Raw genomic sequence first — 72,089 nt, forward strand, 5'->3', positions numbered from 1 at the left:
TACCTGCTTTGGCCACTTTTAGTCAACAGAGTACTAGAAGTCCTAGACAAAGCAATTAAGCAAGAAAAAGAAATAAAAGGCATCCAAACTGGAAAGGAAGAAGTAAAATTATCTCTGTTTGAAAATGATATGATCTTATAAGTAGAAAACTCTAAAGATTCCACACACAAAAAAATGTTAGAACTAATAAATTCATCCAGGTAGAAAGAAACAAAGTCAATACACAAAAATCAGTTTCATTTCTATACACTAACAATGAACAAACTGAAAAGGAAATTGAGAAAAAAATTCACTTACAATGAATTTTTTTTTAAAAAAAGAATACTTAGGAATTAACCAAGGAGGTAAATCATTTTCACACTGAAAATCACAAAACACTGCTTAAAGAAATCAGGAAAGACATAAATAAATGGAAAGACATCCCATGCTCATTAATTAGAGAGCTTAATATTTTTAAAATGTTGATACAATCCAAATCAGCCTACAGATTTAATGCTATCTCTATCAAAATCCCAATGACATTTTTTGAAGAAATAAAAAATAATCCTAAAATTCCTATGGAATCTTAAGTAAACTCAAAAAGCCAAAATGATCCTGAAAAAGAACAAATCTAGAGGACTCACATGTCCTTTGTAGCAAAACATGCTACAAAGCTACAATAATCAAAGCAGTGTAGTCCTGACATAAAGATAGACATAGAGACCAATTGAATAAAATAGAACATTCAGAAATAATATTAGGACAGATTATTTTTGACAAGAGTTCCGAGACCATTCAACAGAGGAGACAGTCTTTTCAGGAAATGGTGCTGGGAAAATTAAACATTCACTATTAAAGTTGGACCTTTACTGAATATTATATACAAAAAATATCTCAAAATGAATTTGTGACATAAATGTAAGATCTAAAACTATAAAACTCCGAGAAGAAAACAAAGGCAAAAACTTTATGACATTGTATATTTCAATGATTTCTTGGATATGACATCAAAGGCATAGGCAACAAAAGAAAAAATAGACAAACTGGATTTTATTATATTTTTTCAATTGTGCATCAAAAGATACTATGAACAGAGTAAAAATAAAACCCACAAGAGGAAAGAAAATATTCACAAATCATAGTTTTGATCAGGTTTTTATATCTAGAATATATGGAGGACTCCTAACACTCAAAAGTAACAAAGCAAACAGCTTGGTTCAAAAAATGGGCAAAGGACTTGAATAGACAGTTCTCCAAAAAAAGACATATGAATGACTAATAAGCTCATGAAAAGATTATCACAATCACTAATCCTTAGGGAAATGCAAATCAAACCACGAGATACCACCTCATGCCCATTAGGATGGCTAATATTAAAATGAAACAAAACAAATACAGAAATAACAAGTGTTGGTGAGGATGTGAAGAAATTTGGAAACCTTGTGCATTGTTGTTGTAAACTAAAATGTTACAGCTGCTGCCAATGCAGTAAGGTGATTCCTCAAAAAATTAATAATAGAATTACTATATGATGCAGCAATTCCACTTTAGGGTATATAATTAAAATATTTCAAAACAGGTCTTGAAGAGATATGTGTACACCTGTTTCCACAGCAGTATTGGTCACAATAGATTAAACATGGAAGCAGCCCAAATGTCCACTGACAGATGAATGGATAAGTAAAATGTGGTATTATATATAATGGGATATTAGCCTAGGAAAGGAAGGAAATTCTGACATATGTTACAACACGGATAAACCTTGAAGACATTATAGTAAGTGAAATAAACCAATAGCAAAAAACCCAATATTGTATATATAGTTCCACTTATATGAGGTACCTAGAGTAGTGAAATTCATAGAGACAGAAAGTAGAGAGGCAGTTTCCAGAGACTAGGGGTAGGGAAAAATGGGGAATTATTGTTTAACGGATATAGAGTTTCAGTTTTGCAAGAAGAAAGCGTTTCGGAGATAGATGATGGTGATGTTTGCATAACAGTATGGATGCATTTAATACATTGAACAGGACACTTAAAAATGGTTAAAATGGTAAATATTATGTTTTGTGTATTTTATCACAATACAAAGCAATGAAAAGAGAGACAGTTTTAGTTTAATAAATTTTCTCTATCATTTGTCTATTTATTATTTCATTGAATTCTGCTCTGATTATTTCATTGTTTCTACAGATACTGAGTTTCATTTCTATTTTCTACCTCCTTAAGGTGGAAGCTTAGATCATTGATTTTAGACCTTTTCTTTTTCTTTGAATATAAACATTTAGCACTGTATACTTCTCTTAATTACTGCTTTAGCTTCATTCCACAGATTTTGATATTTTTTTAAATTATGGTTTCAAAATATTTTCCAAATTCCTTTGAGTTTTCTTCTTTAACTCCTTTGTTATTTTAAAGTGAGTGCTTTATTTAAAAACTAATTATTTTCCATTCATCTTGTAACAGATTTGTAATTCAAAGCCATTGTGGTAGAGTAATAGTCCTCATAAGTACAAATCTTTTATATTCCTTCTTTCTAACCCTTGGCAGATGGTCTACCTTACTGAAAACACTGTATACACTTAGTTACCATTCTTTATTGACATCAAGAGAAATGCTTCAATACATATTAATGCACACTTATATTTTTGATTATTCGGTCAAAATATTTCTGTATAACATGATACTGCCAGTGGCAGGATAAATGAGAGGGAGAGAGAGATTGAGATTGTCAGTTTAATTGTCTAAAAGACAGTGTCCATCAACAGATAAATGGATAAAGAAGATGTGGCACATATATACAATGGAATATTACTCAGCCATAAAAAGAAATGAAATTGAGTTACCTGTAGTGAGGTGGATGGACCTAGAGTCTGTCATACAGAGTGAAGTAAGTCAGAAAGAGAAAAACAAATACTGTATGCTAACATGTATATATGGAATCTAAAAAGGAAAAAAATCATTCTGAAGAACCTAGGGGCAGGAGAGGTATAAAGATGCAGACATAGAGAATGGACCGGAGGACATGGGGAGGGGGAAGGGTAAGCTGAGATGAAGTGAGACAGTGGCATGGACATATATACACTACCAAATGTAAAATAGATAGCTAGTGGGAAGCAGCCGCATAGCACAGGGAGTTCAGCTCGGTGCTTTGTGACCACCTAGAGGGGTGGGATAGGGAGGGTGGGAGGGAGATGCAAGAGGGAGGAGATATGGGGATATATGTATGTGTATAACTGATTCACTTTGTTATAAAGCAGAAACTAACACACCATTGTGAAGCAATTATACTCCAATAAAGATGTTAAAAAATAAACATCAGCATATTTAAAAAAATAAAAAAGAAAATAAAAGACACTTGTAATATATGAAACTATCATTTCTCCTAATATCTCACTAAAAATAATTATTATAGTTTCTTGATTTTTTTGACTACATGATGGATATAAATTTATATTGATGGATTCTTTATTTACATGTCCTTGACTGCTAGTTAAGTTTGTGAACTTTTAATTTGTATATGGTTTATTTGTTTTAGCATTTTTTGCATTGACTACTGATATACATTGGATAAGATTTTCTATTTTATTATTAATCTTTATGTATTGACTTTAATTTTATTTTTATTACATATAGTGACCCTTTAGCTCTTATATACTTGCAACCATTTCTTCCCTATCTATGTGGTGTCTTTTGCCTTGAATGATTCACAGTTCTATATATTGTTTGATATGTCTTGGAGCTGTGTGTTTATGTGGAGTGGATTGATTATTTTACAACTGCTAAGTTTTGTATCTTTTTTACAAAGGACATCTGAGTTTGACATGCTATTATCTAATTTTCATAAAATATTTATTTATTTATTTTATTAATTAGTACATTAACCTATCTGAAATTAACTTTTTTATATGATAGGAAGCATAACTCAATGGTTTTTCTTTCAGTTGGATAGGTAGCTTTGACAATATTAAATATACTTTATTGTTCTCAATGTATTGAACTTCTAGCTTTGTCCTGTATTGATTCAAAATTAATAGTAAGGATACTTAATATGCTGTCCACAATGATCTGGGAGCATTTTAATATTTTTAATAATGAAGATAAAATTAATGTCACTGTGAAAATGGTCTAAGACTCTCCTGTTTTAAGTGATTAAGTAACCTAATAATAAATTCTACAATGTTATCATTATCCCCAGTTACATTTAGAAAATCCAGGAGTGAGATTTAGATCTAGTCAGACCAGTTCTATAGACTAAATATCAAAGTACTGAATAAACACAATAAGTTATACCATAATGTAATTTCTCCTTGATACTGATGTCAGACTTTTTTAATAGCAAAACTCTAAGCAGAAAAAAAAGGGGGGGGGGTGGTACTAAGCTTGAAGCAATAAGATCAAACTTGAAAGATTATATTTGTTTCAACAACTGCTTAAATTGAAGACACTCTGAAGATATTGAAGGCTTCAGAAATATGAAGATGGGTCATTAATAACCCAAAAATATGACATTGAGTTGAGGGGTAACTTACAGTTTTACTGTTTAAGGGGGAAATAATCAATGCCATAAAAAGGTACATTCATATGAAAAACATAAAAGCAAAATATTGACTGGGCACTGTAGTGTTAAAGTAATTAAACAAGGAGGTCATTAGATTGAAATGACTCAGTGCCTTGGAAGACTATATAAGCAAACAGAAACCTAAGCCATAGTCAACTATAAATGTACTCTTATCCAAATAAAAATGACATTTAAAAATAACAAATCACAAACGGCCAACTACTTTTCCCAAATAGCACTATCCCATAAGTCATAACCAATCAAGTAATTTCCTTTCTTTGCTTCTGCATCTGCTCTATAAAAGCATTTCTCCTAGCTCCTGCTTGCGGAGTGCTTTCAGATTTGAATCTATGTCTGCTCAAAAAAATCTTGAAAGGTTTTTATTTGCCTCCATTTATCTGTTAACAGTTTAGAAGACCAAAATTGACATCAGTTTTATTGTATAGTTTTGGTATGGTATAGTTTTATTTTGGTCCAGGATAATATAAGATTATTGATAAGTTAACACATTATAATGTATTGTTTCTTAAATTTGGAGGGAACATAGAAGAAAAAATGTGGAAGCTAGAGGATTCTGACAATACCCCAAAGAAAAAATACCATACATATGAACTGTTTCATATGAATTATGGTAAACTAATATTAAGCTAGCTGATTAATTCTAAGGCCTGAGATTACTGAATAACATATGACTAAAATAAATGTTTTAAATCCACCAATCAAAAAACAGATGCCCTTAGATTGAATTAGAACAGAGAAGAGAGCAGGAAAAGACAAGATGGTGGAATAGAAGGACATGAGCTCACCTCCTCTCATGAAAACACCCAAATCACAACTAACTGCTGAACAACCATCCACAAAAAAGACTGGAACCTGCCAAAAAGGATACTTTACATCCAAAGACAAACAAGAAGCCACAATGAGAAAGTAAGAGAGGCGCTTTTGCGATATAATCAAATCCCATGCCCACCAGGTGGGCGACCCACAAACTGGAAAATAATTCTATCCCAGAGGTTCTCCCACAGGAGTGAGAGTTCTGAGCTCTGCATCAGGCTCCCCAGCCTAAAGGTCTGGTATTGGGAGAAGGAGCTCCCAGAGCATTTGGCTTTGAAAGCCAGTGGTGCTTGAGGGCAGGAGCTCCTCCACAGGACTGGGGAAACAAAGACTACTCTCTCTGAGGGCACACACAAGTTTTCGTGTTCACTGGGACCCAAGGCAAAGCAGTGACTAGGAGGCTGGGCTAAAACTACTGGCAGTTCTAGGAGGGTCTCCTGGGCGGCTGGCTGTGGCTCATTGTGGGGACAAGAACACTTGTAGCAGAGGTCCCAGGGTATATTCATCAGCATGAGCTGTCCATTTTGGCACCAAGACCTGGCTCCACCCAACAGCTTGCAGGCTCTAGTGCTGGGACGCCTCAGGCCAAACAACCAACAGGGTGGAAACACAGACCCACCCATCAGCAGACGGGTTGCCTAAAGTCTCCAAAGATTTACCAATGTATTGTTTGAAGTTAAGCATTTCTATTTAAATAATGCAGTGATGCTGAAAATAAGATAATGCAAAACAAAATTTTAAAAAGGAAAATAAAAGAAAGCCTAGATAATTTAAATGTCAACATATAAATCAAACTTTAAAAATCTTTTCTAAGGAAAAAAGAAAAATATATTTATAAAATTAAAAAAAGGAGAAACAAGAAACAATGATAACTAAAGTATAAATTCAAAATAAGGTACAAATTGAAAAAAATATATGCAGAAAATAATATAAATAAGCAGTTAGATTGTAACAGAGAGAAAAGCACTGTAACTTATTACATGTAACTTAATAAAACATATAATAAGCATTGTAACTTATTAAAATATAATCTAAATAATACAAATATCCATTCAGAACTAATGTGTATATTTCTATGGAGAACAGAGCATTTACTTCTATGTAGTAGACTACAATAAAGCCTTAAAAATCCTGAAAAATCAATGCATATGGACCAGGTGCTCTGAATGAAGCCTAATATACTTAAAGATCGCTGATGAAAACTAGAAAAAATGTTTAGAAATTCATAAAATCTTTCTTTGCATAACCCTTTAGTTAACGTAGAAATCAGGGTGATGTTAAATAATAAGGTACAATAATAACAGTAACAACAGATCTTGGACACAATAATGCAATACTTATTGCAATTTTAAAAAGGTGTTTAAATATGTCAAACAAAACAATATGGGGGCTTCCCTGGTGGTGCAGTGTTTGGGAGTCCGCCTGCTGATGCAGAGGACACGGGTTCGTGCCCCGGTCCGGGAGGATCCCGCATGCCTTGGAACGGCTGGTCCCGTGAGCCATGGCCACTGGGCCTGCGTGTCCAGAGCCTGTGCTCCACAACTGGAGAGGCCACAACAGTGAGAGGCCCTCGTACCACACACACACACAAAAAAACAAATATGAAGTGAAAGCATTCATGCTATGCTACTAAAGAAACTAGCCAAATACCATCAGATTAATGCCTTTGCCTTCCCTCTCAAAAGAAGAAAATAAAAATAGAGATAAGGAAAGCATTAATGAGACAGAGCTAACTATAAAACAATATCAAAAATTAACAAAGACAAGAGCTGTTTCTTTGAAAATAATTTGATAAGAACAATAACAGTAATAACAGAACCCTCACAGGACCTAGTAAGAAAAATGGAGAGACTTCCACTAAATAAAGCATGGTGTGTCAAAATTACAAAAGTTCAGACATGGTAGGTACAATTTACTTAAAGTGAATTATAAACAAATATACACCAATAAAAATTGTGAAACATAGTTAAAAAATTAATTTCTACAGAATGTTAGATTTGACCAAAGAAGAAACAGAAAACTTTAATATACAGATAATGGCTAAAGAAATTGAAAATATTCATGCCATAAAAACTCTTACCTAAAATATCATAGAAAGTTCTACCTTATACTTTGAAGATGAAAATATAATTCCTGTCTGATAGAGATTGTTCAAAAGAAGAGATGACTGAAGGCTGTTGAACTCATTTTATGGTGATAGTAGAAATTATTTTAAAACTGGATAAAGCCAATAGAAAAGAAATAAACAGGCACATCCATCTAATTCTCTACTCAGTGCAGTCACTGCAATATACTTGATTCATTTGGTAAAGGTTTAAAAAATCTGGACAATGACCTTCAGCACAAGCTTTTAGTTTTATATTGTTTTGACAGATATTTGATTTGCTCTGAATTTTACAAATTAGAGGAAATCACTTTAGAAAAAAAATACTGCTTCTATGTATTCATGTGTCATATGTTTATTATCTTTTATATTTTCTCCATGTATATTTAGTTTTGTTGTTACATCACGGAGAATTATTGTCTAGGAAATAATCGTAATGATGAATCATTTATTATTAATGTTAATAAAGGTGTAATTTCCTAAAAGAGTATTTTGGTGGTGTTTTTTTGCATTGCTTTATATTATATTACCTTTACTTCATTTTTATAATTTACATACTCATTGGGCTTAATTAAAGGTGAATTTTAAACTAATTTCTTGTTTTAAAAAAGTTGACCCTGTTTTCAAGGAACGCATTGTTTTGCTATAGCTTGGGGCAAAGTCCTAACAAGGAACAACAAAAACAGATCCCTTCCCCCTGCAGAAAAAAATCCAAACAAAATAATAATCTGAAATTTTTACTTATTAATATCTATTTTTAGATGAAATCCTTTGAAAAATTTTCACATACATGTAAGAACTCTCTCAACAGAAATGTAAGAATTTTTAAGCGTGAGAAAACATACGTTAAATAGTGACAAGAAGGGAAATAAAGCACATTTAGATTAACACTATTTTCTGATAATATTGTTTGGTTCAATTTTAATTAATACTCAGAAAACATACATTCCTTAGACTGCCCTGGCATAAGCAATGAGCTAGGCACGTCCATACCACCCAGTTATTCTCTCCATACCTAGCTGAATGCAAGCCACACTCCTTAGATCAGCAAATCGTGTGTGTCTTCACTTGTAGCAAACACATCTTTTAGACACCAGTAGTTTTCATTTTCTCATTAGACTGGCAATAGCTAAAGAGAACCTGACTCTGCCATGAAATTCCATCTTCCTGTACTGAGAGTGAAGTTCAAAACATTATCTATACAGTTTTAAAGGATATTTTTTAGGAAAGTGTTTGCATCCTTTTTGTGTTCAGCACATTTGGACAGATTCCCTGGCCTGCCAATTTCCCGTCAATGGAAATCCTCCAATAGGCTCTTCACATTCAAGTGATATTTTGAAGATGCAAAATGAATCACATCAGTCTCCCATCGACATACTATCTATACTTGATGAATTTTAATTGAATTTGTCATTTTGAAGACAAATAACTATAAAATTGCTTTAATACTTTAACAGGGATGGCCCTCGACGATCTCTGTAGCTCTATGTTGTAGTGCATACATCCCATGCCCTAATCCCTTTTGTATTTTCTCCAGACCTAATGGCATCTTTTCTGTGCTATTTATGTGCCATGCTCTGTCCTACTACAGAGTTGAGCAACTCTATCTCATGGGGCTTTCCAAGGTGGTCTCTTTACTCGTATTTTGCAATCATTTCCATTCTTTGTCTTTCACATGCCTATATTCTCCACATGGGTAGAGACCACATCAATATTACTTTGCCATTATAGCTTCAGGGTCAAAGGTAGTAACTATTGCACTGTAGCTGTTCAATAAAACTGTTCAATGAGTAATGAATATACTTTTATCCATTGAGGTCAGTCATTTACTTCCAAAACTAGCACTTTAAGCAGCTAAGAAGCATTTATTCAGTGCCTAAAGAATATATATATACTTAACCTCTGATTATTATTATTTTACATATGCATGACTCATAATCTGCCTCGTAATTCCTGCCAGAATTATACTGTTGTGTTTAAAATTGTGAATTTTCAAGCCAGATTATAGTTCTGTAGTTTCAGTAATTGTTTACTAGCTCAGCTCTTCTCTTTCATAAAGAGAGTCTGGCATTTGATTTCACTAGAGAGTAAAAACCAAATAAAATACCACTAATTCAGGAACTCTATAAGTCTAGACTTACCATATTTGGAGAGAAATTTGCAGCTAACTGTGCTTTGTCTTCAGACTTTTCTTTTCGAATACATTTATCAGCAAAAAATCTACTGTGGTAGCAGATCATCTGATTTTCCTGATTTGGGGAAGAGAAGAACATATTTTGAATACAATAATATTTTAAAAATCTAAAATGTTTTTTAAATGTAATTTTTAAAATAAAATAAAAATGTTTCAACATTTTTAAATGTGAAGAAAAATTTAAAACACAATATGAAGAAAATAGTGTCACAATCCGTTGCTCTCTGCAACCAAAAATCACATTTAAATCTTCAATGAGTCAAGTTAGACAAATATGACATTTCTGCATAATGAAATATGTTGAATAAAGCTTTCCCAATGCAGATAAACCTTTTAACTTAATATATACATTTATGTATACATATGTATACACACACACACATATATATATCTTCTTCTAAAGGTTCTTGTAGAAAACTAATCTATATTTAATTCTTAGTTCAATTTAGTGTGTATTTGTGTAAATTAAGTTCTCTTGGCCTCAGTTGCCTCTTGTTAATGTGAAGATAATAGCACCACTTATCCAAAACTTTCAGATCACTGCTTAGATTTGTAAACATGTAACATGTATGTATTAATATTTTAAGAGCAGAAATTTCTCTTTGATCCCTATAATAACTTCATGACTAAAAGGCAATTTGTACGCAGAGGTATTTCAACTATTTAGGGCTAACGCTACAAGCGAAGGTTGTCTTCAATTGGTGATCTGGCATCAGATCACTGAAAACTTTGTTGGTTGGTTATTTTATTAGACCCTTTATGTAATTTCCCACCCTTTCTCTAAAGTTAATAAAAGGGAAACACCCAAATTTCTAATGAGTTGGGTGAGTTAAAATACTGTCTCTGTTATACCTTTACACTTTAATTATCATTTTACAATCTTATCTGAACTTTTCTATATTTGTCAAGTTGATATTTAAAAGAAATCATCATCAAAATTTATTGATCTACTAGTTACAACCTTTTTTCATGAGTCTTCAGTATTGGTTTTTCTATGAATAATCAGCTCATGTAGTTTGCTCAATTGTATTTTTAAAATTAATCTTAATATTTTAATGTATTAAATGCAGTAACTTTTCTAAACATTGTCTTTTATTTTGCAAATATTTTTCTTAATATCATTCCCCATTTGAGTTTGCAATGGCTTGATTCCTGGGCAGACATAATTAATTTTATGTAGTCAAAATTACCTCTTCTGTCCAACATAGCTTCAGCGTATGTTTTAAGTTGTTCTATTTTAGTTCATATTTTGTTTATTATCTCTTTTGTTTTGAAAGGTTGAAATTAGCCAGTATATCTGAAAAAATTTACAGCTATATTTTCTTCTTTTTCATGACATACTTTAGAGGTGCCATGTTAATCCATCTGGAGATTAATTTTATTATAATTTCTGTGTTGCAATTAAAAACAAGTTCTTCATCCATAACTATTCCAACACTATTTATTAAATAATTTAGTACTATTCATTTGAAATGGTATCTTTATTATATAATAAATAGTACTTTGTATATGAGGTGCTATATCTGATGTTTACCAAAGATCTAATAAATTCCATTTTTAACTACTGCCACTTTATAATTTTTAACCAACTAATTTAATGCTCTATTTTAAAAGTGATAACATATTGGAAGTTTACATTTCTATCAAAGCGACAACTGTTTTGAATTTTCTCCTATGAGTAGGTAAGGCCTTCATCTACAATAAAGTGCTCAGGGCACCTAAGTGTGATTTGTGTGTATGAAAGGTTGGTTTTTAGGTCAAACACATTCTAATTCTTTCTCTTTTCTCAGGTGACTATAATCACTTTCATCTAGCAGTCTCTAATTGAATAATAGGTTCATTATTTTTAACAATATTTGGACTTTTCATTTTAAAATGCCAAAGAACATAATACCATAACATTTACCTTCATACACAGTAAAGTAACATGACCATCTAGCTGAAAGTATTACTAAGTGCAAGCACTTTCCTGTAGATTACACAATTCAGACCTGGAACCTGTGCCTTGCTCTTTTAATCCTACTGAGATTCTCACTTCACACCTCCTTAATTCATCTTTTATGAACCACTAGATCCCCTAAGTCCTTTCTATTAATTATAAAGACTGTTTATACTCTCAAGACTTTTTAAACAACTTTAGTATATAAATTTTAGAGTGTTTTAATGATGATAAAAAAGTAATAATAAGTCTACATAGCAATCAAAATTTTTATGGGTGTGGAATGTAAGTGCTTAAAACACATTGTCCAATTTGTGATAATTTACTGCTTAGGATATTCTACTTGCTTTTTAGAAAGCAAGTTTTCTCTCTTTAATTTATATGAATCTTCCTAAATATCGAGGAAAGTTTGAGTCAAGGTCATTTCTATCCTTGCTGTTCTATTTTTTTAGGAAAGAATGATTTGAATATAAAATCTGGAAATCCAGGGACTTCCCTGGTGGTGCAGTGGTTAAGAATCTGCCTGCCAATGCAGGGAACACAGGTTTGAACCCTGGTCCAGGAAGATCCCACATGCCGCAGAGCAACTAAGCCCGTGCGCCGCAACTACTGAGACTGCACTCTAGAGCCTGCGAGCCACAACTACTGAGCCCAGGTGCCACAACTATTGAAGCCCACATGCCTACAGCCTGTGCTATGCAACAAAAAGAAGCCACTGCAATGAGAAGACTGCGCATAGCAACAAAGAGTAGCCCCCACTCACCACATCTAGAGAAAGCCCACGTGCAGCAGTACAGACCCAATGCAGCCAAAAATAAATAAATAAATTTATATTTTAAAAAAATCTGGAATTCCGTAAACATGATTCAATAATTAGACGCAAAATTATATAATATACCTTCTTATTTAGTTTTAAAATTCATGTATTTTATTTTAAAATATGAACATTATAAAAATTATTAAATTGTTTTCTCTCTCAATAGATTTTCTAGTTATTATGTACTGATCATTTAGCAAAGACAGCCCCTTCCTTATATGTCATATTATTCCACTGTTCCTTATTCTTCTGAAAGGAAGACTTGTACACCAAAGCACTGGCTACCTCAGGCTAATACCTAAAGTGACTACTCACACAGCCAGTAGAGAACATGGCATTGTAATCTTTGGATATACCTAATTTATTGATATAGTATCAAAGAAATTAAGCTTGCATAAGCTGAGTTGTGTTTGAAGTACAACTTTTAACTCAATTATCTTCAAGTGCTTGAATAAAAGAAATATACTCAACTTTTCCTAATATTGATATGTTTCTTCTTATGTCTTTATCAATTTCTACTGCTTCAACATGGGACTGAATATGTATCTGAGTTTAAAATTATTATAAAATTCCCAAGAAATATATACATGTTATTTCAATATTCTGTATGCATATGTATACATAATCACATATAAATCATTATGCTATATAGGCCTAATTCAATTTTTAAACCCAAGAATAAAAAAATTATATGTATAATTGTCATATAATTTTTTTTCAATAATTAGTACACAGAAACATCTTCTATTCATAGCTACTAAATAAAAAATAAGAACATGAAAAAAACACATATGTAGATAAATATTAAATTAAATAAACCAATGTTCTCATGAAAGTCTGTTTAGATACTCCAAATTAAAATTACTTTTCCCCAAACTTTTTTATTATAACAATTCAATTGTTATATACCATTAATTGCTGTTTGTCCCTACATTATTACATTTGTTTTCTGAATAAATCAAGACCTTCCCTTTTATTTTCATGCTTCTTCCTCTGCCTAAACTTTTCTTTTTTCCATTGTCATATTTCTGTAGGCATTAGCCTGACTAACCCTCACTTGTTAATCAAACTGCAGCTTAATATTACCTTTTTTGATTCCCTCAGTTTATTTACATTTTTCTTCTTAAAAGTTAGGGAGCATTTTCCTGTTTTCCTGGAGAAGGAAGGGGTCACTAACTACATCATGTCAATCTAAGTATGGAAAGTCCCATGAGGAATGCATTTATTTACAGGGGACCAGGCTCTCATGCCTTGGTTAGATGATATTTGAGCCCTGTAGTGGGGTATAGTGAGTCCTAGTGGAAGACAACATTTACCCCAAGAAGTCTTCAGTTATATACAAAGAAAGAGAGTGAATTCTGTGACTTGGTTTGGAAATCTAAAGATGAAGGCAGGTAGCTTACCCTGATTGTACAGTCAGGAGAGAGGGCAGAATTGTAACGTTATACACTGGCCTTTTGGTGGGACGAGTAGATTTCTAGATTGTGATTAATTTGTATCTTATGAATTTTAGAAAATACAGTCTGCGATTTACAGAATAAGAATCCCTATTATATTGTTAGGACACTATTAAAGATTCTGTTAGCTTTTTTTTTTTCAAATTTCATAGGAATGCTTATAATGAACACTTTCTTATATTATTCTTTTCCTGTGCTGTTTTAATCCATTTAATAATCACAGTTATAGAATGAGTTGAGCGACTTTCATGTTATATTTCTTACTTATCTCTTAAAATGTATTTTCTCATCCTTGGAATTTTACTCACCATTTAGTTCTAGAACACTTTTGTGTAGGAAGTGATTTACATGTATTTCAAATTAAATAACTTGTTCACTATTCATATTATCATGAGGAATTCAGCAACCTTAGGTAGTAATATATCCCTGGTGGAAGAGATGATAAGATATTCTAACCTGCGACCACTTGCATGGGTTAAGTTTTAAGGTAGTTTTTCCAGGGGGTAGAATTTCCCTGAACCACATTTAACTGCTAAATACCCAAAATTGCTGAGCCTGAATCCACAGAAGCTCTGTTAACAAGTCCCCATGTTGATCCTTTCCAACAGCCTTTAACCTCTTACTGATGCACAAAATAGAAGAGGTTAGAAGATGGGCATGCTAGCAAATCTGCACCTCTTACTCTGATGCCCCTTCCCCCCTTCTCTGCTTGACATCACCTTTGCTTGAATCATCTGGTGCGGGGCCGCTGCTGTTTTTCCTGGACATTTTCCATTTTACCTATAGTTCAGAGCTCTTTTCCTTCTCAGAGAGATGTGACCACCTCTCAATCTCTCTACTGGTTTATCCCAATTATTATTGTGTGTGTGTGTGTGTGTGTGTGTGTGTGTGTGTGTGTGTGTACCCTCTTCCTTCTACTCATATGTGTCTACATGATTGGGTTTGGAAATGAGCACACCAAAATTATTGATACATTTTTCTTAAGGGATTAATATTTTACTGAGGCTAATCACTAAAATACAAAAGTTAAGATCTGATGGGTCCCCAGATTACTAAATACACTTATTTTTAGTGTGTGTTTTTTTAAAAAAATCTCTGCAGTTCACTTATATTGCTTTGAGAATTTTAGTTGGAAAACAGTCTGGAAATCTGACAGGAATAAACTTTCACATTATTTTTTTTCACTCTCTAACTGGCAAGATCAGAAATGCCATGAAAAGTAGACTGTCGCACAGTATATTTTCTACTTCAGCTGGTTTCTGAACTCGTACAGACACACAGTCATACGCCTGATATATAAAATCACATTCTCAAAAGCTAAAGGGGAAAAGAGCAGGGGCAGAGAGCTGCATTCAATTATCTTCCAAGCTTTGTCCAAAAATTAATTGATTTAAGAGATAATAACACTTGGTAAATTAATTTTTTTTAAGTTATAAGGGTGTTCACAAAGTGAACAGAATAGAATGTATTTTCTCACTGCTGTTTCCGCTCTTTATTATAAAAATAACCAAACCAACTCAAATTTTAGATAAAATGCAAATTCAGTTTTTGAGTATGGGAAAGCCTATTAAGAAATTCAGTCCACATGCTAATTTAGCTTTTAAATAATTAAGATATGTACAGAGGGAGATAGCATAATACCAACATATTATTTCAGTGCTCACCTCATTTCATTTCATTTTACTCTAGGCATAATTAAGTCTAGATAGCACACTTCATGTGTTTTATGGGGCATTGAACTGGTAGCATATGAGAGAATCATGACCATTACTGCTGCTGCCTCTGACAGAGTGGGAAGATAATAGGCCAATCTTCCCTCTCCATGACTCCTGCCTGACCAGAGATGATGAGGGAGAAGAGGAATTGAATCATTTTAAAAGAGGCATTTGTGCAGAATGGAGAGTGAACTATCAATTGAGTTGTACTTGACAGAAAATGGCACTTTTGCTTTTGGGCATCTTTTTAAGAGTAAGAACAAAGTTATATTTAATACCTTCTTGATTTCATGCAATGAACATTGAATTTTCCCAAATGTATATCAGAATACATGGTATCTTGGTGTCAGTGTTATTATCATAGATAACTTCATAGAAAAGACAGACTATAAACACATTTAAGCTAATTTCCTGGGATTGAGTTTCCTTATATGAAGGTAATATCACTGACAAGACACAGAGGAATTTCCACAACACTGAATTACAAAGATGTAGGAAGATACTCAAGTTCCCAAATAAAATTTAAAATACATGTCAATTAAAGTCTCATTTCATAAGTTAGTGATAAAAACACAGGCTGTTTCCCTGAGAACTACAAAATATCATTAATGCTATTTATGTGTCTCTGGTTTTCCTTATCTATTGAGTATGAAAAATAAAAGCTCTTTCTATATCTTCTGAAAGACCATAAGATAAACTACCTATATTATATTTATGTTTTTCTAGTGCTTTGAAATTCTACTGCTTTGCTAAATTTTCCATTGTCTCAGCTTGCTGTTTTGGATTTTGTTTTTTTGTTTTGTTTTCTTAATAAATAGAACATTGTATAATTTTTCAATTATTTTTCTTTCAAAGTAAATTAAACAGTCTATTCATGGCAGGAATAATAAACATGTATGTCAGAAATAGTGGTAAGAGATACTGAATTGGTAGTAATTGTTTTATGGTTATAATCATTTTGGTTTATTGTTTTATGGTTATAATCATTTTAGTTTAGGATGGCTTCAGGTTATGTATGGTAAAATCCAAAAGCATAAAACCAATTTAAATTTATACATAACAAGTGAAGTTTTTTCTGACTCAGTAAAAATATTATTTGTTACAAAGTCAAAATATTCTAAAATAGGATTTTTAATCACAAAATAATATGGAAGTTAATCTGAATAGATATAACTTGACTGTTGAACCCCTTCCTCTATACATATGTAAAAATATATATGTATATAGGGGTGAAGCTGTGGGGGGGCACATGGGTGTATGTACTGATGCTGTGGGTTCATAAGTAAAAAAGGAACTTTTTTTCTTTTAAAAAATATTTAACTCCTTTTGTGATGAGCCTAGGTAGTCATTACAGTCCTTGAGATATGCCCTTCCCTTGTGCAGAGAGATTTGATACGAATTTGAAGTTACTAGTTTAAATATTCCAAGATGTGGAGGGGACAGAGAGAGATGTCAAGGGAATGAAAAAAAAGTTGCTATCTGAAAGTGTTTTCTCAGTATTCATCAACTACAGGTAGCATTCAGGGTTCTGTAAAAGATGAAAACTTGTGTCCTTCACATGGGGTAGGGCTTTACAAATATATGTAAGCCTTTGGAGGCTAAACATCAGGGCTACAGTCTTGAAAATAGCTGTAATGGGCCATTGTCATCGAGGACAGGACAACTGTGACCATATATCATGGTGACCTGTCTCGAGAGCAGAGCCAAGCAAGAACCTGGGATGGAGAGCTGTCGAGAGCAGGAGGCTGTTTTCCTGGTAATACGCTTCAAAGAAGAAAGGAGGGAAAAATAATAAATACTGTACTTTTAGCTAATCTTCATCAGTGTAGAGCAGAGTCACACTTAATTTTACATTCTAAGAGAAGTGATCTTTATACTACAAATACTCTTTCTTCTGTTACACCAGTTTCAGAATAAAAATTAATCTTTGTCCATATAAGACTAATCTGTGATCTTTATGCAATTCCCTCTGTTCAAATTTTCATTATAATCAATTGCTTATTCTCACTTCCTTCTCTCTTTTCAATGTTGCCTTTCAATAATAGAAACTTAGACCAAGCTATGAACATCCTGAAATATCTGGTTATTTTTTGTTTGTTTTTTTTCCCTCTTAAGGGTGTTTCACGTGTATTTCCATAAGAATTTGTAACTGATCATAGAAGATTAATTTAATATTATTTTAACCCAGAAGATTCCTTTATTTGTATTCATTATGATAGTGCTACTAGTCAATTTATAAACATGTATACCTTCTATTTATTAGTATATGTAACCCTAGGCCCTTTATCTTTCAAAGTGAACTCATAATCTATCAAATCTTCCATATTGACAAATATAAAATTAATGTATCAGTTCTGCAACTATGTGTTTTGGCAAAATGTCCTGAAAACCATTTCTCCTTTAGTTATTGAAAAATTCATTAATAAATTTATACATTTAGAGGAGTTATCAGAGCTTTAAAGCACTTTTAAAGTCAACTCAGAAAGAAAGTCACAGGATTTTTAAAAGATTTTATAGAAGAAATTCCTAACTCACTTATCAATTAATTTGAATGCTTATACATTTATTCCTGAATTTAAGTGTCTCTAAATAAATTATTCTAAATGTCTGTTCTATGTCTCTATGCTTCAAATTATTCCCTTTTCTGTCTTCTGGGTAGATAGAAAATTATCAGGCATTATTTGAGTCCCACTATTTTACTTGAAATCTGCTAAGTCATTCTTCAATGGAAGGTTAAAAAATATAAACATATATTTTATATATATACAAAATAAAATATATATAAAATAAAACAAATATATATCAAATAAAACATTATGATTTAGGGAAGCTACCAATGGTGTTATTTGGGAATTGAACAATTATACAGTAAAAGAAGAGAATTTATCATTCCACTGAGTCATCTGAATACATGATTATCATTTATGAACCTTTAATTACATTATTCATCATGATTGACAACAAATGGTTGAAAATCTGTTTTGAATAACACTGTAGGTGGGTTTGAAAAACATACTAATCATTGTGGCGATAACTTGCACTTGAATAGGATTAGAATTGTAATCTTGTTCTATTGAGAAATTCAGATTTGATAGACTTATTCTGTTTGATGGAAAAATGATATAAGCAATATTAGATATTATTCCTGGTTGACAATAGTTATTAGAAAATATGCATATTTGGTTAGTGAGAGCTCGAAGAAAACTGGTGGTTATGCACACATTTATAGTGTGAACCGCTAGAATAAAATAAAATAAAAAAAATTTCAATTTTAACCACAGACCAAGCAAAGTAAAAGTTCTGCAAGGATCTATCTCTAATTAGTGAACAAAGGAGTGAATCAATTATTTTATTTTATAAATCTTAAAAATCTATGTAAAGTTTTACCAAGAAAGATGTTTTTTATATAGTACATATCCACAACTCCTTTTCCAAATCTCTTAAATCCCCAAAGTTCTAGAAACAAACATAGTCATATGGTCCATAAGTGGAAATCTTGTGTGAATTAGCATGAGTTTACTCAAGATCTTTATGTATTTCAGTGTGATTATGTATATGTTTTGCTGAAAATATGTTAACATATTTGAAAATATGCTAATTTAGAGTTGGGACTGTATGTACTCATTAATTTTATAAATCTGAAAATTCTAAATTCTGCAAGACATCTGCCCTGAGAGGTTTCTAATAAGTAACTATGGACATAAACAACAAGAAACACTAGTTTATATACCTTCTGTCCATTTTGCAATGGCTTATTTATTAAAAAATAACTAAATGTCTCAATAACATAATATTTAACTACATTGGACTTATTGAATATAAATTTCCATATGTCCCAATAAGCTGGCATTGAAAACAAAACTTTCTACCCTTCTTATGATACCAATCACTTGGCCCAAATGGTACTACTTTATACCGATGTCTTGGCCAATTATTATTTTTTAAATTATTGTTTATTGGAGTATAGTTGAGTTACAATGTCGTGTTAGTTTCTGCTGTACAGCAAAGTGAATCAGTTATACATATACATATATCCTCTCTTTTTAAGATTCTATTCCCATATAGGTCATTACAGAGTATTAAGTAGAGTTGCCTGTGCTATACATTAGATTCTCACTAGTTATCTATTTTATATATAGTGTGTAAATGTCAATCCCAACCTCCCAATTTATCCCCTGCCCTTTCCCCTTTGGTAGCCGTAAGTTTGTTTTCTACATCTGTGACTCTATTTCTATTTTGTAAATAGTTCATTTGTACCATTTTTTTAGATTGCACATATAAATGATATCGTCTGATATTTGTCTTTCAAAATAAAGACTTATTTAAAATAAATGGCATTACCTCGTTCCTTTTTATGGCTGAGTAATAGTCCATTGTATATATGTGCCACATCTTCTCTATCCATTCCTTTGTTGATGGACATTCAAGTAGCTTCCATGTCCTGGCTATTGTAAGTAGAGCTGCTATGAACATTGGGGTACATGCATGTTTTTGAATTATGGTTTTCTCAGGGTATATGCCCTGTAGTGGGATTGCTGGATCATATGGTAGTTCTATTTTTAGTTTTTTAAGGCATCTCCATACTGTTCCCCAGTATGGCTGTATCAATTTACATTGCCACCAGCAGTGTAGGAGAGATCCCTTTCCTCCATATCCTCTCCAGTATTTATTGTTTGCAGATTTTTTGATGATGGCCATTCTGACCAACTGTTAATTGGGCTCCTTTCACTCTCAGAAATATCATGATTCTAATTATAAATTAAACATCTTCCTCTTCCTTCCACTCCTTGACACCCTTCATTCTGTCCATCTCCCCACTTTCACATCCCAGTGCTGGGAAAATCCCACTCTTCTTTCAGGATTCCCCATATCTAGGACTGTCCAGACACACGATTAATTGAAGGGGAGAGGGTTTCCAGTATTAAGCCACATATTCAATATAAGTGAAGTTATTCATTGTTCTTTTTAAGATTAAAAAACAAAATAGGAACTCATATATTTTAGCACCACAATAGATCACTGTGAGCATTTCATGGATTCCTCTTCGATCTGGGTAAATATAGGTTTGGGGATGGAACCAGGGGAAGAAGAAAGTGGGAAGAGAATCAGTGGCACAACATTTTGTGCCTGAAAATGGGGCTGACTTCTCACTTTGTCGTGAGTATGATTTTTCCTTTTATGTTCTATAGCACATTTTAGTGCAGTTGTATATACACAGATTTATAGAAAATCCTGAATTTTAAGTGTAGGTAAGGCAAGTTTCTCTTGTAGTTCAACTCAGTCAATTTTCTTTCAAAGCATGCTCCAAGACACCTAGTCACCTTCTGCTTTACTCTCTGTATCTAAATGCGTGTGGATGACTTTAACATGTATTTAGGTTCTGTGAAAGTATACATATTTAGCTGTATGCCAATTTCCCATTTTTATTCCCTTAGAGTCACTGTTATACTAATGTTATACTATATTTTTTGTAAAATATTGCATTACCAGTATTTTTGTTACAACAAGACAATTTTAACTATTGACAATACAGTAACTTTATTTCACTTCTTTCTACTTTTTGTTTGTTAGGAAAGAATTTGATCCTATATAAAGACAACGTTTCTCCTAGCAAATAAAGTTATTGTTTCCTCTAAAACTTTTACAAACTGATCACCTCTCCCCAAAATAACTTAAAATCAACCTGCCTTGGGCAAATACATGCTGTTTACATCTGTTCTATTTCAGTCTGATCATGTGTAATAGATGAATTGCGAATATGGATCTGGAGGAGTTCCCTTAACAGATGTGAGTGAACTGATGAGCAGTCAGAGAAAGTTTAGAAATTATATAATCAACAATATCGTCATGACCTTTAGAAATACCACTTACCAATTAAATCAGGATTTTGTGGAAGTTATTATGAAATAACTTCATGTATTTATGAAGTTACCTTAAAATAGCACCCACACAAGTAGAGAAGATTTTTCAAATTGGATTATTGCTCTGATTTCTGTTAAAGAAAATGTTATTTTTACAGGAATCTATTTGGGTTTCTTTTTGATATAAATATGAGTTTCTGAAATCTATCTTGTTAAAAATCATGGCCTCCTTAGAGTATATCATCCATTGGAGGAAAATGCAAAATTCTTTACAGGAAATACATGTTCTTGATATATTTTTAAAATTCTTTAAATATATATTGCTAACTTTCAATTTTATTATGCTCCATTTTAGAACACATAGGACACCAAAAAGAGTTTTCGCTGATGGCTGTTTGCTGCGTAGATTTTCCTGTTTATGTGCAGTTTCCACATTGGAGCTAAATCAAATGTACATACATAATTTGAAGACTCAATTCAGTGCCTGTTCAGGCTAAAAACTGTATGCATTTAGATAACAGGGAACAAGGAACTGGAGGAAAAATAAACTTGGCAATTGTCTTCTGTTTGCTAATGCAATATGTTTAGCTAAATCAAAGAACCCTTATTATGAGTTTTCAATTTCTCTTTAACATAAAAATACAAAGAAAATATATTTATAGAATTAATAGTTTTTAAATATTGATTTGGCTGAATTTATTTATTTTTACCATAAAATTTGAAAGATGATCCTACTAATAATTGCATGAATGAAGATAAAAGATCTGACCCCAAAACATTTTGCTTTTATATTTCTACTTAAATGGCAGAATGTATAAAACAATATTTTTCTTTTTAAGCTAAAAAAAGTTCTTATAAAAAACGTAGTGGTGTAGTTTAGTAAATAAATGTTTAGAATTTGAATCAGGCGATCTGCTTTTTATTCAGTGCCTAAGTGAACTGGAAATGACATTTTGTCTTCTCCTCATTTTCAACATGCAAAACAAACATTGGGGAGGGTAAATGCATAATATATTTTAAAACAGATTTGAAACATTTCGACATGCAATGAGGTGGCATTAACTCCAAACAATGGTTATGTCAAGGGTTCAATATGACCCTTCCTTTCTCTACTAGAAAAAATTGTTTATATTTTTAATAGTAACTACAGCAAAGTTAAGGTTAGCTTAATCTTCAATAAATAAACAAAACTGTTATTTAATATAAAATATCTTATTTTGTGGAACACAAGTCTATGTAGTAGCAAACTAAGCTATAATAATTATAACTCAAACAGCACTACTAAATGGTAATGAAGTATTTTGGTTATTAATTTGTCAAACAAACATTTTTTTTTAAATCAAGACCAGAATCTCATGGGACTGACTTTCAAGAACTAACATGACATTAATAAAAATTTAATCAATACACATAAATGTACAACAGTGATTGGGGCCTGATTTCAGAATAGAAATCATGCAAATCTGCATTCCCAGTATAATCTGCTAACTATTCACCTATGATCTATATTTGTTCAGGATGAAATGGTAATATTTGGAGATATATATATATATATATATATATATATATATATATATATATATATCCTGTTTGGATAACAGGATGAATTTTGATTTTATTTGTAAACCCTCTTACCAATGTAAAGGACACTTTTCTCTTTGGGATAGTTGTAAAGCTTGACCCATTTTCACATACAAAGTTCCTTGCTTCTCTCAGTTAATTCAGACAAATAAATAAAGCAAATTATCAACACCACCACCACCAACAGCAACAACAAAATTATTCCAATAGCTGTTTTCTCTCCAAACTAAGGTTTAAATTAAAAGTGTTATGTTTTATGTCTTAAACTTGTTGGCAGGTAGAAAACCGAAAATATCTAATTTACTTTAAAAAGACTGCCTAATAATTGTGGGGGGTTTTAAAAATATGGATATGGAAAGATACTGTTGATATAGAATCTAAATTAGATTAATGTTAATAAGCATTTTGATGTTATTCTTGATGTAGTTTGTTGTTCCAGATGGATAAGTTATTTTCTGGTATTCATGCCAATGTGAAATCCAAGGAACCTTTCAGGCCAGGGTCAATAAAATAATATGATAACCTTTAATCATCATGTGCAACATTACGCCACTTAACAAAAATTGAGTTGAAATGCATCATTAGGCAGGTACTATATATAGCTGGTATTTTTCTTATTTGTGCAAAGTTAATAACAAAGGTTTTACTGGCTTACATACAAAATTAAGAATAATGATGTTATGGAACAAATCAATGTTTTTAATGGAAGGAAATTTCATAAAAAGAATATATATTTGTGCAGGGAAGCTTAAGGGGCAGATAATAGGTCTCATTAAATGTTGGCTTCTGGAAGCCAGGGTTTATGTAACAGCTTTATAGTTTATCCCCCTTAGTCCGTATCATTGTTACTACTTAAAATTCCAAGGTTCAAATGGATCTTTAGTCACTCATTTGATAGTTCTATTTCATTTTACACATTCTTTTTAAAAAATTTAATTTAATTAATTTATTTTTTATACAGCAGGTTCTTATTAGTTATCTATTTTGTACATATTAGTGTATATATGTCAATCATGATCTCCCAGTTCATCCCACCACCACCACCACCCACCACTACACATTTTTAAGTGATCATAAATCCATAGCTTAAAACATCTCTGGTAATGGTGAATTCAGTATTTTTTAAAGCAGGTTATCTATATTACCATGGCAAATTACATACTTAATAAGTCTATTGAGTAGAATGAAATAATTGATTAACTATCAATATATTAACATACTAATCTATGGGAAAGGGGACATCTATGAAAGTCACAAATTCCTTCATGTTCTTCTGGAGATTGTCTGTTTAAGATTTCTTACCTCAAACTCAAAATGGATTAAAGACCTAAATGTAAGGCCAAACACTGTAAAGATCTTAGAGGAAAACATAGGCAGAACACTCCATGACATAAATCACAGCAAGATCCTTTTTGACCCACCTCCTAGATAAATGGAAATAAAAACAAAAATAAACAAATAGGACCTAATCAAACTTAAAAACTTTTGCACAGCAAAGGAAACCATATACAAGATGAAAAGACAACCCTCAGAATGGGATAAAATATTTGCAAATGAAACAGCTAACAAAGATAAATCTCCAAAGTATGCAAGCAGCTCATACAGTTCAATATCAAAAAAACAAACAACCCAATCCAAAAATGGGCAGAAGAACTAAATAGACATTTCTCCAAAGAAGATATACAGATTACCAACAAACACATGAAAGGATGCTCAACATCACTGATCATTAGAGAAATGCAAATCAAAACTACAATGAGGTATCACCTCACACTGGTCAGAATGGCCATCATCAAAAACTCTACAAACAATAAACGCTGGAGAGGGGGTGGAAAAAAGTGAACCCTCTTGCACTGTTGGTGGGAATGTAAATTGATACAGGCACTATGGAGAACAGTATGGAGGTTCCTTAAAAAACTAAAAATAGAACTACCATATGACCTAGGAATCCCACTACTGGGCATATACCCTGAGAAAGCTATAATTCAAAAAGAGTCATGTACCACAATGTTCATTGCAACACTATTTACAATAGTCAGGACATGGAAGCAACCTAAGTGTCCACTGACAGATGAATGGATAAATAAAATGTGGCACATATAAACAATGGAATATTACTCAGCCAGAAAAATAAACAAAATTGAGTTATTTGTAGTGAGGTGGATGGACCAAGAGTGTGTCATACAGAATGAAGTAAGTCAAAAAGAGAAAAACAAATACCATATGCTAACACATATATATGGAATCTTAAAAAATTTTAAAAGGTTCTGAAGAACCTAGAGGCAAGACAGGAATAAAGATGCAGACATAGAGAATGGACTCAAGGACACAGGGAGGGAGAAGGTTAAGCTGAGACGAAGTAAGAGAGTGGTATGGACGTATATACACTACTAAATGTAAAATAGATAGCTAGTGAGAAGCAGCCGCATAGCACACGGAGATCAGCTCGGTGCTTTCTGACCACCAAGAGGGGTGGGATAGGGAGGGTGGGAGGGAGACGCAACAGGGAGGAGATATGGGGATATATGTATATATATAGCTGATTCACTTTGTTATACCGCAGAAACTAACACACAATGTAAAGCAATTATATTCCAATAAAGATGTTTAAAAAAGTCTACAAAATTGTACGTGTAAACAAAAATGACAACTAATACATGTGTACAGAAGAATGAATGGAAGAAAATAAAGAAAAAAGTTAACAATCAAAAAAAACAAGGGGGACTACAATTAGAATGTGAAAGTTTTAATGTGATGTAGTATATACTAGTTATGTTTGCTGATATGGTTTAGTGTGTTTTGCTGATCATTTATTCTGTTAACCTAGCTTTAAATAAATGGGCTTGTATTTAAAAAAGAAAAAGATTTCTTACATCATTTCACTATGTATTTTAAGTATTTCAGAGAGAGAGAGAGAGAGAGAGAGAGAGAGAGAGAGAGAGAGAAACTGACATTCTGTCTTGACCTATTGATCCTATTAAATGCATCTGAATGGAACTCAGGTCCACCAAATTTTCTTTTTTAATGGAATTAACAGGCTTGAAAAGAGTTACCAAAGATTTCAAGTACTTCCCTGTATTGTCTATAAGTTGATGATACTGATGCCGTCAAACAATTAAATACTGTTCAGATCATTTAAAAAAAAAAACAACAGAGACTTTTAGTTATCGTTCCAGTTAGAATAAGATCATTAATTAGGTAACTAATTATTACCTAGAGCAACCTTGCAGAAATACTGTTATAAAGCAACAGTGGAAGACCAAGTGTATAGGCAATGGGGAGGCCAACGAGATGCAAAGCTCTCTAGCTGACATAGCAGAAGATAAGACATGCCCTTCCCAACCAGTAGTCAAATCTCACTACCTCCAATATAATAATAAAATATTCATCTTACTTTTCTATGATTGTGTGATTGAAGCAGAAGGCAGTCTAGAAAGTTTATAATTATTGTCCAGTGATTGGCTCACGAGAAGCTGAGGTAGGAAGAGTTCACTGTAGTCATTATTTAAAAAACTATAGGAACTTCCCTGGTGGTGCTGTGGTTAAGAATCCACCTGCCAATGCAGGGGACATGGGTTTGAGCCCAGGTCTGGGAAGATCTCACATGCTGTGGAGCAACCAAGCCTGTGCACCACAACTACTGAGCCTGTGCTCTAGAGCCTGTGAGCCACAACTACTGAGCCCGCATACTACAACTACTGAAGCCCACGTGCCTAGAGCCTGTGCTCTGCAACAAGAGAAGTCACCGCAACGAGAAGCCCGTGCACCGCAACGAAGAGTGGCCCCTGTTCGCCGCAACTAGAGAAAGCCTGCACACAGCAAGGAAGACTCAACACAGCCAAAAATAACTAACTAAATAAATAAACACTATAACAATTGCAACATTGTAATAATTAAAAACTAGAAGTAAACATGCATTTGTGTAGAATAGACCCATATATCTATTAATTTAAAAATGTAAATTAAGAAAAGGTTTATAGAATAATTGAATTGTGGCACAAAGAAAAGTTTAAAGGGGGTCTTATTGAGCAAGTAGCCAACTTGTGGGGTGTGGAAACCTTGGTGTTTTTAATTAATTATATATCTTTCTGCACTACTTGAATTGTTTTTGACTTAACTACTTATTATCATAGAAATTGAGAATAATTCTCTTAAAAGAAAGATTATCACTGAATACAGAGGGACAGAGTTTGTGCTAATGGAAAGATAATACTATGGATCAGGTTTAAATAGAATATTTTAAGGCTCAGCATTTATGGTGTCACTCTGTGGACTCTTCAAATGTGAAAGGTTTAAAAATTTGAAAACATGTCTCTGTCTCAAGAAAATGAGTTAAACATCAGTACTTTCTGGTTGCTATGAGCTCAGTCATAGCTTTTTAGAGATGTGACAGAGATTTTTACCAAATTAATGTGACAGACTAATCTGAAAAATTAACACTATTCTATTTTCATACATGTCGACTTATCCGAATCAATGAAAGAATATTTTTACTCCCTCTCACAAGAGAATAGCCATGATATCACATCCTAAAATTCTTGTCTTTTCCTGACTTCTCATGCAACAGGAAAGTGTTAAAAAGCACTTTTTTTCTTTACGGTATAAGCTAGAACTTTCAAACTTGAATAGGAAAAATATATATATTTTACATATAAAAATAGTTTTTCACACAATTGTAATTTAAGTGTAAATAAATCTATTTTTTTCTAATATAGACATTGTAATAAGATACATATATGAATATTTTTACACTTAAAAGTGATTAAATGAATGAAATATGACAAGTTTTCTGGACTAAGTATTCTAGATTGAATACGCATTGGGAGTTTTGGAAAATTTCCAAATTCCACAGGATGGTGGATGCAGATGTAAATGACTAAAGCCAAGCCTGAATGGTGTGTGTTGGTTCAGTTTTTATTTTTTAATTAAGTAACATTCTAGTGAAATGCACATATTTTAAGTGTAAATTCTGAGTCTTGAAAAGCATGTACACGTGTGTAACTAACACATCAAGATATAAAACATATTCTCAATCTATACATATATGTGAATATACATATGCAACCATATATATGTGTACACACACACACACACACACACACACACACACACACACTTACACAATGGAACATTATTCAGTCCAAATAGAAAAGGAGGGCCTCCCTGGTGGCGCGGTTGTTGGGAGTCTGCCTGCCGATGCAGGGGACACGGGTTCGTGCCCCAGTCCGGGAGGATCCCACATGCGGCAGAGCGGCTGGGCTCGTGAGCCATGGCCACTGAGCCTGCGCGTCCGGAGCCTGTGCTCCGCAATGGGAGAGGCCACAACAGTGAGAGGCCCGTGTACCACAAAAAACAAACAAACAAACAAACAAAATAGAAAAGGAAAATCCTGCCATTTGCAACTACATGAGTGAAACTGGAGAGCATTATGCTAAATGAAATAAGCCAGACAGAGAAAGACAAATAATCGTTATATGCAGAAGCTAAAAAAAAGAAAAAAAAAAAGAACTCATAGAAATAGAGAACAGAAAAGTGGTTGCCAGGACCTGGGTGTTGGGCATGATATGGAGAGGTTGGTAAAAGTATATAAATTTCAGTTATAAGATGATTAAGTTCTACGGATCTAAATATTTTTTAAATGATCACAATACTTCAACAAAAAGATATACAAATTGTGAGAAAGCAGTGTCTGGCAATGTTACTAATTGGTGAAATTTTCATGGAAATTACATTCTAACATTTAGCTATAGCTAAAAGGCTAAAATAGTACAAAAATATGCCTAGATGGCCCAGCTTTTCCTTGACGTACACTTACTTGGAGAGTTAAATCAAATCAGAAGATAGTTTGCTGGATACACGGAAGAGTAATAGCTAACATTAATTGAACTCTTACTAAGTGCCGTGTCCTAGGGGCATTTAAATTTTATTTAATCATCACAATACTTTTCAAAGTTAGAGACTATTATTATCCTCATTTTATAAGAGAGGAAACAGAAGCACATAGTGAGGAAGTTTCCCAAGGTCCCAGAGCTAGAACCCACAGTGGAGCCAGAATGCAGATTTCAGGTCCCTCAGGACCCAGAGCCTGGGCTCTTGGCTTCTGAGTCATATCTCATCCCTATTTCCAAATAACATTCTTCACTTAAAGAAACAAGGGCTCCTGCATAATTCGTCTAATTAAGGGCTTGGATAGGGAAAGTACAAGAAGAACCTGAAACACTATGTTTGAACAGAAAGTAATAAATGCTCAAAGACTCAAAAGGACATGAAAGTCCATCAGGAAGGGCCTCTGCTGCTAAATCTGTGACCCCTTGAATATGAAAATGAATAAAAATAGTCATAGATTGTAACTCTTTGAATAAAGAAGAATACATTATTGAAAGAGGTGGCGTGGACATGACCTGACCGCTACTTGACCCCTGGCTGCACCTGGGCTATCTGAGGTTCCTCACCCACTCCTCTGTCCTTGGCTCTGCCTACTGTTCCCACACTAGGAGCCATTTCAAGGACACAGCCTTGATGGAGTGAGATGTTTTTGAGACCATCTGGACTGAATATATGACTGAAACCAGTTAATGCCTCTCCATAAACTCTTAAGAGTTGTGGGCTGGGCAGGTGCAAAGATCTACTGGTCCTGCAGCACCTAAAACAAGCCTTGTAAGTTCCCTTGCTTATTAAACCTACCACCTACCAGTCTGGAGTGGCCTGGCTCTTTTATGGGTCTCTCTTTGCCCTCCATGTACTGGGGTCAGTTTCAGATTTCACCTGGGAATATCCCAACATTGCAAACCAACTCCCTCATTATATATTCTTATATATATATATATATATGGAAAGATAGAGAGAAAGAAAGAGATGAGATATTTAGTTCTAAATGCCAACTAGTAAACAGAAAAGGAGAAATGTATTTCAAAATTATAATGTATGGTAAAACTAATGAGTTACGGTTTGAAGTGTCATAAAATATTACAGAGACACAAAGTATCTTCCAACAAGCTATTAATTATAAATGAGAAAAGAATAACTTTCCAGCATGGAAAACTAGTGGCCACTACCTTAAGGCATCAAAACTAATATCACTGTTACTAGGTCAAGCAAAAATCACATACTTCCTAAAAAGATGCAGTGTGAAAGACAAATCAGGTCATTGATATTCCTGAAAATTAAATAACCTGAATCTAAAGACTGTGCAATCTCACCTTGCAAGGCACTTCACAAAGTTACTGGCCTGTACGCTTCTAAATGACCAAGGATAGGAAGCGCACAGACAAACAGTGTGAGACACTGCTACATATTATGAGAAAATAAGAAGACTTGACAGCTGACAGAAAAGCATGATGCTGGACTGGAACGAGAATTGAGAAAACCAACAACTCCAAAGGACTTCAGTGGTAGAATCGGCTTTGTTTGTGAATGTGTTGTGTGTGATAGCAATGAATTATAGGACGTCTGTTTAAACGAAATAAAGATCTATAATTCTGTAATGATATATATATGGGGGATATTTAATTATAGATATAGATATGAAAGGATAAACCAACGGGATAGAAGCTAAGTGATAATGTCAAAGATGGAATAATGTATTTATAAATTATAATAGATACTAAAACTGAAAGTTTGATGAGAAACATAATTGCAGAAATAGGTATGTTCATTGATAGATATGTTTTGTGTATATTCTCAACTATTTACATATACTATAAATATGTACCTGTGAACTGATTGACTATTTCAGTTAACCCATTATATATAAATGCAATTAAAGAGAAGAAACTTAGTTCTGCTGGTTGTCTAGATTATTTTGCTCTCAATATGCAAAATGCGTATGTTTAAGATAATTGTATCTGATGTGAGATGCTTACCCATTCCTTATTATTTAGTTTGAATTATTTTCTTCCAAATGAATCAAAATCCTACCAGAGTTGAAGCTTTCAGCTTAAGCCATAACTGAGTCATGTCAATCAGAAAGGCAGTCTGGAAAATGTTGATACTGTGAATAGAGCATTAATTTCACTAATGAATGACTTTAGCGTGCTTAACACAAATATTTCTTAAATCTCACAGTGAAATAAAACACAATATTTTCCTGTAGCTGGCAAGTTTATTCTTACAAACTATTTAGAAAAAAAAAAAATTCAGCAGTGGACAAAGAGGAAAAAAAAGCTGGCAGAATTAAATATTGAAATTCAGAATAATGCAGGTTATGGCTAACATCTTCATCCAAAAGAATATGTGAAATGAGGAAAACATTGATTCAGAAAAGTATTATTTTGGACTACTGTACACAGGAAAAAACAATCATATTCACAAGTTGTTTGACAGAAAAGTGATATTTCTGTATTCTATAATTATTATAAATCTGCATATATAATTTTCTAAAAAGTTAAATTGTAATTTTCTGGCCCTTTTTTTTACTATTTAAAATTTATAATTTTTATCATGTTACTCTCATTGTAAAAAAAAAAAAGAATAGATATGTATATATACAAATGCGTACACATGCACATATACATAGGAAAGAAAGGTTTATGTAAAGATTTCCATTTTGCAATTTAAATCTATGCTACAACAGCATTATGTGTCCTTTATTTTCATGGGCATTTTAGAAATTGGTGATACAAGTTCATATTAAAATGAACTGTAACACCTTAATTCCACTGAACTCTTATCACATGGGTAAGAAGTATACTTTCTCCTGTGTAAAAGGTTAAATCATACTAGGAAAACTCAGATGATTTAATACTAGATATTCCTTATTATTTAATATTAAGTTTTTATGTGAGTTATTTTATTATTACTATTAAATTTTAATGTAAATCATAAAATTTTAAGCCAGAAGATGACTTGAAGTAATCAATACTAAAGTCTCAATTGTAGCCTTCTCAAGAATCTAGCGATCTCAAGCTTCCTCCTTCTAGATATCCAGACTCAGACTTTGGGTGGGATGGGATGGGGTGCAGAGTCCAGCAAGAACACAGTCCAGAAGCTGGAAGTAATTTTTTTTTTTTTTTTCAGTACGCGGGCCTCTCACCGTCGCGGCCTCCCCCATTGCGGAGCACAGGCTCCGGACGCGCAGGCTCAGCGGCCATGGCTCACGGGCCCAGCCGCTCCACAGCACGCGGGATCCTCCCGGACCGGGGCACGAACCCGCGTCCCCCGCATCGGCAGGCGGACTCCCAACCACTGCGCCACCAGGGAAGCCCTGGAAGTAATATTTTAATCCCAGTTAGCTGCCTCTCCAAATAATGAGGGTTATGTCGGAATCCAAGTACATGAAAGGAAGTTGAAGAGGAAAATAAAATGGATGGTTCACCAAATCTGCTAAAAAATTAAACAAACAATCTTGACAAAATAAACTGTAACAGCTCAAAATAATCATGGAGTCCAAGAACTGGATGGAAATCATTAATGGAGAAAGCATTCAGAAAAAAAAAAAAAAAAAAACAGAATTCCAGAAATATTCTAGTAAACAAATGCATTGCCATCAACTTTGAGAAATACTTTTACTTTGAGGGTTGAAATTCTAGAGGTTTGCTTTCGAGAGTTGCCTTATGTGGTGGTAAGTCTGGAGTAGGTTGAACAGGGTGAGACACCAGATTCATATCTTTTACAGAAGTCCTCCTTTAGGCTTGTTGTTCTTTAGGACTATGGTTTTGAATTTCTCTCCATATATTTTCCAGTCACTGCTGTCATGTGTGTGAAATTATTTTTCATATCTGTGAGTTTAGTATTGATCAAGTTACCATGATTTCATTTCATATCCTTTCAGAGATAAAAGCTAATATTTTCTCTTCAGTAGGACCCAATGGATAATTATTTGCCTTCGTTGTAAGATAGAAATCTTATAATGCAGATCTTTTTTTTTTTGGTACGTGAGCCTCTCATTGATGTGGCCTTTCCCATTGCGGAGCACAGGCTCCGGACGCGCAGGCTCGGCGGCCATGGCTCATGGGTCCAGCCGTTCCACGGCATGTGGGATCCTCCCGGACCGGGGCGCGAACCCGTGTCCCTCTCATCAGCAGGCGGACTCTCAACTACTGCGCACCAGGGAAGCCCTGCAGATGTCTCTTAATGCCAAAAACCAGAATACTGTTCATTGCTTTTATGTTGTTCTTTGTAATTGCTCTAGTTTTATCAGGAATATCTTGACTCTGTAATTATATTTTCTGTTACGGCATACTGTGTGATGGTCTAGGCCTCAGTACCCTCATCTCTAAAAGCAGTTTGGAATAGACAAGAATGTAGTTTACTTTTGGTACTAAAATTCTGTGAGTCTGACTTTCTCTGCCACATTTTTTTTCAGTGTTACTCTCCTTTGGCTCACTCTGACTTCCTTTACCATGAATAGAATGGTCATATTTTAGTTTTAGTTGTTAACTGCCCACAATTGGCTAATCTTACTCTTTTACAGAGACTATTATTAAATATATAGAAGCATTTTAAAAAATAAATTTATTTGTTTATTTATCTCTGGCTGCGTTGAGTTTTTGTTGCTGTGGTGCGGGCTTCTCATTGCAGTGGCTTCTCTTTGTTGTGGAGCACAGGCTCCACGCATGTGGGCTTCAGTAGTTGTAGCATGTGGGCTCAGTAGTTGTGGCTCACGGGCTCTAGAGCGCAGGCTCAGTAGTTGTGGCACACAGGCCTAGTTGCTCCGTGGCATGTGGGATCTTCCCGGACCAGGGCTCGAACCCATGTCCCCAGCACTGGCAGGCAGATTCTTAACCACTGCACCACCAGGGAAGTCCTAGCGGTTTATTTTTTGATTATGTGTATTATTTTGTACTATACGAAAATTATTTAAATCATTTGGATCACCATATCCTCAGGTGTGGAGGAGTTGATCTATAGCTTAGATCTGCAATATATTGTGAAACACTGAGTTGCTTGGGAAGAAAAGATGCCTCAGGCTTCAAATTGCTTTTGTGTAAAAATAAATGAGAATAAAGATGTGTCTGGAAGAAGAATTCTAGTTTCTGTTTCCTCTTGCTGTAAATTTGACATCAGCTCTACCTCTCTGGCAAAAGAGGAGGGTAATACATTTCACCATTCTTGTACTCACCCTGAGCTACAATAGTACAACTGTTCTTCGAGACTGAACATGATGCCATTTGCAGTGACACGGATGGACCTAGAGGTTGTCATGCTGAGTCAAGTAAGTCAGACAGAGAAAGACAAATATGATATCACTTATATGTGGAATAAAAAAAATGGTACAAATGAACTTATTTACAAAACAGAAATATAGTCACAGATGTAGAAAACAAACTTATAGTTACAAGGCAGAGAGGCCAGGGGAGGGATGAATTTAGAGATTGGGATTGACATGTATACACTACTATATATCAAATAGATAACTAATAAGGACCTACTGTACAGCAGAGGGAACTCTACTCGATGCTCTGTAACGACCTATATGGGAAATGAATCTAAAAAAGAGTGGATATATGTACATGTATAACCCATTCACTTTGCTGTACAGGAGAAATTAACACAACATTGTAAATCAACTATACTCCAATAAAAATTATTAAAAAAATCCTAAGTGAAAAAAAAAAAAAAAAAGACTGACCACAGATGCTTCTTATACACTCTTTCTTGCCATCAGTAAGAGTCATGATGATAACACACTAGGTATTACTTCAATCTCTTTTGTGTTGAGATGTTTAGAATATTATCTATTCCCTTTCAGAAAATTGGGCTACCTGGTGTTTGTCCCATACAGTCTAAGTAGAGGGCAAGCCATTTACCAAATGATGTCCAAGGAATAGCACAAGTCGAAAGCAGAGTAAAATGAGAATATGTAACATCGGGATAAAAAAAATTGGAAAATTCTAAGAGAAGATGTTCACAGGCTCAGAATCAGATGAACAGGAGGTAGGAAACCTGAAACCAAGGAGAGAAGGCCAAAACAAGTAAGTGAAAAAAACCGCTTTTGTTCTTTGGTGATGATTCGTATCTCCTGAAAAGGCTTAGTGCAAAACAGACAAGTATAGAGAAATTAGAGATATTAAACTCAAATATATATGTGTGTGTGTTTTAGTTAATTCAAGTACAAGCCCATTCAAACATTTCCATGAGCATTTATTACAGGTTGTTAAACAAGTACTTCTTCCTTGAACATTTTATATTTTAGTATATATAGAGCTGATTAATAGATTTTTTTCTCATCTTCAGTTTCTTGAAAACATCTTATGGAGAATCATAGCTTTGGAAAATTCTATCCAAAGTATTTTTAATAAAAATCTATCACTATTGCCATAAAATCCAAATAGATTTTATAAATGAAATTTATTAAAATTATTTTTGTCCTTGTGAATTAATAGTTGCAATCAATAGATGGATAAGGCAAATTACAATGAGAGTAGTAATCTGCCCTAAAATTATTATTATGTAGTAATGATTTTTCTATTTCTTTTATCTGTCCTGTGTTTTCTTCCAAAAGGAAATTATATAAAGGTCACTGCTGTTTGTGGTGAAAACAAAAATTTACTACTATGCTGTAATAAATCCAACAGACTGCTCACATGTTAATTGAAACATTTATCCCTTTGGCTGTTGGTAAATCACCTGTGCACAGTTTAAGGAAATAACAATCCATTGAGACTATAGTTAAATAAATGAAAAGGTTTATACAAAACCTGAGGTTGGTCTAGTTGGTAGAGTTAAGGGGTTTTAGTTGAGTCCAAGTGGAATGGATGCCCAGGTAACACTTAAGTATCTCTCAAGGTTCTGTATGGAAAGCGGATTAGGAACAAAAGAATGTACTGTCAGTGGTCAACAAGAAATCTGTCAACCATTGTGGAGGAGAGTTGGCGGAAGTTGGATCATGGAGGTGATGGTCGATGTGGAAGGAAACGGAAGGAATCAAGGCAGAATTTGTAGTCCTAATTCACAGTATTGATGATGAGTAGGATGTGCCATATGAGGAAAAAAATACATGAAGAATGAAACTCAGGTAGTCTTAATTGAGCCACTGAGTGGATTAAGATATCATTTATGGGGTCTGGAAAGGATAGAAGTTAGGAGGTTGATTAATGAGCCTAAGCATTGTACAGTACTCTGTGATGTCTATGAGGCAACCACTGAAGATGTTAATTAGACTTGTGTGGATAAATATAGATAAATACAGATATAGACAGAGATATACAGTATAATTAACTGTATATTAGGGCAATATTATTTCTATTTTTTTATAATACAATAGTGTCCAGCATTAAAAAGTATTGATTTATTGGACCTCATTAAATTAAAAAAAATTCTGTTTATCAAAACAACATTCAAAAACATGAAAAAATAAAATATTCACAGCAAACGACTTGTATGTAGATCTTTAAAGAGCTATATACATCAGTTTTAAAATATAATTGGTCCAATTTTAATCTAGAGTGTTAAATGTTAGAAAAGATGCAGAGGAAGTAAATGTGAATATAAAATCGTACATGAATTGGAGTGCTCTTCATAAACTAAAACTTATTCATACAACCCTGCATGTTGACTAGCTATTTTCCCAAGCAAAATAAGAATATGTCCAAATAAAAATCTGTATACAGAAGGTTACAGTGGTTTAAACACAAATGAAAACAACCCAAATGTCTATGACTCTAATGGTTGAACAATCTATGATCCAGATGTATAATGGAATGCTATTGATCAACAAAACGAATGAATGAACTACTGATACATTCAACAACGGAGATGAATATCGAGTGGATTAAGTGAGAGAAGCCAGACTCAAAAGACTGTAAGATTCCAGTCCTAAGTCATGCTTGAATAGGCAAAAACAGTGGGACAAGCAACATATTAGTTGTTGCCAGGACATAAGGTAAGGGAGGGAAGGAGAGGAACTACAAACGGGCAAGAAGGGACATTTGCGGTATTAAAGAATTTATGCATCTTTACTCAGTGGCCATTACAACACTTTTGTCAAAATTCAGAGAACTAGATGCAAATGATGAATTTACTTTATGTAAATTTTAACTCAATACACCTAACTTAAAAAAATAATATGTACAGTGCTGGTATAAATTTTATCAGTATATAAAAATGTTCTATGAGTGTGACTAGATTTTATTATGTTTACTAAAATTTACCTGTATTTTTTCAGATTTTATCTACAAGGAGACTAGAATTAAATAACTCAATGTTTCATAGTAAACTCAAAAACGTTTTAAAGTGTAGGCTATGCAATCATTATTCCCTTGATAAAAACAAGTTTACCTTTTCATTATTAGTAGTAAAAAAGGTAATTTAAAGCTTTAACACAAAGGCCTTGCTCTTAAAAATTTCCTGGTGACCAAATTAATGAGGATCATATATCTTGAACTTAAAAATAACAACTCTTTACAAATGGAGGGAAAGTAAGAGTAAGTAAAAAAGAAAGTTCAATATTCTATTTTATATGGCAAATGAAGTCAGTGGTGGCTTTGAATTCTGCACATTATAGGTGCTGATTGCAGCTTAAAGAATGATATTAAAAATACATAGTTCTCACTTTCTTCCTATTTTATCTAATTATTATTGACAAAAAATGGCATTTCTAATGTTTCCTTATTCTGTTGGGGAATTATATTTTCTCCTCTGAATACTGTGGAATTTAAAAGAGTAATTTAAAAAATCTTCCCTGAATCTCAAAGTAAGATATAAAAAATAATAGTAAAACACAGAGCCCCATAATATGGGAAATTCTTTCCAGGAATTCTTATTTCATAAGTAACAACGATTTCACAACTGTTTTTGTATATTCTCTTCTTCTCAATGGAATTATTAATAGTTATGTTAATGAACATGTTAATGACCCTATTATTTACCACTTAGCAGTTATACTATTTATTATATATAACTATAATAAACTATGCAATTACTAATATTACTTATATAAATGTTAATATATCTGATTTTATACATTCTTTTAAAATATTTTACATTTTGATATTTCTTTAGTCTTTATGGTTAGTATAATAACGATCAAAAACTATTCATTGCATTTAAAAACTTTCTAAATCATTCTAATCTATTTTAGTTATTATTATTGATATCATTGTAGTGTGCACTTTGATTTATAGTACTTTTAAAATCAGTTGTTCCACATAAATCTTCAGGAACTGTGAAATTACTGGTTCAAAGACATGTATACATTTATAGATCTGGCTAATGATTTCCCATTTATATCAAATTGTCACATATACAAATATTTTGTAACATGTCAAATATCTCTCTCCCATTCCTTTCTACCATTATTGGGGTGAAATTCTGCTCAAAAATGTCTTTGATTTACACATAAATATTGTTGAGAAAAGTAACTCCAAGTGAAATTATTATCTAGCTATAGAATTACGAAAGGAGTACATCTGAGAAGAAATCATAGCTATTATAACACAGGGTGAAATAGTATTTTTCATGGAGAGTCATCTTTTGGTTAGTGTTAGGGTTATGTTGATAGATTTTATAGGTACGACAGTCTCCTGAGAATGTCATGATTGAACTAGGAGAGACAAAGAGACCAGTATTAATCCTGTTTTTAATAAACTGGAGGAATTTACATTTCTGGGCCCAGAAGTGGAAGAAGAATGAGATTGAGAAGGTCAATGAGACAATTCTCTCAAGTGAGTTTATTTGAGAACCTTAAAATTAAGTCAGTATAACTTCTATAGTGTTTTCCCATTAATTTTGTTAATATCAACCTCTTAGAGTCAGAAACAAACATGTCTTTATATGAGGGTTATCAACCAAGGATTAATCTCAAATGCTATCTGTCCTGTGATATTGTACACCTTCTATATCAGACATGAGGAGGAAATACAAAGCAGCTGATACTCAGAGATCATAGAAAACAATGTGTTTTAGGAAAATCAAATGCCTGCAGGGATCAGGCAGTCAAAATAAACTTTTGAGCCTGGCCAAAGATAAAACAACAGAAAATACAGTATTCTTTGACATACAGAAAGTATATACCAGATTAAAGGGATATTAATTCTTAACATTAAAGGGAAGTACAGGCCTTAAAATATCTGTCTACTGAGGACTCTTGGCCCAAGAACCACCTGTTTCTGACCCTTTGGACCTTGAATTATTTACTATTATAATTATTTGAATTATTTACTATTATAATAAAATATTATTATATGTAGACCGTTAAATTTTATCTTATATTTTTACCATTGTTAACATTAGTGATAATATGATAAAAACACAAATATAAACAAGATATTTTAAACAGATTATCAAAAACAAATATTACAATTGTTCATTATTCACAAGACTGTATAAACACAGCCATCAACATAAATTTTAAAATCTGATCATAGCACACAAGGCATGGTATTTACAGTAAATTATATTTCCCTTTAATTTGTAACTAAGTTTGTGCTTGTGTGTGAATATATATTATTTTGGTAATACTTTGCTGGCTTCCATATAATTAGAAAAACTCATATCAGAGACATTAATTTTATAATATACTCAAGAGACATTAAATATTATGCTAACTAAAATGTCAGTTAATAGACATTGATTTATGATCAATGTCATAACTTCTTAGTTTTTTAACACCATATGCCACTTATCAGCATTACGTTATTTACTATTTATTGACTGTGCATTTTATTTTCTAAGCTTGTGAACTAGAATTGGCTTCTTCTTTAGGGAGTGTAATTTCAATTATCTGAGTGGTTGATCTACCAGAAAATATCTCCAGTCAACTTTGACATTTAAAATACGTTTGAAGTTTTCTAGAAGGGTAGTTACATTACTGAATGGTCAAATTGTTATTTAGGAACAAAATCCCTTGCATCTCAAATAAACTGGTACATGAGTAGAAAGGGAGTTTATATGCTAGTTCCCAACAACTAATATCCAGCATCCAAACCTCTCTATATTTTGCCCTAAAGCATGTTTACAACTCATCAATTCAATTACTTTCCAGACATTGATATTGCTGACAAAAGCGTGGAAAACAAAACAAATCAATGCTGGCTTAGAAACTTCATTAAAAACCTTTTAGCATAAAACTTTTGAATATAAAGGATCTGAGAGCCTTAAGTGAGGCGTACAGATATTTCCCTAATCAGCTTCACCAACCCAAGAGATAGAACCTGAAAAAAAAATATTATGAGGGATTGTCTTTACCTAAAGAATATTATATTTTTATTCTTGGATGTACACTAATTTTTTTCAAGAAATGAAAGATATTTGTTTTACATGTAGCTACCTGGGCTGTGATATGGTGGGGTTTTCATGACTGAATAAAATAAACACGTAGTGTTCCTATTAGTTACCTCCTGCTATTGTTTTCTATTGACTATCATTTCCATTGGACAATGAAAACTTTAAAAAAATATATTGCTATGTAATCAGTTATATAGCTCCAGAGAAATGACATTTATTTGTGAATTTAATTAACAAAGCTCATAATCACCAGGGCAATGAGTATTTGTAAACTATATAGCATTTATAATTGAAAGCTTACTGTTCATTTCTTACTTATTGGGGTTATATTTTGACTTGGACATATTTCTACCAAGATAGCTGGGAGGGGGGAAAGAGAGAGAAAGAGAGAGAGAGAAGAATAGAAAAAGATAAAAAGGAATATATTTAACATAGAACAATTCTTTTATAATCTAGGAAGACTTGTTAGAGACGTACACGTAAGAAACTTGTAAAAGACTGTGCAAGATGAGGAATATTAATTATGACCCTGATCAAATGTGCTCAGAAGTTCTCCATCAAATATTAAGTTTATCTTCTATCCATTACAGCATTTTCACAAGATACACACTGATTCCCAAATGACATTGGCTATTTGTATAAGATATTCATATTCTAAATGATGTGGAACACTGATATTTGGACTGCTCTGAAAGATGTCTGGGGATATGAATCAAAATATTTCTTAGAAAAACCCCACAAAACCTTAGGTTAATTCACCAGTATATAGATGGATGGATAGATAGATACAGACAGTCATTTTAAAAGCCCTACTAATGCCTCCTTTAATTATTTTCTCACAGTGTCCCCATGAACATAGTTTTCTTATCTTCTTTTATTTATTATTAAAAACTAATTTAGAATTATTGTCTTTGAACTTCATACATATTTATAAATGCTTACATTTCAAAGATAGAACCACAAATTTTCTTTTATGTTAAAAAGTTTTTATACTAGATTTAACTGGCACTCAGTAGATCTGTGAAAGGAAAATGACATTATCATTGGACATTCTATATAGCTTCTTCGATTTACCCTGTTTTTTCCTTGCTACTAGTGCAGGAAGAAGGTATTAGTCATGCTTCTACATCTACAAACTATATTTGGTAATAGTAGTAGTAGATTTGCATATTTTTGTTGAGCTTTTAAACTAGGAAGTTCAAGGAATCTACTATTTTGAGATTCACAATAATCTCTCTGAATCACTGTTTAATTTGGTGGTAAATAATCTGTACATAACTCAAGTGATAATAAATTAACTGTGCAACAAGTCCCATTTGAAATATCTTAGCACTCTGTATGCATTCTATGTTTCACCACATGAGATTAACATACTAAAACACAAGACTTATCATTGAATCTTTATACAATTATTTAAATATTAAAAATCTTTAATAATGTCCAGTAATACCTATTTATTTGCTTTAATGCTTATCTAATTTATTTCACATTCCCAGCTATGATTTAAAATAGTTTGCTTTAATTATTTTTATGTCTTGCATGTAGGAAATCACCTGAAATCCTTAGTGGAAGTATAAACCAGAAAGGATTAGCAGATCACTGCTTAGTCACATGTCAGCCTTCCATAATCCATGTTATGATGGGGGGGTCATTAATATATTTGACAAATTACTAAATTCTTTTAAATTTTATTCAGGGAAGATTTTGTGCTTTTCATAGATAGGCAATTTCAAAGGCCTGAAAATAGTAAGACAGAATTTATCCACAGAAAATCTGGTAGCCTATAAAGAAATCCTCCCAATCAACTGAAAAATAATTATACAAATACAAAAGTTTTATACACAATTCAATAGCTTTCCAGTCTATTAGAAACAGTAATTTAAAACAGAGTATGGAAAATGTGCCATATAAAAGCATCACAAGAGTAATAATTTAGCCACAAGACTGATAACATACGTTCAAAACTTATGTGATAATAAAATGTTCTCAAAACTTTTGACTTGATAGACTGGACTGGAAAGCAGATACTGTGTACTCAAATAGTAAATATAAAACACAGAATGATGTCTATGGCTATTGTTTTCAAATAAATATATAGGTTTAATGCAGTTCCAAATACAAACATTCTGAATAGTTTTTTTGCTTTAATTATGCTCTACCTTCCCTTCTGTTTTATGTTGAATAAGTTACATTCTTTCTGGAATCATTAGAATATTTTTTAAATACTTGATCAATGTTTAATATTCTGAGGATTAAGTAACAAAATCAAACAAGTTTTTTACTTGACTAGGTTCATTTCCTCTGAATTCTAAGAGTTTAAAACAAACCATCACACTTATTGATTTAGAACCATCAGATTTTACTTCAGGAAAATCTAATACCTTTCAAAAAGTGACCTTATACTTTAGGAAGACACACTCAGTGCTTGTTTTTATTTTCTTGACAATATATTTATTAACAAAATGCATCATGGGAAACAAATCTACCTCTTAAAATTCCATTTGCTTTTGTGGTTAGACATACTTGACCAAAAATTTTCAGAGGAAAATATGCACCTGGTCCCAATTTAAGCTGCATTAAATTTAGTAGAGGCATTGAAATGGCCCTGTCCTCACTTTTACTGAACAAAAAGTAGACTTCATTTTGAATATTGGTAGTTGCTTTTTAGTAATAAAATATTAAGCCTACGCATTTAAAGAGGCAGGAGGAGAAAGAAAATTTGATGAAGGCAGTCAAAGGTACAAAATTCTAGTTATAAGATATATAAGTGCTAGGGAGGCAATGTACAACATGATAAATATAATTCACACTGCTGTATATAATATATGAAAGTTTTCAAGAGTAAATCCTGAGTTCTCGTCACAATGAAATAAATTTTTTCTATGTCTTTCATTTTTATTTATAGGAGATGGTGGATATTCACTAAACATGGATGTTATTATGATAATAATTTCATGATGTATGTGTGTCAAATCACTATGTTGCACCTCAAACTTATACAGTGCTGTATGTCACTTATATCTCAAAACTGGAGAAAGAAAATAAGAGTATGATAATGTTTTTTAAAATTCTTTCTTTGCTTAATATTTACCTAAAAGCATGATTAGTGGGTTTCTTTTTCTTGCTTTTTGCTTTTAATATAATTAGAACTATTCTGCTTTACCCAGTTTCCCTGATGGATAATCAACGTTTGTAAGTTTTTTATGGACACTTGCAAAATAGGTTCACAATAGGGAGCCTACAAATAGTCTCACACGAATACAGTCAAGTGATCCTTGACAAAGGAGTGAAGGCAATTCAATGGAGAGAGGATAGTCTTCTCAACCAATGCTGCTGGAACAAGTGGACATCCTCATGCAAGAAAATGAACCTAGACACAGGACTTACACACTTCACAAAAATTAACTCAAAATGGATCACAGAGCCAAGTGTAAAATGCAAGAATATATAAAACTCCTACAACATAAGATAGAAAATCTAGATGACCTTGGGGTTGGAGATGAGCTTTTAGATACAACAGTGAAAGCACACTTCATGAAAAAAAAAATATTGATGAGTTGGACTTAATTAAAATAAAACTTCTGCTCTGTGGAAGACACTGTATAGACAAGCAATCACTGGAAGAAAATATTTGCAAAACTCACATCTAATAAAGGACTTGTATATAAAATTTATAAAAAAATATTCTTAACACCCTACAATAAGAAAACAAACCAATTGGAAACTGGATAAATGATCAGAGCATATGTCCTACCAAAGAAGATATTCAGATGGCAAATAAGCATATGGAAAGATGCTCAACAGCAAACGTAATTAGAGAATTGCAAATTCAAACAACGAGAAACCGTGACACACCTGTTAGAATGGCTAAAAATCAAAAACACTGACAATACTAACTGCTGGAGAGGACATGGAGCAACAGGAACTCTCATTCATTCCTGCTGGGAATGCAGAATGGTACAGAAACTTTGGAAGAGTCTGGCAGTTTCTAACAAAGCTGAACACAGTCTTACCATATGATCTAGCAATCACGCTCCAAGGTATTTACCCTAAAGAGTTGAAAATTTATGTCCTTATAAAGACCTGCACATAAATCTTTATAGCAGCTTTTATCATAATTGCCAAAATTTGGAAGCAAACAAGGTTCCCTTCAATAGATGAATGACTAATCTGTGATACATACATTCAATGAAATATTATTTAATGACAAAATAAATGAGCTGGCAAGCTATGAAAATACGTGAAGGAGACAAATGAATATTGCTAAGTGAAACAAGCCAATTTTAAAAGGTTACATAATGTATGATGATATCAATATGATATTTTGGGAAAGTCAAACCTATGGAGATGGTAAAAAAGTTTGTGGTGGCCAGGGTTCTGGGAGGAGAGAAGGAGGCATAAACAGGTAGAGCACAGGAGTGTTTTAGGTCAGTGAAACTATTCTTTAATACACTGTAATGATGGAAACATGGAATTATATATTTGTCAAAATGCAAAGAATGTATAATATAGAGTGCATGCTAATGTATGCTCTGGACTCTCATTAGTAATACTGTATCAATAGTAGTTTAATTCAATTATCAACAATTGTATTATGTATGACAATAATGGAAGATATAAAAAAATAGGGAAAACTGTGTGGAGTGAGGGAGAAGGGGCATATGGGAATGCTCTGTATTTTCTGTTCAATTTTCTGGTAAACATAAACTACTCTAAGAAATGAAGCCTATTAATTAAGAAAAAGAAAACTCTTAAAAAAAGAAGGTAAAGACAATTTCAATTCTCTACTGTCACTTCAGGCTCATTTTATTAATTATGTTGTTCAAATATTTAAATTGCGTTTCTGTGTATTTTATCTCTCAGAACTGATAGTGTTATAATTACATCTCATTACATTTGCATTTCTGTTTTTACGCTTTCTGGTAGCACTTAAGAGTTTAGCTGTGTTACATTTAAAATATTCTCTGCAACACGTTGTCTTGTAACCTCATTCAATAATCTCTTAGGCTTTTAGTAACAAAAATAAAATTAAAAATTTAATAAAAATAATTAACTGAATTTCTTCCAATTCATTCAGAGTCCCCACTCACAAGGGGGTCCCTTTAATGTGTCTGAGATGTGTGCTCAAACTCACGTCACGCCTACAGGGTGCAGTGAGCTCTGTCATAACCCAGTCCCTATCCATCACATTTAGACTCTCCATGCTAGTATAATTTGATCAAGACATATCCGGAACTTGGAATTTTCTCCAATGTATGAAGACAGTTTTTCAAATATCTCCAGAATTCACGATAATTACTTCTTAGGCTATGTATAGGTCTCTGCCTTTACAATTTAAACCAAAGGCTGTGTGTCAGATATAGATTGCTCCAAAACAAATTACCACAAATATAGTGGTTTAAACACCCGTTGATTATCTTACAGTTTCTGAGATGAGTCTGGACAGCTTAGCTGAGAGATCTGCTCCAAGTCCTACAAGGCCGCAACCAAGGTATCAGCACTTTGAGGTCTTAACCAGAGTCTTGACTGGGAATAAATCCTCTGCTAAGCTTCCCAGGGTTGCTGGCAGAATCCCTCTCCTTCTGATTATAGGATTGAGGTCCCATTTTCTTGCTAGATGTTGGCTGAGGGCTACACTTAGGTCCTAGGGTTCATTGCCAAATGGCCCTCTCCATAGACAGGTCACAACCCAGCTGTTCATTTCTTCAAGACTGGCAGGAGAATCTCTCCCTCTCTCTCTATTCAGCTAAGGCAGAGTCTTACATTATAAAACACAATCAAGGTTGTGATATCCTGGCACCTTTGTCATAATGTAACCTAATTAGATCACCTTAGATTGTGTCCGCAACAGGCATTTTCTAAGAATGTATTTTAGTTTCTCTGTATGGTAATTTTACTATCATTTTGTGTTCCTGTTGCTTCTACTTTGGTCAAACGACATATAGTTTCAAAAACTTCACTGATTTATTTTGTTTTACTGATACATAAAAATACTCTATCATTATCATGTTTTCCACCTTCAAGTCTTAGTCATCTGCTACTAAATTGGTACCTGGGTTTCATTTTGGTTATTATTTGCCTCATATGTTTTCTCTTTTATTTTTTTAAGTTACTCCCTTTATTATTTAATTTAAGCCGTGTTCTTTGTTTTGCTTTTATTACTTATTTTTTAAATAAAAATTATGTATATTTAAGGTGTACAACATGATGTTTTGATATACATGTACGTAGTGAAATAAAAACACTAAAAGTAAAAGTACCATATGATCCAGCAGTCCTCCTGGGTGTTCACTGAGAAATGGAATATCTCCTGCCATATCAGTAAACAAAGGATATCACCGTCCTCAGTGATTGCAGCCATCACCGAAGGTGAGCAGGTGAGCACTGAGGAAACTCAGGAAGGAAAAGCATACCTGCCCTCTAGTAGCCATGAGACTGCAGCTACTCCCCACCAGGACCCCCGAGGAAACTCAGGATATAAAAACACAGGATCCTGGCCCCAGAGAACTGAGGTGCATGTCCAAGGAATGATTTCTGTGAGCCCAGACTCTTGCATCTTCCTATACATAGAAAAGCACTAAATTCCTTAGCTTGAGATATCTGGTTTTCTTTAGTTAGCAATAATCTTTTGATGTTCAGAACACCTGCCCTTTGTTGCAAAACTCCTATATATCCTGGCTCCTCTTCTCACCTCCTTGGAGTAGTTCTTTCAGGGTTACTTGAGATGCTGCCTCCTGGGCTTGAAGTCCTAAACATTCCTGCTGAATAAAACATAACTCTCAACTTTTAGGTTGTGAATATATTTATTTTAGTCAAGACTACCAAAAGGAAATGGCATCGGTACCTCAAAAAGATATCTGCACTCCCCAATTCATTGCAGCATTATTCACAAGAGCCAAGGTGTGGAAACAGCCTAAGTGTCCATTGATGGATGAATATATATATATATATATATATATATATATATATATATATATATATATATATATACACACACATACACATACACACACACACATATATACAAATATATATGTAATTTCTTTATTCATTCCATATATATATATACATACTGGAGCATTATTCTGTCTTAATAAAGAAGATCCTGTTATTTGTCATAGCATGGAAGAAACTGGAGGACATTATGGAAAATGAAAAAGCCAGACGCAGAAAGAAAATCTCACTTATATGTGGGATCTACAAAAGTAAAAGCAGAAAGTAGACAGGCAGTTACCAGGGGCAAGGAGGTGGGGGAGATGCGGAGATACTGCTCAAAGGGTACAAAGTTGTAATTATACAGGACGAATGAGTTTGGAGACCTCGTGTACAGTGTGACGGTCATTATTACTCTATCATACACCGGAAATTTGCTAAGACAGTAGAATTCAGTCACTCTCATCACACACACACACACACAAAAGGCAACTCTGCGAAGGAATGAAGCTGTTAATTAAGCATGTTTCTTGTATAAAACACATTGTTGCATTGGATTTTTAAAACCCACTGGATCTGAGTATAGGATGCCACCTCCACATGACGTTCCTCTCTCCTCATCCCATCCTTCTCTCTCCTTAGTCCTGTTACTGCTGAATTTCACTTCCTACATTATTAGTTGGTCAACAGAGTAAAAGAAGAACTTATTTTTTCTGGATGACCTATTAGCTACTGATCAACAATTTACTCCCAACTCAGCATCGTTCTTGGAAAAGACTGGGGAAATTTTTATTTAACTTAAGTTTGTTATTCACAAAAGGTTTAAGAATCTCTGGATTCTTCATTCTGATGTTAGAATTCTATAATTTTATGGGTGTAATGTCATTTCCTCATTAGGGGTTTGTTCTTTGTACCCAAGCAGATTTCTATTTTTTCTCAATTATCTTAAAATATCCTCTCTATCATATCATATTTTCATATAATTTATGCTGGAATTCACTAAGGAGAAATCTGAGCAGATCAGCAATGATGACATGTTTATATTCAACACAATGTCCTCTTAGCTATTTGGAGCTTACTTTTTCAAAAAATGTTCCCCTACTTGTCTTCTCATAATCTTTCTTTTTTTATTCTCTACAAAGATATTACATGCATAGGCACATATGAAATTACTCTTTTCATTTTTTCGACTAAAGTCCTTATATGACATATCCATCATTTTTTCTTCATCGGAACACACACACACACACACACATTCTCTTTTCTAACCAGAGCCTTGTACTTATCTTCAGGACTTGCTTTTGGTTTAGACACTTTTGAGGGTTAGTCCAGAGATTTAAAGTTTAGCTAGAAAGAAAAACAGTCAGACAAAGTGGGGTGGAACACTGACATTGTGTCGGTAACTTTGTTATCCATGTGAAAAGTCCCCTGACTGGGTGAGGCCTTAGAGTTTAGGGCTGAGAATAAAGCCATGGTAAACTCTTACCTTATTGATAAACTCAATAAAGCCAAATAAACTCTTCCACGTTTGTGGGCAGCAGAATTATGGCCACCCAAAGATGCTCCGGCCTTAATGCCTGCAGCCTGTGAATATCGTGCATTACTTGGCAAAGCTGAATTAAGTGTTCAGGTGGAAGTAAGTCTGCTAATCAGCTGATATTACTATAGGAAGATTATCCTGGATTACCCAAAGGGACCCAATGTAATCACAAAAGTCCTGAAAAGATCAAGAGGGAGCTGTGACTAAGGAGAAACAAAGAGGCGACAGGACTTAGCCTACAGTCTCTGGCTTTGAAAATGGGGGATCGGGGCCACGAGCCAAGAAATACAGGCACCCTCCAGAAACTGGACAAGGCATTCAGTATAGTGGATAATTGGATCATCTGCTAGAACCTTCCAGAATGAATGCAGCCTTCCTGACCCATTGATTTTTGCCCAGTGAGATCCATTTTGACTTCTGACCTCTAGAACCAGAAGGTAACAGATTCCTATTGTTGGAAGCCACTATTTGTGTCAATTTGTTACAGTAACAAATTAAGTGAAAATAGTAGAAATCTACAATTAATAGTAGACAGAGTAAAAAGTGGAAGTTAATACACTGTCCTATGGAACAGGGGCTCATTCTCAGCTCTGCTGCTTACTAACTTAGTGGTACTGTGCCTGATTCCTAAAATCTGTGTCCTGATTTGTTCAATCACAAAATAGGTAAAATAATACCGACCTTTCAGAAATTTCATGTTACATAAGATTATGTAAGAAATCCACCTGTCAAATGATATAGAAAACTCTTTTTAAAAGTTAGCTATGGTTTTTCTTTGTTTTTATTGTAATTAGTAAGCATTATTGGTCTGGAAGCTGTTGCTGAACCTCGGGCACTTGGGGATCTGATCTGTGGAGTGCAGATTTTCCTTCTGTGTTGCAGACCCCTTGCCTAGCTGGGTTTTAATAACCTCCCAAATCTTCAAGACTTGCCTGACTGATCGACTGTCTGGACCTACTGCGTGTCCTGATCATGTATGTCTTGATTTTTCTGGGAATTCCTCTTGGGCCTCTCTTTATCGGATATTCCTAATATCTGCCTTCTTCTATATGCTCTTCTGACTGTTTTTCATCCTAGTTCTTGTTCTTTCATTTACTACAGTCACTGCTGTGGACTGGCTGATTCCCACTCCTAACTCATTTCCTGCCTAATGTTCCTTATTCCACTCTCCTGGTTCTAGGCCTTTCACCTGTCTCTATGACTTGTTACTTCTTACCTTTATAGACACTCTACCTTTCTGTATGTGTGAAGAAAAAAATAAAATGAAAAGAAATGAAAGTAACACAATTAGTCATCTTTCAGAAAGTAATGGTGTTAAATAAGTTCAATGATAATATCCTAACTCAAAAATATATTGCCATGCTTGAAAATTGCATTGATTCTGAAGATAAAATTTACAGTTAGGATAAAGTTACCTTAGATTTCAAATTTTAAAAGCACACATAGAGGAAAGGGGGACTTTAATAGATCACTTCTAGAATATATAGTTTAGCACATGTAGAATTTTGGAGAGGCAAAAGTATGCATATGTATGTGAAGAGATTTTTTTTCTCACTGGCTTACATATTCTATGTATATAAGTATCTTACATATCTTTGGGGGAAAATAAGGTTAGAGAAATAGTATTTATGAAGGTGCTTACTGAAGAGTTTTATTGACTGAATGGTATGAATAACCTTATTATATCTACATTTAAGTCTGAGGTTTTAAATCTTCTTAAACCTAGAAAACCTATTTAGATACAAATGAGACACTAATAATATGAAATCTTGCTTGTAAATATCCTATTTCTCTATAGTGCAAACCTATCACCCTTTGTGAAAATTCATCAATGTGATATCTACTTTCTCTTATTTCCTTTACATTCTGTTTAACAGTGTATGAGTTTACTGTCATTTATCCACTTCTTATTCACTAAATAAAATAATTTTAGTTTTGTTTTTTCTTTAGTTTTCCTATAAAAATTCTCCAAAAATATTCCTCAAATATGAAGAGCCAACATTAACTAGATTAAGAGATAATCATGAACATCAGTAGTTAACCGTTGTTGGAGTGATCTATTTAACCTGAAATACATTCATATACACGTCAGAGTGGAGCACAGAATTTGCAATGTGTTGGTCCACAGGTCGGTTCTGGCATAGATCTGTAAGATATACTTTGACCATTTAAAAACCAACTTTATTATTAGGATTTTTGTTGTTGTTGTTTTACATGGAGAGATATCTCACAATAGGTGAGGGGGGTTGTTTGTTGTTGTTGTTGTTGTTGTTTTTAGAACCTGGAATCTCACATTGCATCATACATCAACAATTGACCAGGAGGGAGGATGCTCCTCTCCATGGCCAGCTACTTTTGCGTGGCCACTCTCCCTGCCACTCCCCTGTAGGACATTAGACATTTTATTTTCCTCTGTATTACTTGCTTAGTCAAACAGTTAATTGATTAAGTTAATTGGTAAGAAATGGTTCTGGAAATATTCCAGGTGTGATATTATCTAATATGAATGAGAAAAAGCCAGATAATGACCTACAGAGTTTCCTACATAGGTCTACCCATTCAAATGATAAAGAGGAACTAGTCCTAGTTCTTCAAATAAGTTATTTCGGTGTCATTAATAATTTTTGGTTTTGATTGACATATGCCATGGTAACACAATAAAAGACATTCACTAGTTATTTAAAACTGCAAAATTACAATAAGATGCTTACTCTTACAGTTGATACTAATTAGACTAATTTTCAGATAATCCAAGGTATAGGCGAGCCATTGGCCAAAAAAATAACAATGATATAAAAGTAAGGTAAAAGCCATAAAAGTAAAGGTAAAAGCCACATTTTACTAAAACAAACTTTGCTTGAGAGCCTGGTACCACAAACTATTAAAGAATAATACAAACATTTGGTATAAGTGATGATTTTGGCATCAAACTATATAAAATCCTCATTCAATGAAATCAGGTGTTAGCTGTCTGTACAGATGGTGTTAATTTTAAATGATCCACACAAAACAATTTTCCAGATGAGTTGTATGTACACAAAAAAACAATTCAAGAATAAACTCCTTTTTATACAATTTAACCAAACAAAGGGTCTCTAGGTAGGTAAAGTGATGTGGGAAAGTTTTGTGATTATTCATTTTTATAAAGAACCAAGTAATTGGGCTTCCCTGGTGGCGCAGTGGTTGAGAGTCCGCCTGCCGATGCAGGGGACGCGGGTTCGTGCCCCCATCCGGGAAGATCCCACGTGCCGCATTGCGGCTGGGCCCGTGAGTCGTGGCCGCCGAGCCTGCACGTCCGGAGCCTGTGCTCCGCAACGGGAGAGGCCACAACAGTGAGAACCCCGAGTACGGCAAAAAAAAAAAAAAAAAAAAAAGAAAGAACCAAGTAATTATCTAATGTTTCATCAAGATTTTTTTCTATGAGAAAATTGCTCCCTTAAATTTCACTTCAATTTATAATACATTTTTAATGCTGAGGAAATGTACTACTACTGAACTATCATTTTAACATCATTTCTGGAAATAAGACCTGATTCACGGAAGCAGAAACTCCTTGTTGCCCCTCAATTTCCATTTTCTCCTTGCCCTTTGGTATCAGGACACCAAAGTTTTAGGCAAATACCTCACTGCTAGAATATTGACCACATTTCCCAATCTTTCTTCCAGCTAAGTATAGCCTGATACTATATTGGCCAACAAATGAAGAGATTATGCATTCACCTTCCAAATCACACCCTCAAAGTGATGAGTGAATCGTTCCACCTTTTCCCTTCTCAATCTTTTATATACACAACAGTGCACATATCAAAGTATTCAGCTTGTTGGAATCTCACAAAATGCAGTAGGCAGCAACCAGATCAAGTAACAGAACATACGAGCATTCCAGAAACCTCTCTCAAGTTCTCTTCCATTTTCTGTGTACTACCCCCTCCATCATCCAGGATCATCTCTATTCTGCTTTCTAGAAACATAGGTCAGTTATAGTTAACTTTATATAATGAAATCATATAATAGAATATATTTTTTATGACTATTTTCTTTTGCTCATTACTGCATTTCTCAGATTGATTTATATTTTTGTGCGTACTTGAAGTTAATTTGTTTTTATTGCTGTACAGTATTCCATTGTGTGAATATAAAATTTCTAAAACACATTACAGTAGATGTGGAATAATCAAATTATAAATAGATTGTGGCTGATATTCAGGAAAAAGGTATTAATTCCAATTTTAATTGAACATGTTGAAATAGACTTAGTAATGAAATGTGCTTTTATTTTTCCTATTTTAAAATAATCATAATAGAAATGCCATTTTCAGAGTGCTGTTTTCATAAGGGTGTTTCCCATATACTATTAGTGGAAATATCTTTGTGCCAAGGGGACATCAATACATTTTGCTAAGTAAATAATGAGGGGGAAATATGAGAACAATCTAGTAATTTTTAAACTATCCTTTGCCAATGTTTATAGTACCTATTTCCGTATTAAAACCTATGGAATTAATACGTTTATATTAACACACCTTTGAAGAGGTATAATATGAAAATGTTTTATCAAGGGAGATCTACAGATAAATTATAATATTTTAATAGCATGGATACACATACCAAATGCAAAAGAAAATAGAAAGTAACAATGGAAAATAAAAGAGATCATTAGGTATTGAGTTAGCGCAATAGTGTAATAATGTGTTTCTATATTTTTAACAATCATATATATATATATATATATACAATGAAATATTACTCAGCCATAAAAAAGAAATAATGCCATTTGCAGCAAAATGGATGGATCATACTAAGTGAAGTAAGTCAGATAGAGAAAGATAAATATCATATGATATCACTTACATGTGGAATCTAATTTTTTAAAAAAAGAAATGAACTTATTTATGGAACAGAATCACACTTACAGATGTCAAAAACAAACTTATGGTTACCAAAGGGGAAAAGTGGAGGGGGAGGGATAAATCAGGAGCTTGGGGTTAACATACACACACTACTATATATAAGATAGATAACCAACAAGGACCTACTACTGTATAGCATGGTAAACTCTATTCAGTATTCTGGGATAACCTATATGAGAAAAGAATCTAAAAAAAAAGAATATATGTATATGTATAACAGAGTCACTTTGCTGTACACCTGAAACTAACACAACATTGTAAATCAACTCTACTCCAATAAAATTAAAAATTAAAAAAATTTCTAATAGCCTTTTCTCATATTGCTGTTAGAGTTCTTCACCATCCTGCATACACAACTTCCAAAGAACAGCATTTTAATCTTTATCCCTAGAATCTATGTCTCTTTTCTTTCTTTGCCAAATTGAGCTAGACAGAATCGTGCACATTCTTTTATGCTTTCTTTTCCTTCGTGCTAATATTCTCTCCGATACTAAGCTCAGATCCACATCCAATTCATTTCTTCAGCAAATATTTGTAGTTTCAAGACCCTCTTCTAGGTGCTGGGATAATATGGAGATTAGAAGAGTGTTTTCTTCTCCTTTTTTATATAATTGACTTCCTGGTGTCTCCTACAGAGAACAGTGTTCTCACCAAGGTGAATTCTGATGCCAGGAAAGAGGACAGAGATTGTAGTGGCCCATCAGTGGTGGATAGAAGGTGTAGCGAAGACCACATGGGCTGAAGGCAGAGAGAGATGGAGGAAATGAGAGCGGCTAATTCTTCCCAATAGTGCACTGTGAGCTGGTGGATTGCAGTGCCAGTTTATCTTTGGAGAAAACCTGCATGTGTAATGACAAAGTACCATGCCAGCTAAGCCACTCCCAAAAGCCACCATGAGTCTAGGAGTTTCTTTTCCCTTAGCGCCACAACACAATATAATTCACACAGTTCTCCCTTCATAAACCGTGAAATCCTTTTACAGAGAGAAGCAGAGGGAGATTAGCTGAGAAAAAAAAATGACTTTCAAAAAGAAAGATTGAACAATATATGCATTTTTAATAATGAATGTAACATTATAGAAATTCATAATTATTTAAAAATCAATTTGAAACTCTATTACAATATAGTCTTAGCATTTCCTTGAGGTTCTTGCTTACTTACCTGTATTTTATTTAAATAATATTTTAATATAATATACCTAGTATTTTATTTAAATATGCTAAATATACGGAGCTACCCCTAATAAATAAACTTCGCGCCAGTCACCGCGGTCATACGATTGACCCAAATTTATAGATACATAGCATAAAGAGTGTTAAGGAGTCACACAGAATAAAGTCAAGCCTTAATTAAGCTGTAAAAAGCCATAGTTAAAACTAAGCTAAACCACGAAAGTGACTTTAATATAATCTGACTACACGACAGCTAAGACCCAAACTGGGATTAGATACCCCACTATGCTTAGCCGTAAACCTAAATAGTCATGAAACAAGACTATTCGCCAGAGTACTACTAGCAACAGCCTAAAACTCAAAGGACTTGGCGGTGCTTCACACCCCTCTAGAGGAGCCAGTTCTGTAACCGATAAACCCTGATCAACCTCACCAACCCTTGCTACTTCAGTCTATATACCGCCATCTTCAGCAAACCCTAAGAAGGAATGAAAGTAAGCATAACTACCCCACGTAAAAATGTTAGGTCAAAGTGTAACCTATGGGATGGCAAGAAATGGGCTACATTTTCCATATCAAGAACACCCCTTGTACTCACACAAAAGTTTTTATGAAATCTAAAAACCAAAGGAGGATTTAGTAGTAAATTAAGAGCAGAATGCTTAAGTGAATAAGGCCATGAAGCGTGCCCACACCACCTGTCACCTTCCTCAAGTACCACAGCAAGGCCCCAATTCATAAACCTATGCTAAGCAACTATACGAGAGAAGTTGTAACAAGGTAAGCATAAAACAAGATATAGCTTAAACAAAGCATCTAGTTTACACCTAGAAGATTCCACAACCTGTGTATATCTTGAACTAAACCTAGCCCACACCCCTCCACCGCTACTACCACAAACCAATCAAATAAAACATTCACCACGCATCCAAAGTATAAGAGGTAGAAATTTAACCACCAATGGCGCTATAGAGAAAGTACCATAAGGGAAAGATGAAAGAAATACTAAAAGTAAAAAAAAAGCAAAGCTTACCCCTTGTACCTTTTGCATAATGACTTAACTAGTAAAAACTTAGCAAAGAGACCTTAAACTAAACTACCCGAAAGCAGACGAGCTATTTACGAGCAGCAACTAGAACAAACTCATCTATGTGGCAAAATAGTGAGAAGACTTATAAGTAGAGGTGAAAAGCCTAATGAGCCTGGTGATAGCTGGTTGTCCAAGAAAAGAATTTCAGTTCAACGTTAAATAATACTAAAAGTCTATTAAATATTAAGTCTCAACGTATATTTAATCATTAGTCTAAAAAGGTACAGCTTTTTAGAAATGGATACAACCTTAACTAGAGAGTAAAACAAACATATACCATAGTTGGCCTAAAAGCAGCCACCAACTAAGAAAGCGTTCAAGCTCGACAACAAAACAATGTTTTAATCCCAGCACTAAGTAAATCAACTCCTAGCCTAACTACTGGACTAATCTATATACCTATAGAAGCAATACTGTTAACATGAGTAACAAGAAATTTTTCTCCTTGCACAAGCTTACATCAGTAACTGATACTATACTGATAATTAACAGCTAATAAATATAACCCAACACTAAATCATTTATTAAAAACACTGTTAACCCAACACAGGCATGCATTAAGGAAAGATTTAAAAAAGTAAAAGGAACTCGGCAAACACAAACCCCGCCTGTTTACCAAAAACATCACCTCTAGCATAACCAGTATTAGAGGCACTGCCTGCCCAGTGACTAATCGTTAAACGGCCGCGGTATACTGACCATGCAAAGGTAGCATAATCACTTGTTCTCTAAATAAGAACTTGTATGAATGGCCACACGAGGGTTTTACTGTCTCTTATTTTCAATCAGTGAAATTGACCTCCCCGTGAAGAGGCGGGGATAACAAAATAAGACGAGAAGACCCTATGGAGCTTCAATTAATCAACCCAAGAATCACAATCTCAAACCACCAAGGAATAACAAAGTTTTATATGGGTTGACAATTTCGGTTGGGGTAACCTCGGAGCACAAAAACCCCTCTAAGTGATTAAAGCCTAGGCCTACTAGCCAAAGCATAATATCACTTATTGATCCAAAGTTTTGATCAATGGAACAAATTACCCCAGGGATAACAGCGCAATCCTATTCTAGAGTCCATATCGACAATAGGGTTTATGACTTCGATGTTCGATCAGGACATCCTAATGGTGCAGCAGCTATTAAGGGTTCATTTGTTCAATGATTAAAGTCCTGCGTGATCCGAGTTCAGACCGGAGCAATCCAGGTCGGTTTCTATCTATTACGCATTTCTCCCAGTACGAAAGGACAAGAGAAATAAGACCAACTTTAAACAAGTGCCTTCAAACAATTAATGATCTAGTGTTAACTTAATAAACAAGCGCAAATTAAACCTGCCCGAGACGAGGGCTTTGTTGAGGTGGCAGAGTCTGGCAATTGCAGAAAACTTAAGCTTTTACACCCAGAGGTTCAAATCCTCTCCCCAACAAAATGTTTATAATTAACACCCTAACTCTCATCCTCCCTATCCTCCTAGCCGTAGCATTTCTAACATTAGTAGAACGCAAAGTTACATACAACTCTGAAAAGGACCAAACATTGTGGGCCCACATGGCCTGCTCCAGCCCTTTGCCGATGCAATCAAACTATTCACCAAAGAACCCCTACGACCAGCCACATCCTCCACCACTATCTTTATTATTGCACCCGTACTAGCCCTAACCCTAGCCCTCACGATATGAAGCCGCTTACCTATACCATATCCCCTCATCCACATAAATCTAAGGGTTCTATTCATACTAGCAATATCCGGCCTAGCTGTCTACTCTATCCTATGATCTGGCTGAGCTTCCAACTCAAACTATGCACTAATTGGAGCCCTCCAGGCAGTAGCACAAACAATCTCATATGAAGTAACACTAGCCATTATTCTCCTAGCAGTACTCCTAATAAATGGCTCCTTTACCCTATTGACACTAACCACAGCACCAACTATGATTACTCTTCTCCTCATGACCATTAGCCATAATGTGATTCATTTCTACCCTAGCAGAAACCAACCGAGCCCCTTTCGACTTAACAGAAGGTGAATCAGAACTCCTATCCGGCTTCAATGTAGAATATGCAGCAGGCCCTTTTGCCCTATTCTTTTTAGCAGAATATGCCAACATCATTATAATAAATGTGTTCACAACTATTCTATTCCTAGGAGCATTCCACGACCCCCACACACCAGAGCTACACACAACAGACCTTATTATCAAAACACTACTACTCACAATATCCTTCTTATGAATCCGAGCATCCTACCCCCGATTCTGATACGATTAATACACTTACTCTGAAAGAATTTCCTCCCCCTAACACTAGCCCTCTGTATATGATATATCTCACTACCCATTATAACAGCAGGTATTCCCCCTCTAACATAAGAAATACGTCTGACAAAAGAGTTACTTTGATAGAGTAAATGATAGAGGTCTAAGTCCTCTTATTTCTAGAATAATAGGAATTGAACGTACCCCTAAGAATTCAAAGTTCTTCGTGCTACCATATTACACTACAATCTACAGTAAGGTCAGCTTAACAAGCTCTCAGGCCCATACCCCGAAAATGTTGGTTTATATCCTTCCCATACTAATAAACCCGTCCATCCTTATCATTATCTTAACAACACTCATCCTAGGCACAGTAATCTTAATCACCAGCTCTCATTGACTGTTCGTCTGAATTGGATTTGAAATAAACATGATAGCCATCATCCCCATCATAATAGAAAATTTTAATCCCCGAGCCATAGAAGCCTCCATTAAATACCTCTTAACACAAGCCACCGCATCTACACTACTCATAATAACACTTATAATTAATCTACTACACTCTGGCCAATGGACCATCACTAAACTATTCAATCCAACAGCATCTATACTAATAACAATGGACCTAGCTATCAAACTAGGACTACCCCCTTCCACTTCTGAGTACCCGAAGTAACACAAGGCATCCCCCTAGCCACAGGCCTAATCCTTCTCACATGACAAAAACTCGCACCCCTATCAATCCTCTATCAAATCTCACCATCAATCAATCTACATCTAATATTAACCATATCCCTACTTTTTATCCTAGTTGGAGGCTGGGGTGGACTAAACTAAACACAACTCAGAAAAATCATGGCCTACTCATCAATTGCCCACATAGGATGAATAACAACCATCCTACTGTACAACCCAACCATAACTTTACTAAACCTACTAATCTACATCACAGTAACTTTCACCATGTTCATATTATTTATCCAAAACTCACCTACCACCACATTATCACTATCTCAAACATGGAACAAAACAGCCGTCATCACAACGCTCACCATACTCAGCCTACTCTCCACGGGAGGACTCCCACCACTTTCAGGATTCATGCCCAAGTGAATAATCATCCAAGAACTAACGAAAAATGACATTCTTATTATACCAACATTTATAGCTGTTACAGCACTACTCAACCTATATTTCTATATATGCCTCACTTACTCCACAGCATTAACCCTATTCCCCTCTACAAACAACATAAAAATAAAATGACAATTTCACTCCACAAAACAAATAACCCTTCTACCAACAGCAATCGTAATATCCACAATACTCCTACCTCTCACACCCATACTCTCCATTTTACTATAGGAGTTTAGGTTAAATCAGAGCTAAATAATATTTTTTAATAAAAAAATAATAAAATACAGGTAAGTAATCAAGAAACTCAAGGAAATGCTAAATAATTTAAATAATAATACAGGTATTACTTACATGTATTTTATTTAAATTAGTACCGTAACTTAAAGGAGTTGGGATAAACTGTTCTTTCCATTCTAATATAAATAACCTACTTTGTAAAGAGTAAGAAGTATTGGAGCATCAAAATATTGGTTCAAATCTAATCTCTTTCTCTGAAAATAACTAGGTGAAACTTTATGAGTGAATAATTTAACTTCTTTAGTACTTTGCTACAAAATAAAGGGCAAAAACTGCCTCTCACAATTAGAAATATGAAATAGCATGTGTTTATGTTTTAGGCATAACATATGCAAAAAACTAATTTATTTTTGCTCATTTATCTTTGCTTTCATACAACATATTTTGTAAGGATTAAACAAAATGTAGAGCTGAAACATCACATCTTTAATTAAGGCACTGTTTTCTAGAAAGCAAACATAGGACTGAGATACATAATTCCTATAATGTGACTAAGAATGGATTTGCAATTCTGTTGATTTATTAAATATTCAACATTGAATGAATGTCTACCAATGCTAGGAAATGTGCTAGGCACTGATCTGAACTCGGTCCATATTTTTAATCACTTCTATTTTTAATGCAATCTACAAAATTTATGGTAAGATACAAAGATGTTAGTATATGTGTTAATGAAATCAAATGTTCAGCACAGTAATGAGCCAGTAATGGGGGCAAACCCACTCTATATTACACAGAAAGTGTATGACACATTTATTCAGCTTGATGAAAATGTTTACTGTGAATTTACACATTTTTCTTAACATCTGCAATTTCAACAGTTACTACATAACATCCTCTAATTTACGAAAAGCCTAGTCATGACAATGAGATAAAATGAAAATTGTTCATTTTAAAGTAATAGAGCATATTTTTAACACTAACATGTCATTTGAAATCATGTAACTACTGCATCCAGGGAATCATGATCTTTTACTGAGACTGTTTTCTATTCTTTAAGTAAAAACAATTTTCAGAGAAATGTTTTGCTTTGTACTAAAACCTTCTTCCCTTATTGGCATAAACTAGTTTCTTTAGAAAATAATGTATTTTGTGAAATATATTGTGTACCGTTCATAAGGCAAAACAGTTCTATTTTTACAAAGCAATTGGATGAGCAGGATTCTAGAAGTTCCTTAAAAATACATAAATAAGTAAAATTACAAAGTTGGTTTCAAAAAAAGTTTTCTCCCTTTAAAATTTAGCTTCAAGTATTGAATAAGGTTGAAAGGAAAATGATAGATCTTTAAAAAGTTTAACTGTTTTAGCAATAAGAACAGTTAAAATTTTTTATAGACTCTCTTAAATCCCTTCTGTATACTAATGGCCTAAGATATACTGATATTTTCTTATCAAGCTCTTTTTACTCAAGGTTGTATTGAATTTATACTTATATATTATACAAGTTGTATGTATATAATACCCCTATAAAGATGATATCTGCCAATGCTCCCCAAATAGAATCACTGAGATTATGTGAATTTCATTTTTTTTTTTTACTATCTCAAAATAGTTACTTTTGGTTTCATAATATCATGTCTCTCTCCAAAATCTGGCCCCATGACCTCCTTCTCTTTTCTCCATGCACGTTCTCCTTCAGTCTGATGATTTCCTTTCTTCAGTTGAGACTTATTTTTTAAAATTACAAATTATATAAATACAATTATCTTCTAGGGCTTTTATTAAATTTGTCAAATCATAAATACAATTTTTGTTCTACACTGCAAAAATTGGTTGTTTATTAGTTTTTATAAATTAAAGAAATATTTCCATATTCTTTTATAAATAATACAATTTTTAACTCCCTAACACCAGAACTTTAATATTCCTGGCAAAAGTTAAGTTAAAAAATCATGTATTTAGGTGAAAAATAGAACTGAGGCCAGAAAAGCTCTACATAGTGGATGCTTATTCACCCTTGGGTCTGGAGTGAGAATAACAAAAACAGAGAGAAGAATCCATAGGTGACGCCAAATGGACACTGACATAACTGAGGAATAAACCTCTGTTATTTTAAACCCTGGGATATTCCATTTTTTTTTTCCAACATTGCAGCATATCTGGTACAGACACTATTAAAAACAGTATGGAAGTTCCTCAAAAAATGAAAAGTAGAACTACCATATGATCCAGCAATTCAACTTCTGGGTTTTTTCCCAAAGAAAACAAAATGCTAATTTGAAAAAATATATGCACCCCTATGTTCCCTGCAGCATTAAGAAACACGACCTTCCTTAGTGTGTGTTTATGCTAAAATATACACTAAATCATGAACATAGATTTAAAAATTATGTGTGTAGAAAACTATACCTCAAAACAAACAAATACACATTATTTTGAAGTGCATATGGCACATTCATCAAGATAGACTATACTGTGACCAAAAATACAAGTTTCACCAAATTTTAAATAATTGAAATTATATAGACAATGTTATCTGACCACAAAAATACTAAATTCAAATCCAAGAACAAAAACATGTCTGAAATATATCCAAATATTTAAAAATTGTACAACATACTGCCAAATAATCCATAATCCAAAGAAGAAACTTGAGGCAAGTTAGAAAATATTTTGAATTAAATGAAAGCAAAGGCAGAACATATCAAAACTCATAGAATGCAACTAAAGCTGTGATCAGAATATATATATGACATCTTATAATATGATAACTCATGCTAGAAAAGTTAAAAGGTCTCCGATTTATGATCTAACCTTCCACTTATATACCTATGAGATAAAAGGGCAAATAAAATAAACCAAAAGCAGAAGAAGGAAATAATAATTATAACAGAAAAACAAGGAGAAAGAAAAAATAATGAGAAAATTTTAAAAACCAACAAAATGTTTCAATGAAATGATCAATAACAATAAATGTCTAGTCGACTGATGAGAGATGGAGAGATAGAGAGGAGAGAGCCCCACAATTTGCCTATAGAAGAAGAAGAAAACATTAGTAGCTATGTATTTGTTAAAGAAAGTAATTTTTGTAGTTAAAAGCACCCACAGGAAAAAAAAAAATCAAGGTCCTGAATGCCTCACTGGTGAATTCTACAAAATATTTAAAAGAAGATACATCAATCCACACAAAGTCTTCTAAAATATAAAACAGGAGGGAACATTTCCCAACTCTCATCCCATGAACATCACAAGGATAATAAAGGAATACTATGCTCAACTCCATGCCCACAAGTTTTAAAGCACAGATGACATGAACTAATACCTTGAAAGACACATCTAACCCATCTCATATAAGGATAAATAGGTAACCTGAATAAACTCTATATTAATTCAATCCATAATTAATAATATTCTTAAAAATAGAGCAACACCCAGGCAGTTTTCTGATGAATTTTACCATTTTAGAAGGAAATGATACGAATTCTCTAGAATTATGTGCAGAATTTAGAAGCAGGGGGAACACTTCCTAACTAATTCTATAAGACCAGCATTACCTTAATACCTAACCAGATGAAGACATGGCAGGAAAGAAATACTACAGACCAATGTTTCTCATGACAACAGATGAAAAAATTATCGAGAAGATATTAGCAGGCCAAATCCAACACTGTATAAAATGCATTATATACCATGACCAAGTGGGATTTATACCAGATATTCAAGAATAAGTCAACATTTAAAAAGCAATTTTACACTAGGTTTAGAAGAAAACTCATATAATCATATCTATGGATACACAAAAACAATTTATCAACATTCATTCATGATGAAAACTCTCAGCAATTTAGTAGTAAAACAGATCTTAAGTTGACAAAGAGTACCTACAAAATTTTAAGCCAATGTCATATTTAATGGTGAGTAACTAGATGTTTTCTTTCTAAGATCAGAAAAACATCAAGGCTGTCCTCTTTTTCTCTTAGTATTCACATTCAACATTGACTGAAAATCTTGCAATATTCAAGGGAAAGAAAAGGTACACGGATTGGAAAAAAATAAATAAAACTATCTCTGTTGACTACATTATTTAATATGGAGAAAATCCTAAAGAATCAACAACAACAAAATCCTTGAAGTATTAAATGACTGTAGTAAAGTCATAGGATACAACGTTAACATACACAAGTCAATTGCAGGGAGTGACATTATCAGCATGGAAGAAGAAGAGTTTTATACCATCTTCCCCCAAAGAACATTTATTTATATTTTAACAATCACTGTGATGAAAGAGTCTTGATGGAAGTCCAGGAGTTCAGCACACTGTTGGAACAAAAGAAACCTGAGAATGGACACACTGAAGAGGGTAACAGGAACAGTTTTGCTTTACTCACATCACCCCTCCTGCAAGGTGGCAATGCTCGTTGCCAAAGTAAACCTTCTTGTGCGTGATTTCTTCCATGAGAAAGGTGAAATTATGTGGGTGAGCATTTGGCTTCCCCAGATGTGTGGGACGCTATCAAGGAGGCCCATTTTTCTCTCACTCCATCAAGTATACTGAGGAACTTCGCTGTTGGAGAGCAGTGACTGCCTGGGAAAATGGTGGCCAGGGCTCTGAATGGAACATATAAAAGAGATGGACCCTTTTAACTACATCTTGTTCTCTATCATAAAACCAGTCCATGAACTGCTGGGGATGTATAATGTACAGGTCCCTCCAGTTGACCCATGGGCACCCTCAGTGCTCAGTGGGCCTCACCCCCACACACCCCCATCCCATGGACACCTCCTGGTGTGTGCTTCCAGTAGCAGTAAGAATGAGCTTTTGTGAATAGCTAGTAAGCACACACAGAAAGCCAGCCCAACTCTGCAAGACTGGGAGAAACAATAAACTTGAGCATACATCACTGCCCAAGGGATAGCAAAAGGGAGGTTGTCACCACTGGGCCTGGCTTGGAAGGATCAAAAGAAAGCATAAATGCTTAAGAATACTGCCACAAGAAGAAACAAGATGTGTGGAGCAGGTGTAAGCATAGAAAAGGTCAGAATCACTAGCAAGACTGACAGGTGGTATTTCCCCACCAAAACAAGTGAGTAAACAAACACTGGAGGAGATGACTTTTCTTAAGGTGAAGACAGCAACAAAAAACTTCAAGGTACATAAAAATCAAGAAAAAAATGACAACATCAAAGGAACACAACAATTTTCCACTAAATGATCCCAAAGAAATAGAGATCTGTAGTTTATCCAATACAGAATTCAAAATACTTAATTTAAGGAAGCTCAGTGAGCTGTAAGAAAACACAGAAGGACAATTCAATGAAATCAGGAAAACAATATATGAACAAAATGAGAAGTTTAACAGAGAGATTAGAAATCATAAGGGAGAACCAAAAGGAAATTTTGAAGCTGAAGAATATAATGAATCAAATGAAAAATGCAACAGAGAGCATCAACAGCAGACTTTATCAAGCCAAAGAAAGAATCTGTGAAGTAATAGATGGGACCCTTGGAATTATCTATTCAGAGAACAAAGAAAAAGAATGAAAAGAGTCAATAAATCTTATATGAACCATGGGATACTATTAAGAGAAACAATCATGCTTTATTTGAGTCTCAGAAGGAGAAGAGAAGAAGAAGGGGGCAGAAAACTTATTTAAAATAATAATGGCTGAGAACTTCTCAAATACTCAAGCTCAAGAAATTAATCAGTCAAACCAAAATTTCAACCCCAAATAATATTTTCCAATATACATTATAATAAAATCATCTAAAACCAAAGACAAAGAGAATTTTCAAATCAGCAAATGGGGAAAAAAAAACCAAAAACAACCTTCTCATACAAGGAAACCTTCATATGCTACCAGTGGGTTTCTCAGCAGAAACCTTGCATGTCAGGAGAGAGTAGAATGACACATTCAAAGTCCTGAAATTTAAAAAAAAAAAAAAAATGCCAACCAAGAATACATTATCCAGCAAAGTTGTCCTATAGAAATGAAGGTGAGATACAGACTTTGCCAAACAAACGAAAGCTGAGGGAGTTCATCACCATAAAATGCTGAAATGAGTTCATCAATTGAAATAGAAAGATGCTAATTACTATACAGTAAGTGCCCTACATACGAAACTTCAAGTTGCAAACTTTGAAAGATGCAAATGTGCATTCACATGTCCAATCACGTAAGTTAGTTCACGTGTCTGACGTGTGTCATCACATGTGTGCATCCTCTACAAGTGTTTGTGCTTCTGTGTACTTTACTGTATGGTACTGTACAGAGTACAGTAGAACAGTATCTATTTCAAGCCCAGGATATCTGGAAGCAGTCATAAAAACAGTGGTGATGTGACTGGTAAAGTACTACCCAGACATCACTGGATTGTTTTTGCAAGAGGGTAGATAGAATTGAATCCAGCAAGGAATCAGAACATGTGCCATCAATGTCAGGTGTGAGTAAAATTGAAGCTTGTCCTCTATCTCCTATTGCTAACGATCCTTCAGCTCTACCATCTCCCACCTCCTCTCCCTCCTTCAGTCAGTAACTCTTCTTGCCTGTTCACTCAATGCCAGCCCCTATATGCCAGCTGTTGTACTGTACTACTGTACCTTTCAAGGTACTATATTGTAAGATTAAAAACTTTTTATTTTTTGTGTTTGTTTTTGTATGTATTATTTGTGTGAAAAGTATTATAAACCTATTACAGTACAGTACTATATAGCCAATTGTATTTGTTGGGTACATAGGCTAACTTTGTTGTGGACTTACAAACAAATTGGACTTATGAATGCACTCTCAGAATGGAACTCATTCATATTTAGGGGATTTACTGTAGTAAAATTAACATTTGTTATTAAAAATGACAATAGCTATAATAATTTGTTAATAGATATACAATATTTAGAGATAAAATGTGGCATAAAACCCATAAAAGGTGAGAGGGGATGGAAAGAGCAGAGTTTGTGTACTTGATCAAAGTTATGTTGCTACCAGCATAAAATAGTTTATCATATCTACCAAATCATTTAAATATGCCCCATGATAACCATAAAGCAAAAACCTACAGTAGATACACAAAAGATAAAGAAAAGGGAATCAAAACATACCATTATGAAAAATCATCATTTCAGAAAGGAAGGCAGCAAAAGAGGAAGAAAAGAACAAGGGAACTACGAAATAGCCAGAAAACAATAAGATGTCATTAGTAAGTCCTTACCTATCAAAAATTATTTTAAATTTAAATGAATTAAATTCTCCAACAAAAGACACAAAGTGGCTGAATATCTATTAAAAAAAAGAATAAAATAAACAAAAAACAAGACCCAACCAAATGCTGTCTACAAGAGAGTCACTTCAGCTTTAAGGACACATGTAGGCTCAAAGTGAAGGGACAGAAAAAGATATGCCACCCAAAGAGAAACCAAAAGAGAACAAGGATAGCTATACTTTTATCAGACAAAAGGAGGTTTTAGTCAAAAGTTGTAACAATAGATAAAGAAAGTCATTGTATAAGATAGAGGTCAATTCATCAAGAGGATATAACAATCATAAATATATATGCAATAAACACTGAAGCACCCAAATATATTAAGGAAATATTAACACATATGAAAGGAGAAATATATAACAATGCAATAATAGTAGGGGACTTCAATACTCCACTTTCATCACTGAATAGAAAATCAACAAGGACACATTATTTATTGAATTATTCTTCAGACCAAATAATCCTAACAGGTATATACAGAACATTCCATCCAACAGCAGCAGAGTACACATTTTTCTCAACAAATCTTCAGGATAGCTCATGTGTTATTTCAACACAAAATTAGAAATACTAATTACTGGAGAACATCCAATGTAACAGAACTCTCATTTATTGCTGGTGGGAATTCAAAATGGTACAGACACTTCGAAAAATAATTTGGCAGTTTTTCAAAACTAAAGATAGACGTATTTCATCTAGCAATTGTTTTCCAACTGATTTGAAATCTTATGTGCACACAAAGCCTGCACCCTGATGTTTATAATAACTTTACCCATAATTTCCAAAATCTGAAAGCAACCAAGACTCCTTCAATAAGTGAATAGTTAAACACAGTTTGGTATGCCCATACAATGCAACATTGTTTAGATAAAAATAAATAAATTATCAAGCAATAAAAAAACCCATGGAAAAGTCTTAAATGTATACTGCTATGTGAAAGAAAGAAGCTGGTGTGAACATATCATCTAATTCAAATTATATGATATTCAGAAAAAGTGAAACTAGAGATATAATAAAAAATCAGTCTTGTCAGGGATTTTGGATGAGGGGGATTGAATTGGTGAGGCACAGGATTTTTTCTTGTGTGGTAAAACTATTTTGTATGTTATCATAATGGTGGATACATGACACTATGCATTTGACAAAACCCATTGAACAGCACAAGCACAAAGAATGAATCTTCCTGTGTGCAAATTAAACAAAACACAACATTTAGGAGGTTGTGTGTTCCCAAGATGGAATGCAGAATATGACAAAACAGCCTAAGTTAATTGCAGATGTCTGAAACAACCTCACAAAATGAAACTGGGGGAAAATTCCATGACCTAAATAACTTCAGGACTGAGTAAATTCTGAAAACTAAAGAGAAACTACATAAATCACTGTACTCTAGTTGTTGAGGTTATTTCCCATAATGATATGGGTTAACAGTTCTGATACTGTTATACATCTGCACTGGAATGGAACACTTAGTAAATGGATGGCAGAATGTTACAACGAGGGTTCTCAAGGTTGGAGTGGGAAGTTACAGATAAACAAGCAAAGGAGGCTAGAATGATCACTGTTCTTATGGATTAGATTTGGAGATACAAGTCTGAACTCACGTTTTGCTTAATACAGATACATGTGCTTACATACAGAAATATTTCTAGGAATGTGTATATACAGGTTAGTATTCAAACAAATATATTCTTGACAGATGAGTCTAGTGGCAACACTTCAGTAGCAACGGCAATAATGCCCATATATAGTTTTCATTACTCTTCTCCAGTTAAAGGAACCAGTAGTCCTTGGAGACACAGAGTGTGGCCAGAAAAATGTAAGACATGTAGGATGTGCCTGAGTACTTGTAGTACTGGAAACTGAGGAAGTACTAAAAAAATAAACACACACACAAATATGGAATATGCTGAAGTGACACAGGAACCAAACAAAAGAGCTCCCAGTGGCCAAAGGCAGAAGAATTTGTAAAACATATTAAATAAATTAATAGTAGACTATGACCCAAAATGTAAAATAAATATTATTTTGTATCAATATGGACATAAATTATCAAATAAATACATGAGAATGAATAGACAAATCCCCTGGGGAAACAAATCCAGATAATTTATGTAGATACTCCACTTTCAAGAAGGTGAAGAATAACTCCTTAAGTGTGATCCGCACATGGTGACTTCCTTCCAAAAGTACAGTATATAGAGTAGGGAATATAAATAACTTGACAGTGAAGAAACCTGATAAATACTACTTCACCCAGGTGATCAAAGTTAATATCTGAATCGATAAATCATATTGATGGTATGCACAGTTGATCCTTGGGCAACACAGGCTTGAATTGCTTGGGTACACTTATACCCAGATTTATTTTTCAATAAATACTACAATACTACATGATCTGGGGTGGGTTGAATCCAGAGATGCAAAACAGTGGATATGGAGGGCTAACTCTGGGCCTTGAGAACCCACTGATTTTGGTATATGTAGTAGGTCCTGGAACCAATCTTCCTCAGGTACTGAAGTAAGACTATACGATTGGTATAATGAAAATGACACTTTACCTCTCCTGTCTTCTCTTCAAATCCAAAACCTAGTCTAATCATGAGAAAAATTTCCATAAAGGGACATTTTACAAAATATCTAACCAGTATTTCTTAAAACTGTCAAGGACATCAAAAACAACCAAAATGGAGAAACTGTCAAAATCTAGAGGAACCTAAGGAGACATGATGGTCAAACAAAATGTGGTACTCAGAATAGGATCCTGGAATGGATAAAGATATTAAGGAGATCTAAATCAAGTAAGGACTTTAGCAAATAATAATGCATCAGTAGTGGTCCATTAATTGTAACAAGTGTGCCTTACTAATAAGTTAACAGGGGAAACTGGGTGTGTGTTATATGGGGACACTTTGTAGTATCTTTGAAATTTTTCTGTAAATCAAAAATGGTTCTAAAATTTAAAGTTTAGGAAAATTTTCTAGTCTGTTAATGATCAACTCAGTCCAAAGATAGTCATAGGAAATATTTTCCAAATGCCTACTGTGTGTCATACTCTATGTATAGCTCTAACTTACAAAGGAAAATCAAATACTTATAATTAGAAGGATACTTAGTTTAATTATGAGAGACGTTTTGATGAGTAAATTGCAGTTAGCACTAAATGTGTAATCAGGAAATCTCTGCATTTATTGCTGATAATTGGTATATTTAATGGTTCTACAAAATATACTGGTGCTGATCAGTGAAGAGGCTCTTTTCATTTCTAATTTTATGAGGCAAAGATCATTCACCATAAAGGATTTAAAATACTCTTCTTTTCTATATCTGGTAGAGAGAGCACATGTCCTCAGTTTTCCTGTATTCAGATTACAAATTGAAGTAGAGAGAGAGATAAAAGCACCATTATACATATATTTCTCCTAAAAAGTAATCCTAACAGCTGATGTTTTGCAAAGAAAATTGAAAAACAGCAGTGTTTTTAATAACATAAGTGTTCAACAATTGCATGCTATATTTGAAGAAATACAATGACAAACAATGAAATACCTGTGGTTGATAACAATAAATAACATTTGCTTAGCTCTTCCTGTGTACTTTACATAAACAAGTTCAGAAAGGACTGGAACACTTACTAGACCTTAGCCAAAGTTGCTTTGGAGTTATACACTTTCCCTAATAATGAGGAGCTAGAAGTTGATAATAAAATCAAACTTCAGAGCATAATAATTTTTCTCTCACAAATTCAACATTTTTTCCTTATTCCTTCACTCCAATAGGTCTCATTAGCTATACCCTTTACTTAATTTTAATCTAATTTTTACTTCTCAAATCTACTAAGAATTATTCAAAGCCTTATACTTTTACACCCTTATAGCATATTATATAATTCTAATAACATCAGTTAGGAATATATTATTCGAAAGTGACAGAAACCCAAATGCTGTAAGTGTAGGCAAAAGAAGAATATGTTCTTCCTATAAATAAACCATGTCACGGGCACATGCACCACAGATTTAAGTATGATTGGAATAAGCAGCTCTATTCTCACATTGACTTTCTCTTAGATCATCTTTGCTTTTTCCTCATGTCAGTCTCATTATTTTAGACTATTCTTTACCATAATATTGGAAAGAGCTGCCAATTGTCAGTAGCTTAACATCTCACCCTGTTGCCATCACGAGACAAAAGAGCCTTCTTTACCTAGCAAGAAGAGTAAAACCCTTGGAAAGTGCTTTGAACAAGTCAAGAGACCTCTCCAAAAGTAAAATATGATCATTAAGTATATCATTTTTACATTTATTTAATCATTCAAAAATACTGAGTTCCTATCACATCCGTTGCTCTGTTCTACTCATTTGGCATAAGACAGCTAATGAAACTCACACAATTCCTGCTCTAATTTATAATCTAGTTGGGCACAAAACAATAAACAAGTAAAATTAATATACCAGGTTACGCTATTGCAACAAATAAAGCCATAAAAGGGATGAGGAACAAAGGAGAGATGTTATATTCAGTATCAGATGGTCAGGGAAGACTTCCCTGTTAAGGCGACATTTAAGGAAGGAATTGAAGGCAGTTACAACCATACGGCCCTACATATGGCTGGAGTGGGAAGAAATAAGAACAGTCTTCCAAGGAATGAGTCCTATCCCAGTTTGTGCTGGCCAGATTCTAAAATAATAGGCTGACTATGCCAATTTATATTGCTTCTAACTTTTCCTTCCTTTATAATTGCCATTTTTGGACTATTCTGATTATTTTTAATGTTTAATATTATGTTTTGTGTATGCACCCTAGGGATCATTTGTTCTCCAAAAGTGTGAAGAAAATACTTAGTTGACAAATAATTTCGACATGGAACTTAAAAACATGCAGAAAACAATGCTCATTTTATTTACTTACTTACTTACTTATTTATTTATTGCGGTACGTGGGCCTCTCACTGCTGTGGCCTCTACCGTTGCGGAGCACATGCTCCGGACGCGCAGGCTCAGCGGTCATGGCTCACGGGCCAAGCCGCTCCACGACATGTGGGATCTTCCCGGACCGAGGCACGAAGCCATGTCCCCTGCATCGGCAGGCGGACTCTCAACCACTGCGCCACCAGGGAAGCCCCCCATTTTATTTTTCACTATAACAAGAGAAGTATATGCTGGTCATAGAAATTTAGGAAGATAGAGAAAAGGACCACAAAGACATAATGCTATTATAGGTTTAAGTATACCTATATCTTAACAATATTCTATTTAATTTAAGAAGGCATCTGTTGATTTAGAATCTGCTTTTTTACATAACTGTATGCCTGGTGTGAGATAAAGTTCTTTCCCACCCAAGGTCACATAGCAACTT

This window comes from Kogia breviceps, chromosome 1 (genome assembly GCF_026419965.1).
Source record: "Kogia breviceps isolate mKogBre1 chromosome 1, mKogBre1 haplotype 1, whole genome shotgun sequence".
Taxonomy (NCBI): Eukaryota; Metazoa; Chordata; class Mammalia; order Artiodactyla; family Physeteridae; genus Kogia; species Kogia breviceps.